Source organism: Scaptodrosophila lebanonensis, unplaced genomic scaffold, assembly GCF_003285725.1.
Source record: "Scaptodrosophila lebanonensis strain 11010-0011.00,11010-0021.00 unplaced genomic scaffold, SlebRS2 tig00000053-arrow-pilon, whole genome shotgun sequence".
Classification (NCBI taxonomy): domain Eukaryota; kingdom Metazoa; phylum Arthropoda; class Insecta; order Diptera; family Drosophilidae; genus Scaptodrosophila; species Scaptodrosophila lebanonensis.
Genome location: NW_022060548.1, coordinates 11,149,900 through 11,220,488, shown reverse-complemented (window position 1 = coordinate 11,220,488; position 70,589 = coordinate 11,149,900). Strand labels below are relative to the sequence as shown.

Below are 70,589 nucleotides of genomic sequence, written 5' to 3'. Positions count from 1 at the left end.
ATGAATATTTATATTTAAAGCCGATGGAAAGTGATTTTGGAAACAAACTTTTTCTTATCTTTACTTATAATAAATTAGTGTGGGACAAAGCAAGAACATACCTGTTGCTTGGGATGAATCGTTAATTTGGACCTTTGTATTAATTCTATTTGCGTTAATTTCATATCAATTTTCAAATAAATTCGCTCTCCTTTTCGATCCCGGATTTGGTTTGGATATGTTTATTGAACATGTTCTTATTCTCCCGCCACCACCTCTTTCCCTCTGCCACGAGATAAACAATTATCACCATGGACTTGTTTAATTAATTGAAACATTACGGAACTTGCTTACACTTTTGTTGATTTGATTTATTATACTTGTATATGTATTTGAAAAATCCAAATGAATTAAAAACAAAACAATTCCATTCAAAATCCTTAACAGAAAACAAAACTGAAAGCTGTAAGAAAATTGTCAATACTCGTATATTTTTCAACTATTGACATACAACTAACTTAACTTAATCTAAAAGACCTGCAAATGAGAATTTGACGATTCTTTATAGTGAATCCCTACTATAGCCATTGTAATGCAATATTTCGTCATATTTCACGCACATAAGAGCCATTTAGGGAGGCAATAAACCATTTAATCATTCTTCTCAAGTAATCAAACTACTTAGTTAAATGGTGGCTTCCCAAAAGCAATGCAATGTTAAAGCTGAAGTATATTTAAAGCTAAATTATCATTTCATCATCTAAAGTGGTTCATTCTAGTTATACTTTGGTTGATTCTATCTTTCTCGGGACCTGCTGTGTTTTTGTGTAAATATATACTCCGGCTATTAAAGGAAAATGTTGGTATTGCTGCAAAATATTTTGATAAAAGAAAACTCCAACTTTTTAACGACACGTATTTATAGTCTACGGTCCAGGGAAAGATCTTCAGGTTAATCATGTTTCTATTTCCGCACTGCAAGTCCCGTCCAATTTTTCGTACCCTACCGAATTACCACTGACGTTGTTACCATTAGTACGGATGATAAAAAATACTTCGTAATCTATACTTTTTATCTAGAATTCAACCGCCACTTTAGTGAGTATTGCAGACTTTTATGTAAGTTGTTAGTAAAGTTTTTGTTCTCCTCAATAGGATCGGGAATGGTCTTTACAGTAGATAAAGGGCCCAATCCGGCTATTGATAAAGCTGTTAGAGCAGCTTTTGATAAGAATAAACTTCCTCTAAATAATTTTGTTCAATCGTGTAAGTAATGGAAAATTGGAAATCGTATTCTTCTATCAAGCAAGTTTCTTAATACTTGGTTGATTGGGCTAAAAAGGTTGCTTTGTTTAGAAAATAAGACTAAATACTTTAAAGCCATTAATTTACTTAGTCGATTAAACATAAATAAGCATGCGTAATCGAAAAGCAACAATATTGATAGATCGAAGAAGGTTGCTCTGTTGATGAAATCATTAGGCGATTTGTGCTGAAAATGTGAGAAGGCAGAGAAGTGGAATTTGAATTTTTTAAAATTATTCTATGAGTTAAGTGGAGCCATACTTTTTTAAAGAAAAAAAAACCTTCTTTGCTTAGAAAGACATTGCATATTTTTGATATAACATACTTGATTTAATTCATCTACAAATTTTAGTCTTACACGTTCTTTTTTGGTAGATTCGAAACACAAAATTCTTTCGCCGACACACGTATTTATTCCTATATACAATTTGGTATCGACTTGGGCTGTCGATTGCTTTTGTCAATGCACATAAACTTTTTACATAAATAAAACCGTATTTGTATGTGCTTGTGTTTCTTAAGGGAGATTTCCATTGCCAAATGGCAACGGAACATGCGGCTCTGTTCTAATAATTAATGGCACACATGGCGTATGATTCATATTTGTATTGTGTGCTCAGATTTTCTTTTCAACTTTCTGCCCTTATATATGTTGAATTTATGCAAATGTGTTTGTAAAAAGTTACACTTTATTATCTGCATGGGTGCGAGTGGCACACAAAAATGTTATGCAAATGCTTTTGACGCGGCCAACAAATGGAAATGGAAATTAAATGTCATCATAATTTTAATGCAAATTAAAATTAAAAACTTTGATTGACATTAACTTTTCGGGGCTTGGTAATTTGTATGCTAATTGAAAAGTTTCTGCCGCGGCAAAGAAAAGTCAAACCCATTTGAATATGACACAGTTATGGAGCATATGGAGATTGGTCCTTGGTGGGGGATAAAAATAGATAACAAAAGATTTACAACCTGCAACAATTTCGACTGTGAAATTCAATTCATTTATACGACTAAGCGGCTCAGTTGTATTTACAATTGTATGTACGAGTGTGTATGTGCTGTCTGTTCCTTTTTTGTGCTCGTTGCAATGCAAAATCGCAGCAAATCTGTTTTTAATCACAATCTGTTGATTGCGCGCATTTAGTGTTTGCTAAAATTTCATAAATAAATGCGCAAACATACCAAACAAACTATGTAAATGGGATCCCCCGACGCCGTGCATGAGAAATGCATTTGTTAAATAACCAGAGGGTAGCTTTGAATGGCAAATGACGGCTAAAATTTGCTTGTCAAGCCAAGCTACATGAGTAAAAAAAACCTTTATTATATGTTGATATGTGCAAGCAATTAGCTTAACGTGTGTTTGCATAACAGTGAGGTGCTGTCTGTGGCAATACAAATTGGTGATTGGAACGAATTTCTACAAAATCAATTAATTCAAAATGCCAACTGGGTTAATTCAAAAATCAGGCAAAAGCAAAAGGGCCATTAACTTAAGCGTTTCAACAATAATAAACCCATTTCAGACTCGGCCACCCAATCGGTTGCAAATAGTAACAACATTTGAATAAGAATGTGGTTTTTATGATTCTACTCTACGCACTTCCATAGTTTAAGAATGCCACTATGTTCAAAACTTTTTAATGTCGAAAATAACTTATTATTAACTGGAAGAAGAACTAGAAGAAGTTGTGGTAGACACCATGTTATGAGCTTATGAGTTTTTTCTTTCTGTTTACTTAAATACAGTAGATTGAAAACCATTAAACATTAATTTAATTCAGTGAAATAAAGAAAAAATCTTTACTCACTTATTTGTTACAAATATGGTAACCACCATGACTTCTGTTATCCACAAGGGCGTAGACAGGGGGGAGGGGGGCGTTGCCTCCGCACTATTTCGCCCTAAAATGGATCTGAGTTGGATTTGTTGAGGTTTTTTTATTGATCATATGCATAAGATATTTTTTAAATGCATCGTGCATTATTTAATGAAAACTTTAATTTTTTGCCCCCCCTTTGGTAAAAGCTGCCTACGCCCTTGGTTATCCATTTTGGCAATTTTACAAACTCGTCAACTGCTTTCTAAAATTATACTTAGTATGCAAATCGGGTGTGAAGGTACATAAAAATCGGCTGTCTATATTACATATGTAGCTGCCATAGAAATGATTGGTTTATTTAGGTTGATTGGAAATGGTGCAGAGCATTCCGGAATCGAGACTACTCTGCTCTTTTACCCGTTCCTTAATTGAGTATTCATATTTTGGAATGCTGTTAGATCTGATAAGATAAGATATTTATAACTAAATAATAAAAATAATTAACAAGCTTCAAGCGGTTCCACTATCTTTAAATGCGCCGCTTTGTTTTCTGGATATATTTTCACCATAAACATACCTTCCCCAATACTCTCAATTCCATTTACCATAGTTGGGATGCGTTTAATGGCGTTTTCTAAATTGCTTGCATATAAACGTGCTAAATGTTAACACGTACTTTCCCCCACTTTCACGAACAACAACAAACTGCATAACTGGGCTAAGAAAGCCAACGTGCAAAACTTCATTTAATGATGCACTTAAAGGTATTATTTCTAGAGATTATTGCAGTTTTGAGGCACACACACACACACACACACACACAGATACAGATACACACACTCACATACAGAGAGACATCGTTGGAAGATTGCACATTTAAGGACTTTATATGGGGCAGCATATTTAAATGAAATTTTAAGTGCCATGCACAAGGGAAAATCGCACAAAGCTTCCGTCATTCCGTGGAAAGCTCTTAGCATGGGTAAGTGGGTGTATGGCTCGAGCTGATTATTATTTCCGAGCACACTTCGTTGTGGCATTATTATAATGACTGTTGCAGCAAAATTCACAACGCACCTGACTGGAATGTAATGTGGCTAGTATGTACGTACATTACTCAAACACTCGCACTCGCAGTCGCAGTCGCACTCGCAGCCAACGAGTCTACGTGCAATCGTTGGTGTTGGTGTTGGCATTGCCAAGACAATAATAACGGTAGCAGCAACAACATGAAAAACCAAGCAATGTCCTGCCAGCTGTTGGCAGGCGTCCATTAGCAGAACAGACAGACAGGCTGGCTGGCAGGCTGGTGAACAGACAAACAAACAGAATGCAAAACGCAGTCAGCTACTACGGACTTTGCCTCGGACTTTGGCTCTTAAGTAGCCAGGCAAGGGCTGCGTCAATGTCAAAATCTCGAGTGTGTATTTTCACTTTTGAAATAAATAAATGAAAACATTCATAGTAAATTGCACAATAAATGAGAGTCTATAGTACAAAGGAATTCTATTTTTATGAAGAGTCTGCCACTCTTCTTCAAGCATCCAATTGAAGCTATCTGCCTCGGCTACTGGTTGATAATTTTAATTAAAAAATTGCTTTATAGTTCGAGTAGCTCTTATAATCAGCACTTTTAGCACATTGGCAAAAATGTCGGTGAAAGTTTAGATTACAGTCTCAGCGTATAAGTCACAATTACACAAATAAACTAAATTACACGCGATCAAGACGAAACGGGAACCGTGCTGATCGTTTAAGGGGGTTTTCTGTACGTGAAATACATTGGCTGAGTGATTGAATATTGATAAGTGGTTTTATGGCCAAACCTTATCGTTGAAAATCCCGTGCTTGACATTCACAAAAAATTCCGTTGCGATTGTTATATGTATTTCTAAAGAAACATGATCCGCAGTTTAAACACACTATCTGTTTTATAGCATCAAATCATATCAAATTTTACAAGAAACGCTAGAAGATATAACACTCTGTACACCCTGTGAGCGAATACAATGGAATTTTCTGCGCCGTATTTTTCACTTCACATTATCATGAAAAACGCATTAAAAATCAAATTATAATGTACCGAGCCCAAAGTGAAGAGACGCGCTTGCAAATATAATTAAAATTTTATCACGCACCAAAGCAAACACCTGTAAAACATAAAACAGAACTCACGCACATGCTCTGTAAAGCCAGATATGTGATATAAACGTAAAAAATAAAATGAAGAACTGAAAATTAAACGAAATTTTATTATTAAGTATTTTTATTGACGTGCAGTCAGCACGCAACTGTGCCTTTAACCGAAAGGCAAATACACATTACGCATACGTAGCGTAGCCAACAAATATTATGAGCCACATGCATGTAAATATACGTACTTATGCGCACTCCCACAATGAATATACGAGTATACCCGCCCCGCCCCCACCTGCCTATACAAATAAGGTGGCACGCCCACAAACTCAGAGGTGGCTGCTCAAGAGCCTCTTTGATTTCTAGTTAAAACCAACGAAGCGGCGCCGATTTTGCCAAATTTGACAGCCAAAGCCACAGTGGAATAGATCAGAAAGAAAACTGAATAGAGGTAGTATAATAAAAAATGTCGGAGGATTGCAGGATTGTTAAGCAGAGCTAAATAAATTTCAAATCACTTTTGACTTAAGCAAATTTTCGTTTCGAATTATTTTATGAACATCATTTTCATCTTTTTGAGCATCATCATCATCTATTTGCGACTTAGACTGGACTTGTTATTTTCAAATTTAAGCCTGGCATACTTTAATATTAAAACAACTTTTATATATTTCAGGGACAGTAATCATTATAAATGTTATTAAAAAAATTACAAAATTTTGTAATTTTTATTTATTCACTAAAAATTTAATAATTTTTTTTGAGTGTTATTTTAAATATTAACCAAGTAATGAATTACTATAATTAATTAATAATTTATAGTGAATGAATAAAAAATAATAATCATGATGAAAATGAATAGAGAATCTTTAAGAAAGCATATCTGAAAAGAGCCCGCTTTCTCAAAGTTACTATAAGTGAATGATTTTTTACTTTAAAAATTACAAAATAATCATTATTTGCAGTCCCTGATATATTTCCAATGTATTGAAAAGAAAGGCGATTAAAATGATGCAAAAACTATTTGAATTAATGACATTTTGTATTGAAATTTGTTAAAGCCTGATGGAAAAGGAGCAAAGAAAATTACACCAAAAACTATTCAGACTAATCCGACTTCAATTATACATTTCTGATACTGTAAACTAAATAAGTTATGTTTCAAAAAAATTGCACAATGTTTAGAATGTAAGAACTTGGAAAATAGTTATTAATTCTAATATTACCACCAATTTTTTATGTAAATAACACTAAATGATTGAAAACTCACTTTTTTCTGTACATAACATAATTAACTATCACTTAAGTTAACATCGATCATACAGGTTTCAAGATATAGAGCTTTTAAGTAATATCGTTAACCTAATCACTTGAGCGACAGTTCAGATAATTATTTGTTTTCTACCACTGTGTGAGGGCACGAATGACTCCACCATCATCATTGTCGCAGCAGACGCATTATTTCCGCCAGCTAGCGAAACTTGTCCATGTGGGAGTTGACATGCCCCGGGAAGCACTACCCAAAAGCCCAAATGTAGCGCCTGGCTGTGGCAAATATTGAAAATTTTCAGTGCACAGTTCGGTTCGTCCCATCCCGTTTGCAGGCTGTGGTGGGAAACGTGCTTTGGATTTCTAATGAAACGTGTTTACCAACACAAGAACACAAAAACACTCGCACACACACTCACACACACATACACAGAAATAAACGGCAAGCGGAAGCTTCAGCACTCATACGCCGCGTGAGCCGAAAACATTTTTACGAGTGTTGCGCGCTTGTTAGGCGTAATTTTAATGGTTCAAACATGCGCCGAAAGTTTCTGCAAAGCACACCAAGAGCCAGGGAGCGGGAGGGAAAACTGGCACGGAAATCAAAGTGTATTACAGACACACACACACACACACACACACTTACAAGCAAACAAACAAACAAACATACAGAGAGATGGGCGCCCACAGAGATCGTTGGTGTTCTAGCGGAAATTTAATTGTGTGCGTGTGTGCGCAGTCAAATTTGCTTTCACCACCTGCTGTGTTTGTAGGTATAGGTGTGGTGTGTGTGTATAGGTGAGTGTATGTGTGTTTGTAAACAGGTGTAAAAATAAAAACTAAGGCACTCTTCCTTTGTTTGCATTTTGTGTTATATTTGCGTTTATTTTTATGATCATGTTGCTCGTTAGAAGTAATGCCAACGCCGATACACGTTGCCACGTCCCTCCGCCGATATTGATGTGAATGAGAATATAGCATGTGGGCTAGGAGCTGAAGGCTGGCGGCTGGAGGCTGTAGGCTGGAGGGGCCATTTCAAATGGATTTACAGCAATTTGCGTCAGTGCCCTTACGCATATTCCTATGCATTTTGTTGTGACTGTAATTGACGCTTAAAATACAGCCATTGAGCCGCCGGCAGTTGTCGTTCTCATGTCGTTTCACGGCCCTTTCTCCCAACTGCCACAACCCACCAAGTGGATCTACTTAATTAATTGTATTAATTTTGTGAGTGTGCGTTTGTGTGAATGTCAACGGATTGACACGTTCTGCTGATGGCAGACAATTGGCAGTGGAACTTACATGAGACATCATAACAATTCTAGGGAATTTTCAATGCAAACTCATATCCCAGAATATACAACGAAAAATTATTGCTAAGGACTGCTTAACTGGCGTTTTTGAAAGTCTTTTCAAAATGTTCAATATGTTTTTTTAAGAAAAATCTGAGCAGAGACATTTTAGTGTGTTTTATATACGAGTACTGTAAAGACTATTTTGGGAAAGACATCATTGCATTTCTAGGGAATATACAACGAAAAATTATTGCTAAGGACTGCTTAACTGGCGTTTTTGAAAGTCTTTTCAAAATGTACAATATATTTTTTTAATACAATATATTTTTTTAATAAAAGTAAAGTTTTACTTAAGAAAAATATGAGCAGAGCCTTTTTAGTGTGTTTTATATACGATTACTATAAAGATTTTTTTGGAAAATTGCAAAATTTGTTGGTTTAAATTTTTAAAATCAGCCTTGATGTTAAATAAGGAGCCCAATGAAGAGCTTATTCTATAAGGTAGTATTTTAAAATAATGCATTTCAATGCATCGAGATTAAAAAAATATAAAATAGTCACATTTCCAGCGGAGTGTTTTTATTTAAAACTGTCCATCGTGGACAATCATTAAATTTGTTAAATAAACTAAACGATTAATTATTTCATTTGTGAAAATAGTTACATGTTTCATCATCTGCTGGCATCTAGATATAAAGAAGCTATTCTGTTGGCCTACATTCATATTATAGCTACATATTAGCTCTTTGAGAGAAATATGTATTTAAATATTTATTTAATGTATTATTTAGTTAATACTGATATACTTGTATCATAAATTAAACATTTATTTATATAATTTGTTCACACTAAATTGCTTACTAAAATTAATATGCTTAATTGCGTTATTTATAAGTATGGAAATATTTAAATTATGTATTATTTAATTAATACTGATACATCATAAATTAATCATTTATTAATATTATTTTTTTTCCACTAAATTGCTTACTTTATTAGCTCAATTATTAAAGTTTACAAAAGTAGAACTAGCGAAGCATATTAATTTTGCGTTATTTATATAATGGGTCACAAAAAGTAAGAAATTTGAAAACAATGTACTCTTCATAGTGTATCTGAACTGAACTATTTAAATGTCATTAGCAAAGCCACAAACTCGTAAGTATTCACTTAACTGCCTGATTGAGGATAAGCAGCTCAAAATATTTGCCTGCTTTTCGAAGACACGAGTATTTGCTTACGCCTACGGGTACCTGTAAAATGTTTGGCTATAGTGCTCAGCTTATCACACTTAATGACAAAAACAAATCACAAAGAGTTCTGGCAAAATATCGTATAGATATTTAATTGTCAGTGTCAGGAGCAAATGCTTGAGACTAAATCAATGTGTGAGCGAAGGAAAACAATAACAAAGGCAAGCACCACTTTCTTGCTTGCGCGCCACACTCAAGGATAGGAAAATGCGATAACAAGGATAGCAAGACCATCAAGATGTAAGCGCCCTGTGAGCGTGTGTGTGTGTGTGTGTGTGTGGGAAAGGATCTGCTTGTAGCACATCCCGTGATTTGTTTACATTAACAAAACGCCAGCTTGTGTGTGTGTGTGTGTGAGTGTGTGAGAGTGTGTGGATGTGTTTGTGAGTTCTGCCTTTTTATACACTTATCAATTTTCGCTTAGTTGAAGCTCAATTCTGCTTGTTGTTTTTGTTGTGACTGTTGCTGATTTCTTGTTTGTTTATTTGTTTGCCCAAAGCTTCAACCCAATCAACGCACACACACACACACACACACACACATACACTGTGTAGCGACAGACAGGCTAGCAAGAGTAAACATAGTGCCACTAAATCACCCAACACTTCCAGCTTGGCATTTACACGCATATTTCGCAGTCATCTTTGTTCCCATTCCCCTACTCTCCGATCAGCGCCCACTCGGCATTTTCTCAATAAATATATATGTGTATGTGTGTATATATAGTATGTATATGTGAGTGTGCGGTTTCTTTTGTTGACGCTTGACCCTTGGACCGCACTCGTTTCGATTCTGAGAAGCCCCCCTCTCCCCCTCTCTCTATCAGCATAGCCTTCGATTTACGCGCTGAGGTTTCTTTCGCTTCCCTTCCGTGCGGTCCTTCGTTTGTTTGTTTATTTATTGTTGTTGTTGTTGTACAATTTGGTTACATTGTTTGCTTACATTCTTGTTGCCTTCGCTTTTGAATATTGTTACTATTGTTGTTGCCTGTCTGAAGACGAAATCAAGTTTACAACGATTAAGTAGCTTAAAAGCTGAAAGCTGAAAGCAACAAAGCAACAAGTCGACTTGAACGTGAAGTCGTTCGCAGAAATTCCCTTCGCGGATTTCAAATTTAACTCAAAATAATCTGTCAGTCCATCATAGATTTTCATTAGAAATTCCAGCCATTTGTTTAATCAATGGTTTTCATAAATCTCTATATAGGTTTTCAATGGAAACCGTTTGTTGAGCTCACACAGTTAGAGACTAAAACTGGTTTATTACAGGAATTGACGATGCGGTTTTGAGTCAAGAATAGGAACTCTAGATTTGATTTTAAGTATTTTTTTATATTCATTATTTAGTGGGATATATTGTTAGGGAGACCTAAGAAGCAACTAATTCGAGATAATTTACAAGCAGTTGTTTTTTGAAGAAAGCGATTGGTTTAAAAAGTTTTTGCTTTTGAAGGACTTAAAAAACATTATATATTTTCCTGAAGTCTTCTGAAAAGGTAATTTCTTAAATACTAGAAAAGCATTCTTATGTATAACAGTTTTCTAATGAAATTAATTGATAAGTGACTTGGAAACATGCTAGTTTTTTTTGGTTTTTGTGTTGTAGAAAATGATTCTTCAAAAGATCTGTTTCCCTTATGATATAACTAGTTTACCCTTTGGGTACAGGGTATAAAAAGTGAAGAAAAATTAAAACCCCAATAATTCAAGCTCCAAGACCAATTTCAAAAAACTGAGTAAGCAGTTTTTTTTGTATTCCTTTATAGATCACAAAAAACAAATTTGAAGTTCATCGGTGAAAAACTGAAGATTTTTTTAACAAACTTTGGAGCTAGTTTTCCCCACTTTGGAGCTCGAATTTTCCAAATTCTCAAATTATTCTAAGTTATGATCAGGAATATAATTTTATTTAATTAAAATGTACCTCTCTGTGGCAACGTTGATATTTTTAGCATATACTCGTACCTAAGACCACTTAAACATGATGTAATGGACCAGTTAATATATGGGGATTAACTCACGCCCCCTCTGAAACATTCAGTCACACATATAGTATTGGAATGTTGTTGTCCGGCACGCTAATCAAGGCAGCTGGCCACAGCAAAATGCGGGCCAACACAAAGCCACCGCCACCCATTCACACTAATAGAAAACGTCCGGAGTAACAAGGACTCTGTCAAAATGCTTGGAAAACCAAAAGCCAAAATGCTTGAGACACACACACACACACCCACACAAACACACGCACACATGCATGCAAATAGGGGCAAGTGGAAGCTTACGGGGACAATGAAGTAGGGTTAGGAACAGAACTATTAATTAATTTCCTGGGCTAGCCAATAAGCTTTGAGGCAGAGAGACAACAGGCAGACGTGCAACATGAAGGGACAATAGACAAAATGGCAGACAGGACACAGGGACGGGAAGACAGCGGGACAATAGCATGGCGTTGACATTTCAGTCGCAGACAAGCCAAAGGTATTTGTAGCATCCGCTGAGGAGGAACAGAAGGAGGAACAGGAGGAGGAGGAGGAGGAGGAGTAGAAATGGAATATCAGAGTGTCAACATTGAATAATTTTGCGAAGCCTTCTGCAATGTTACATGTGTGTGTGTGCGATTGTGTGTGCGAGCAGCAGTCGCTAATGAATTGAAAATGCGGGTGGGAAATATTGTTGGCGGTGAATACTTTTTTCCCCCCATGCCCGATGTTACATTCGAAATTTGCTTATTGGCTGGCTATATGCTACAATATTTGAGAGAGCGGAGTCAAGAGCCGGCACTTGAAGGCTCAAGACTCGAGTGGCAAGCTTGAGAAATGTAATAATGTTGTTCCCAGTGTGTCTGCTCCTGCGTGTATATACTATATATATACGTGTGTGTGTGTGAAGGAGGTTGCCTGCAGATGTTATCAAACAAATTGAAATCTTGCAAAATTCCTGCAGCTTCAGCTCAAGTCGAGTCATCTTATTCTTTGAGTGTCGGTGTTTGTCTTAAGTTGTGAGTTGAGGTTTAAGTGTATGCCAGACTAATAGTCGGGTAGTTGCTGCATTATTCTGATAAACACAGATGTACTATATATGTATGTATATATATGTATGTATAGGTATTATTTCAAGTGTCTGTTAGCTGGTAATTTATGTAGATGCCTTCTGAATGCGTTTGAAGCTTTCATATCATGAAAATGTTGCCTGCAACTGAATTCCATTTCTAAGCATGTGCACCGTTTCGTTTAATTGAATGTGTTGTTCAGTTGATGAGAGAGATTCTATCATTTCTCGTCTGCAGGTTGGCTCAATGCCAATGGCATGGCCAGTCACTTACACTCAATTAACAGTTTTATGTCGGTCTTAACTGACAGCGTTTTGGTATTATGTGCAAGTGCCTACCATAAATATAACGTATGAGATATTATCACAAACACAAGCACACAAAACACACCTGTGTACAAAGATTAAGTGACCCAATTACGAGTGTATGAATCGGCTGTGGCATTAATTTGTAATTTAAGCTCATTTACATATATTTCCATGTTAATATAAAATAAGATTGTGTGGTGCCTAATTTATTGTGATTGATGTGTCTTTAGCTTTTTGGCATATTTTCTTCTACAGTTGAAACGATGTAGTTTTTGGAATATTAACACCTTTTGAAATGAAAAGATGAAAAACTATTTTTTCCCGAATCAGACTCAGGGCCATAATATGGTTACTAAATTGAATAATAATATCGGATTTCTCATTATATTAATATTAACAAATTAGACACAATTCGTTATACTTTCTTTGGGTCTATTTCACACTTAAATGGCTTAAACCTCTAGGCAGTGCTCAAGCAAATTATTTAACGGTGAATTATCGGCTCAACCTCTATATTGATTCAAATAATAAATATATTTATGTAAACTTGCCTTTCCGTAAATTCCCGATTCTACTTGTTTCCTTTTCATTTTTTGATGCAGAATAGATAAATAAATAAAAATAAATAACTTTACTAATTTACGATGTTTTGAGAATACTTTTCAAAGAAGGGCTATTGACATCTTTACAGATTTTAAAGAGAGAGGGAGAAAGAGAAATAATATTAACCTTAAGAATAAGAGTTTTCTTTTAATCATTATTTTAACAATTAAACTTGTGCGGAACCTATTTTGTTCGGGTTGGAAAATAGTTTTTGAATTATACCAATAAGGACTGTTTCAATATTTAAACTGATAGTCCAGGTTAGTCTGGATGGAAGTAAGTAGAGGCTGGGGTTTTTTTTCCTTCTTCAAACAGCTATACCCATTGTCGAATATATCGAATATATGCTTTACTGTCAAAAGCAGCGCAACAACAAAAAATTGAAACACGCTTAAGATAAAAGTCTGTGGAGTAAAATTGAAATTGGAGAGAGAAATTCAATCGGAGCATGAAAAGTATTGTATATTAAGATGATCTGCCATAGAACCCTAACTAGAGTTCACTACAAAAATAACTTAAGCTGTCCCTGATACGCTACTTCTAAATAAATTTCATTTGTCATAGATACTATGGTTGTCGATTTTAGAAACGTATCTATGAGTGCCTCAGTCTTCAAATCACTAGCACTTGCTCAGACCCCCTTTAAAAATATCATTAAATTCGCATTAGAGCATTGAATTTCACTTCAGCTGAACTACAATTACAAGTATAGCCAATCTACGAGGAACAAAAGCAAAATAAAATTATTGTAAATTGGAAAGACCAGAATCAAGATATAGTATATTTACAATATTAGCGATAACGAATGTGAAGAAGAGCCTACTAATTAATTAAAAGAGACGTATTTATAGCGAAAAATAATATTTACGGGTAATTCACCTGTTGGCCCCGCTAATAAGTCGTCTGCCAACTATGGAGGAGGACGATAAGGAATAAACGATGGCGAAATTAGTGAACAAATGCCCTGATAAAGGGGGCGTATGATTAATTTTGTCCCGCTTGTCTGAGAATTATCAATTTAGTTTGAGCGCTGTTTACCACAATATATGTATTTATATTTGTATTTATGCTTATCAGGGCTGGAGTGGTGGAGTTGTGGTTGCTTTTATTGCTGTTGCCGTTGTCACTACGCTTATCTTATCGGGCATGTAAGGTATGTACATGTCGGTAACAAATTAAAGCCTCCATTGCAACATTCCCCGACGTTAGTTCAATGAGAAACCGAGGCACTTGATTTTCTTGTTCGATGTTTTTTTTGTTTTGTAGTTGGTGCTGTTATTGTTGGCATTAGAGATAGGAGCTTGGGTGCGTCATTCGTTTCTTTTTTTATTTCATCATGACACACATTGGAATTTTAAATAAACTAAAAACTAAATAAAAAATTAAAAATTTTTGTTTATACATAAAGAACTAAAAATCAGTGTGAATCAACTCAAAAGAATAACGAGCCTTTGAATAAACAAGTTGAACAATCCAGCTTTAGAAGGCCTTGAGCAGCATATAGAAAAGAGCCATCAGTGCTGAAAACGCCGGCACTAACCGATCCGCCGAGTTTCGGAAGCAACTGCAAGCACAAAAGAATGCAACTAATTAGCATTGAATCGGGGCTCATCATATAGATCCGAACTTACCCGCTTTGATTTACAGACGTGATGTTGCTTGTTGCATTGAAGAAGGAGTATTTCAATGAAGCGTTTTGATTGAGGCTGTAAAGTTCGTCAGCAGTTGCAGATGCGGTTATGTTTTGCAGGAAGAATCCATAAGTGGTGTTGGCATTGCCAGGAGTGGTTTGGCCACAGCCGATAAGGAAGCTCTTGCCATTATCCAATTTCTTCTGCTCCAGCAGCTTGACGAAAATTGCCGACTGGTTTTGGCCATTCACAGAGAATACTAAATTGGTTCCGTTAGTTTGGTTGGTGAGCGCTAAGGACGCCACCTCGTTCACATTCATATAGTTCGAGGAGAGCGTTGCGCTGTGTGCGACTGTCAGACTGAGTGTTGTATTGTCCTGCGACAGCTTCGTGGACACTTCGATGCAATTGGAGGCGGCGGCGGGGTTGCGGGCAACTTCATACCAAGTGCTAAAAAGCTATATTAACGGACACATTAGATAGATCCATCTAGATTTTCTAACTCCGAATTATCACTCACTTCGGTATTATTGAAACTAATGCCCTGGGCTGCGACGCAGTCCACGGTTTGGTCCTGACCTAGAGCGCTGGCAGCGAACAGGCACAGCAAGGCAACTGACAACAACATTTTCCACATTTTGAACACGGTTTTTCGATACGTTCGTTCCTTCACACTCTTAACTGTATGGCTAAAGCTATCGTTGGTACTTGGCGCGCCGTCGGAAAAATACTGAAGCTACGCCAATGCCCGTCATACTTTTATACGTGCGGCTACTCCATGATATCGCTGTCGGCCGACCTTATCGGGCTTGTCTCCACCAGCTTAAAACTGACTCGCTGCTCTCAGAGTGCGAGCTATTTTCGTGGGCTGATTTACACGATGTTGTTCCTGTTATCATTTTGCACTTGGCCTAGCTCCGAACTGCATGACTAATCGTTGGCTTAAATTGCTAAAATAAAAATGGCAAACAACGGAAAAGCCCCCTACGAATAATAATAGCAAATTAGAATTAATCTTTTGATTGGCGGCATGTGTAGTGCTTATTAAATATCTTATTGGAAGTCTGTTGCAGAAAAAAAGGCCACAAAACTCGCCCGCCATCACCATCTTGTGCTTGCTATGACGTCACATGTAGATCATATATTATATTATATATTTCTTTATCAAAGCCTATCAGTTTTTTCCACAGTTCATGCAAATATTATTTACTTACTATCTATAAATATATTTAAAAAGGAACAGGCCAAAGAATTTTAAAAAGGGGAGAGATATTCAATTTAGAGTGTCGCGGAATTCCTTCTCAATATCAGTTATTTTTTTTTTATGCAGGAGTTGAGTTAATTAAAATAATATTAGACGCAAGATAATACCATTTATAAGATTGTCATATATACTATAGTTATTGATTTTGAAATATGCGATCGCCACACTAAAAATATATACTATCTATAGCCACCACCAGGCAATGCACATTTTCTACGATTTTCCTTGGCTGATTTTTATCGATAAGAGTGCAACAAAACCAATAAATCAAATATTAAACTGATATATTAAGGCCTTCCTCCCTACGAACATAATTTTACTGCACTGCTCGCTCAGTATTTTATTTTGCCATACTTTTTATAAATGCGCAATTAAATTAAAGAAATATTTATATTCCTAAAAAAGCTATTTAACAGACCTTTTTAAAAAATACTTTTTTATTTGTTGGTTCTGCCTGCCGGTAATAGAGAAAATTCTTCTTTTCTTAGTCTTTTGTATTTACAAAATTAGAGTTTATTTTTGCTTACTTAACATATTTATATAGTATAATTAACAAATATTACTGACGCCTTGACGTCTCATGATGTTTTGTAACAGCCTTTTTTTTCAAAGGTGGTTCCTAAGAATTGGCTTAATACCCGAGAAAAAATTCTGCAATGTCCCATAATTGTATTCAGAGTTGGATAGATAAAATGAACTCAAACAACATAGAGCTTCTTAAATAATAATAATAGGTGCATATGACTAATGGTTAAAAATGCGCCAGCCAGAAAGCAAACTTTCTAATCGAGAGAACAACACCATTTAATTGCCAACTACATGTCGAGATTAGAGACACCATTGCCTTCGTAATTAACTGACGTCTATGGGGCGCGTGACATTCCCGGATTCACAAATGAAACACCAAAGACGAGTCAAGTGGAGTAATTGTGAATGATTTTGGTTGAGCTGATAATAAGTTTTTGTATCTTAAATGTTTTTTTTTTTTTTTTTTTATATCCATTTGTATAACAATCCCACAACTGAGTCATCGTAGAGAAGAACAGTTAACTGTTGTGGAACCAAAACGAAAGCGATAACTGAAGCAAGGGCATTGCAAAATTGATAAATTGTAATCAGAAACAAGAAGCGCAAATAAAACTCGCACAAAAAAACATATAGTACATACCTCACTGCCTATAGTATACATACTATGCATATATAAGTATTGGCATTGTAGATGATGGCTCTTTATCTTTGTCAATAAGTATGTGTGCACCAGTGGTGTTATCTGAAAGTTATGGACCATCAACCAGCACCAGTTCCGGTCGCTATCGACGTTTTATCAAATCGAATTGAACTTCACTCTGGATACTTTGTAATACACTCGGAAAAGTATCATTGTTATTCAGGTTCATTTCCAGCCTAAGTCCACTCGCCATTTTTATTGATGAAGCATTTATCAAGAATTTATATCATTTTTTTTTAAATGGCATCGCGCGTGAATAGCGAATTAACAAGAACATGGAATCGTAACCATTAACCTATTAGAAAAGGGGGTAGTTTTTGATTAGATTCTCATTTGGCAGCACGGGTCATAGTGTAATTATAACAAGGTGGCGCAATAAAGTTCACTCAAATCCATGACACTCTTGTTAAAATCACGATTTTTGATTTGGTTTTTTGTTATCGTTTGGAAATGAGTATCTTTATTTATTAAATACATTTTCCATTCAATTAAACCATCTATTACATAACTTATTCTTACATACTTTATTCTGACGATATTTAAATTGATATGACAAATCAGAATGTAGAGCTTGGACAGACAAGCAGGCATGGTCTACTAAGTATAACTTCTGATGCTCCACATGCTTTGTATAACTAAAAAACTTCCAAACTTATTAAAGTTTGTCTGTTCCTTGGGATTCATTGGTTTCTATTAATTTCAAACTGAGTCCTGTTTTTTCCTTTAATAACAATTTTTATTAACGAACGAAATGCAGGTTTGCAAATATTTATAATTGAGCTAGTTTAAGAAATGTGCGTTTATACAAACAAAAAGCGCAGAGCAATAAAGGCTACCAGAGGGTAGAGTATAGAGAAAGAAAGTGTAGAGCCCGAACCGGGGCTGGTTGGACTGGGGCTGGTAGGGCTGGCGGTGGTGGGACTAGGGGTAGAGCTGGAGTTGGGATTGGTCGAGCAGCTGCAACAAATGGAAGTTATATGTTTAAGTACTTTAAAAGCAGAGCAAAAAAACAATGTCTACTCACGTTGAGTTTTGAATGATCATCGGCATTTGAAGCGATGTGATTAGCCCGCTTGCTTCCTGGCTCAGTGATGTTTGGTTCCGGGAGAGGACAAGGGCAAAGGTATCTATTGTTCCGGTTGCATTTGAATATCCACATATGAATGAAAAGTTTGTGTAGTCTGTTGTCACGATCTTGTACCACGAGTAGGGTAATGACACGTTCCCGAGTGTGTAGGAGAAATTATATAAGCTAAGGGGCGTGAGATTTGGCAACGATACTGCGCCTATCATGTCGTATTTGTTCCAAGGCTCATCACTTTCATAGGAGAAACTGGTATTCACATTCAAAGCGTCCTGCTGTGCGTTGATACTCAGGTTTGTCTGCACGCAAGACATATTGTTGGCCGGAAGGCGGGCCACCTCATACCACTCGCCCATGAACTTGAATGAAAAAATAGATTGGGTGACTAATTTTGAACATAACTTCGGTAAACAGTCCTCGTACCTGCGTCACATTAATTGTCATGCTGGGAAAGGTATTACAGTAGTCTGCAACTGTCATTTGGCCGAGCACAAGGATTCTTTGCGAACCCAATAGGCAGATCAGCAGACAAAATATCAGGGTGCAGCAGCTTGCAGACATTTTGAAGGTCCGTTTTCACTCGCGATCGAAGGAATACTAACCGTACGACTCGAAGCATGTCTTTTATAACCCCTGTAGTAAGTTGTAACTGAGCTAAGCCCTTAATTGAAAAAAATCCTTTTAATCCCTTATTGCCATGCTTGCATTGTATTCAATCATGATATGATATCTTTTGCGATAGCTAAATAAATCCCTAATTGGCTAATGGGATATTAGTCATGTAGTGGGACTTTTCTCTATGAACATACAAATGTCTAATAATAATGTTCACATGAGTTGCGAATGGATGTTACAACAATTCACTGGAATTTTGGCTCGCACAAAACTGAGAACTAGTGAGAATTCCGTGCAGTAGAAAATGAAAGTGACTTTCAGTTCAGTTTCACATTTGAAACGAACAGAACAGATAAATATGATTCAATTCACAATTCAATGCAATAAGACTGGCAAATCGGAGTGCCAAGTGTAGTGACGCAATATGTTCCGTTTATTCGACTATATAGTAAGTATATAGGCGAGCATGGCTATTTCGATTCATTCCATCATCCTTAAAACATGCATTCCGATCTTCTGATCCTCCACTCTTTGGATACTTCGTATTCCTAAACAAGCATAAAATCTTTGAGGTTTTTATAAAACTTATAAACAATAGAAAATTTCTAAGCACTTTCATCACCTGAAGTCATAACTGAATGATGAATGTGGAAAATGTCGACTGAAACATCTAATACGAAGTTACCTCGCTAGCCATCAGTTGTTAACTACATCCTTAGTTTCCAATGGCTAGTTACTTGGGAAAACAAACAATTCATTGGTCAACCATCTATCATCTTTAAAAAAAAATGAACAAACGAAATGCAAGTTTGTAAATGTTTCTAAATTTTTTATTATTTAATTATAAATTATTTACGCAATAAGTGCAGAGAAATTAAGGCTAACAGAAGGTAGAGAGAAAATGAAAGTGTAGAGCCGGAATCGGGGCTGCTGGGAGTAGGGGTATAGCCGGGACAACTGCAAATGAAAGTTAAAGATTAAACATACATATATACTTGTATTACTTATATCCTCTTCAGAGGATAATCGGCAATGCCTTGCTGGCTACTCACGATGAGCCTTGCACGATCATCGACATGCCAAGTATTGCGATAAAATTGGATGTATTCTGGCTCCGTATTATTGGATCCCGTTGTAGGACAAAGCCAAAGGTCTCTGTTGTTCCGCTCGTATTTTGATATCCACATATGAATGAAATGTCGTCGTAGTCTGTTGCCACGAGTTTGTACGATGTGTAGGGTAATACAGAGTTCTCCAGTGTGTAGGAGAAATTATATAGGTCGAGGGGCGCGAGATTTGGAACCGATACTGCCCCTATCATGTTGTACGTAATAAAAGGCTTCTCCCTTGCATAGGAGAAACTGGTATTCACATTTACAATGTCCTGCTGTGCGTCAACACCGAGGCTTGTCTTCACACAAGACAAATTGCTTGCCGGAACGCGGGCCACCTCATACCACTCCCCCATGAACTTGAATGAGAGAACAGATTATGTGATTAATTTTGAGTATATCTTTCGATAAACAGTGCTCGTACCCGTGTCACATTTACATCTTTTCCGGAATAGCGAGCACAGAACCCATCGATTGGCACCTGGCCGAGCACGAGTATTGTTTGCCGAGCAAAAAGACAGATCAGCAGATAAAATATTAGCGCGCGGCAACGTGCAAACATTTCGATGGTCTGCCTTCACTCGCTTTCCAATGAATACTAATCTACTGACCGCGTGACTTGGAGCATGCCGATTCTAATCACTGTAGTAAATTGTAAATGAGATAAGCTAGTATTTTTAAAAACAATTGCATTCAATAGTGTTATGATAAGATAACTTTTGCAATGCCTAAAAAAAACAGTGTGTGTCGATAGATATCACCAGAAATCGGCTAACGCAAGCCCTAACCAAGTAATGTTACGAGTACGTCATAAATTGAAAACAATTCTTGCCACATTTTGAACTCACGTAATGTGGCAAGCGACACAAATTTAAGGGAAACAACGATCAGTTTACACTGCCGCTATGTCGAACAGAGGATTGGTTAAATTCAATTAACAATTAAATTGTGTTTATTAACATTTTCTTCACTAAAGTATATATATTCCGTCCGTCCGTCTGTCCGTCTGTCTGAATGAACGCAAGTATCTCAGAAACTATAAAAGCTGGAATAACCAAAGTTGGTATCCAGATTCTTCTTCTTTCTTCTCCGAGAAAGAAGGAGTTTATTTTATTTTTTTGGATTTTCCCCCCCTTCCCCCGCTACAGAATTTCGTCAATACTGTCCACATTTCAAAAGCTACCCTAACCAAACTTTGCACACCTAATTTCTATACAATTATCTAATTTTATTTCATCTAAATCGGTTGGTTTTAAGAAAACTTATTAGCGCAACAATTTCACTCCAGTACTACGCCCACAAACTGCAGCATCAAGTTCGCCCTTCTTCTTCTTTTTTCTTCTGAAATTCGTCTGGGTACAGGGTATTACATTTATTTGCCTAAAACATATATTATAAAGAGCATTCCTAGTGAATTGAACGTTGTTAGAATCTTAAAAGTACTGGCGCTGGATGGCAGGCAGCTGAAAAGAGAGGAAAATTAATTTTAAGCAAAACATTTTAACAAAACATTTTAATTTTCACTTACGTTGCGTTTTGCATGACGAATGAGAGGCTACTGTTTATGATATTTGAATAAATAGGATCGAGGGCAACCTCAAAGGCATCGAACAGCTGTTGCTTCGACTGCCTTTCGCGCGTCATTATAAGTCCAAAGGAAGTGGCGTTCGTAAAGCCACAGACGAGGGCATAGTTCTCATAGTCCGTTGACAAAATCTTATAAGTCGTCCAGGGCAGTAAAAAGTTTCCCAGTAAGAAGGGGGCAGTATAGCCATTGGGGCTGGGGCTAGTTGTCATGTTGAGTGCCGTAACAACTGCCACTATATATGGACTGATCCAAGTATTGTCGTACATATACGAGTATCTAGTCTGAATATATACGGTATCTAGTCCCGTATCTGTGAGGATAGTCTGAATGCAGGCGTGGCCATTGGACGGCTGGCGTGCCACCTCGTACCATGTTCCCATAAACTGAAAAAACAAATGGGTAGAGCAGTTGGCCTGTGCATTATTTTTAATTTATCCAAGCAATGTCACTTTGTCCACATCCAGAGCTATGCTGGTGAACTCCCTACAGCTCTTCGCCGCTGTGGTTTCATTTTGTGCATCAATCGGAAGCACATGGAATAGGAGAAACAAAGAAGTGAGTAACCATATAGCCGAGACTGATGACATTTTATCCGTCTGCCTTAGCTCTTGCCTCATTATAAACTGGTAAATGCCATTTAAATATTGAATAACTAATGTTAATGATATGCGTAAATGCCAAATGAGTTTATGAGTAACTGTCCACTCTGCGATTAGATAAGATATATAGAGAGGTGATCGAAGTTTAATTGTGTTTGGGTAGAAGAAGCAGACCTAAAAGCTGAAACGGAAGCTCAACAATTGGAGGTCTTAATTAGCAAACAAAGTGGCGCATACAATGGTCAGATCGGCAAAGCTTTTGCACAGAAATGTGTCGAATTTCACAAACCAAAAGACAACAAATTTCTGTGGAATTTCATTTCAAAAGTTACTTTTAAGCCAAGATAAATGGTTGTGCAAATAATTTGCATGTCTGACCATAGCTTAATGAATACGCTAGTGCTAATATGCAGAGTGAGTTAATGAGCTAATGAGTTATATTAATTAAAGTAACACAAAACACAATCACTAACACTATCAGATATATAGCTCAGGCTAAAATATCTAGAATTATGTGCTGTAAATATAAGGGGTCGTTAAAGCTTTTCAGTCGCTACAACGCTATTGCTTTTAAAAACATTTTCGGTGACTTATAGAGCAACACAGTACTGCATAAATAAATATATGTTTTTTATGAAGTTGAAATTTATGAAGACTGTTGTTATCTGCCGTCCAAATTGCTGCCATAATAATGTTATTGGCGCTATTTTGAGGAAATGAAAATGAGTTCAGTAATCGAGTTATCTTTTTGCGAAATATTGAGTCATAAGATAAATGTGCTTTTATGGTTATATTTTACCTCGGAGGTATTACCTTTAACACAAAACCTATAGTTTCCCCATTCCAGGGGCAAATATTAAGTAATGCTTTATGTAAGTGAAAATTATAAACTACTCGTATATCAGCCCTGACTTTCTAAACTGCTCAAATGATTTTTTCGGTTTTAGATTAAAAAACAGTAAGTCTGTATCGGTGGAAAAAAAGAACGAGCGAAATGCAAGTTTGTAGATGTAATTGAACTGCTCTAGGAAAAGTTCATTTTATTTAAACAAAAAGTGCAGAGCAATAAGGGCTAACAGAAAGTATAGTATAGGAAAAGAAATGATGGAGCTGGCATTGGGGCTGGTGGGACCAGGTGTTGAACTGGAGTCTGTGCCGGGATCGGTCCCGCAGCTGCAACAAATAAAAGTATATGTTAAACGCATCCTTTGGCTTTGCCCTGCTGGTTACTCACGTAGAGCTTTCCACGATCATCGACATGTTAAGATTTCCGATTACCGCGCATACTCCCTGACTTAGCGATGTCTGATTCCGTGTGAGCATAAAGGCAAAGGTGTCTGTTGTTCCGGTTCCATTTGTATATCCACATATGAATGAATAGCTCGTATAGTCTGTTGACACGATCTTGTACCATGTGGTGTCTAATGTATCGTTCACGAGTGGGAATATGTTGAAAGGCGACATATTTGGCAACGGTACTGCGCTTACTGTGTCGTATTTAATCATAGGTTTATGGCTTGCATCGAAAAAACTGGTATTCACATGCACAGTGTCCTGCTGTGCGTCATTACTAAGGTTTGTCTGGACACAGGACAGATTGACGGCTGGCAGGCGGCCCACCTCATACCACTCACCCATGAGCTTGAATGAAAAAATAGATTGGATAACTTGTGACTACTTGGGACTATAACTTCGGTAAACAGTGCTTGTACCTGCGTCACATTAATTGTCGTGCCAGTAAAGGAATCACAGAACTGCCCGATTGTCTGTTGGCCAAGCGCAAGTATTGTTTTCGGAGCAAATGGGCAGATCAGTAGACAAAATATTAGGGTGTGGCAGCTTGCGGACATGTTGAGGGTACGTTCAGACTCGCGCTCGAAGGTGGACTAACCCCACCACTTGGAAAATGCCATTCGTGATCGCAGCAGAAAATTGTAAACGAGCTAAGCCCTTTAATTACATTGAGCTCAAGGTGCATGGCATTCAAAAATGATATGGTATCTGTTGTGATAACTAAATTGGAAAATTGAACAGTAGGGCATATATACTTGTATTATCCGGTGACAGTCCCCTCTCTGGAGCTCTACTCTGAACATTATTGTGCTCTCAGCTGCTGTGGGTGCTCTTAATATGTCAATTCTACTTGTCTGTTCATATCTATTGGTGACCTAAGAATTTATTTCAACATCTACAACAATTATGTAACACAAAATTTATGAATAATTCAATATTTTAGATATAAACTGCACTAGTTAATTATTTAAAAGACAAGTGATAAGGCACATCACGAATATGTAGAGCACTGAGAAAGTGTTTCGATTGCTGTGATTGTCGTAGCATCTGAAAAGGAGGCAAGGCTTACTGAAGATTCAGGTACATATAAAGCATAGGGCGTAACTACTCACGTGTCATCCTGAGTCACAAGAGTCATGGAGCTGCCGAAGTTCGAGTTGAAAGTAGATCCCTGTGTCTCCAGAGCGGTCAAAGCGTCGGTGCTGGGCGTGCGATCGCGAGTAAGGATCATGGCGAACGCTGTGGTCGAGTCTGTGGCATTGGTGTAGCCACAAATTAAGGTGTAGTTGGTATAGTCGGTAGCCAGAATTTTGAATGCCGTGTAGGGCGTCACGGTGGGTGGGGCGACAAAGGATAGGTTATACCCCCCCGTATTGGGTATCGTGTCCTGCATGCTGAAGTTAGTTAAAGTCATGCTCTGATTCACCCACGGATAGGTGGCCGTATTCGAGTACCAGGTGACAATATCCACCTCGTCATTGCCCACCGCCGTAATGTTTATTTGGGTGCAAAACATACTGGCTGCCGGCTGACGTGCCACTTCCCACCAAATGCCACTGAACTGTCCAAAGAAATGAAAAACAGATCAGACAACCCCTCAGAACTCGAACTTCAGCAACCCACCTGCTCCAAATCGAGATCCACGCTAGAACTGGAGGTGCACTGTTGCAATGGATTGTCATCTTGAGCATTGACTGTGATCTTGGGACCGACCAGCAGCAAGAATAGAACCTGCAGCGTACCTGCCGCCAGTTTATTCCAATTCAGAGACATCGCGGAAATGCGATTCTTGTGACTCGAACAGAGTAACTGAATTCATGCCACACGAGGGCAGACCTAAAGGTCTGTTGGTCACATCATGTGCGGCTAATGGGTAATTAATCATGTTGATATCTATAATGATAAACCTGTCTTATTTGTGCAGTGTTGGCAAACGGGCAAGGTTCGTTGATCAATTCGCTGACAAATCAATCGAATAATACATTTTATTTTTTTTAATAATTTAATAAATCAAGCTAGCCAATAAATATTAGTATTATAGCAATAATTGAAAGCTGGAGTTTGAATTGAAATTTAACACGCGAAAAGTGGGACGACCAGGCATGAATTTGTTTCCTTTTTTCGTAGAATTTTCCGTATTGGAGTTTATTAAATTCAAGTGCGAGTGAATTCCTAAAGACTTCTCTATTAAAATCGTCTATAATTAAGTAAAAAGGTAGGGCTTTTGAGTTTATTGAAATCAAGTGCGAATGAATTCCTAAAGACTATTAAAATCGTCTATAATTAAGTTTAAAGGTAGGGCTTTGTACATCATGTTTGCTTTACCCAATTCTATGGCGTTTTTTTCTTGTACAAGTCTAGATGCTAATTTATAATATTTGAAAACCCAATATAGAGAGTATGAAGAACTACCTGCAGATCCATTAGAAAAAAGCACAACATTTGTAAAGACTTCACTAACATAAATTATTTACTTATGTCTGTCGATCGAACCTGTTAATTTTATGAAACTATTAAAACATAATGAAAATTGAATTTTTGTTGAGCATATTAATGCTCAACGGTCTGACACACCCTTCCTTAGCTTCAGTAGCGACTTTTTAAGTGAAGCAACGAATTGTTTTAAAACAGAATTAAGATGTTGAATCAGTTGTGGGGAAAGGGGATTTTTAATTTTCTCCGCACGGTGCAATGTGACTGCATTTTGAAGAACTGGTCACTTGCTGGCCCGGCCCAACACTTGTGATAGCCAACTGAGACCTTAAGCTCCAGCTGAAACGTACCTGCAATTAGTCTGCCCGATAATTGTGCGAGCATGTGTTCGACGTGTGATAGTGTATGTTGATTGATAAGTGGCATGTGGAACTCAAGTGGCCGCCAAACATGTAACTAACGGCCCATATCTGCGATAACTGCCATTTCGATGGAATTCAAGCCTAAACATTACAGTTCGCATTAAGTTTTATGGCTGTCAACATAAAATGTTCGCTTTCAACTCTGCTACAAGTCGGCCATGTGCAACACTGCCACCGCAGCGCCCCAAACCGAAGCGTGCAGTGTTGAGCAGCGATGTGTGCAACGGCAGTCTGTCTTGTAAACATTCGCGCACACCTGCATGCCACATTAATTTTAAATGCTTTTCACGCTTCACTTTCAACTCTGGCGCTGACTTCCAGCTCGGCCACAGCGCAAATACTGCCATCGTGCGGGGCAGGAATAAAAAACGAAGCAGAGAATAGATAAAACTTACTCTTAGCACACAGTTGACACACATTCTAAGTTCAGAGTTGTCATCCTCTTCTTTTGTTTCTTGGGTACCTGTCATCAACATATTTAATGCATAGGCAGCAGCGCTGTGAGAACTAGTTTGCAAATCCTTAAAGAGTTTAGGGAGAGGTTTTTCGATTTCTTTAAATAAGATTTTTAAATTCATTTTCTTATAACTTGAATTAATTTTCAAACAAATGCAAATATATTTATATATCTATGTAGACTAGACAAAATTATATAAAAACTCATTTTTGCAAAAAACTAGAAATAAACAAAAAAAAAAATACATTTTTTGAATGCTGTTCTAAAAACATTTCACAAAAGTATATAATTTCAATCATTTTTGACTTAAAATATATGTAGATGCGCTATTTTTCTTGCAAAAATATTTAAGTTAAGAATATGCTTTCTTAAATTAACAGAAAAATGTGTTGAGTATCAAGATCTAAATTCGCATAACTTGAAGAAAATTTTGGTTGAAATAATGCAAGTGTTTGGACATTTGACAATCAGAGAAAGCAGTAAAAAGTCAAAAATTTTGAAAGGTAATTTAATTTCCAAATATGTTCTGACTTCTTAAATGTTACCAACAATTTGATTGCTGCTTATATTTGATTTCTATAATAATAAAAAGGTTTTCTTTATAATAAATGCTAGGCCAATTAAAATTTTGTGAATCCCGTTCGCATTTGTGTTTAGAAGTTTCTAATATCCAAAAAGTAAGACTACAAGTTGACAATAGACTTTATTCATTTCTTCAATCTAGATCTGTGAACCAATTTGAGTCTCGCAGACAAAACTTTTAGGGACAGAAACAGGCGGACTCCCCAGTTGCTTGAAAACTTTTAACTACAAATATGTTTCACCTACATAGCTGAGAGAAGACGTCGCACACATATAGTACACACATACATGTACGCATATAGACACACACATGCAGACACAACATGTTGTGCTGAATTGTTCATGTATGTAACTTTTCACAGCTTGTCTCTGTTATTTAATTAAAACAATTTCGAGTTGAGCGCAAAGGTAACAAAGCTCGTGACTCGTTTCTTAATAATTTAATTGGGCCACAATGTGAATTTTTCATGAATGAAAAACTGTTCGAGTGAGTAGAGCCAAGTTAGGAATCTGTATAAAGTTTGGATTAATAATAAACATGAAGCTGGCAAAGAAGGCAGTAAATTAGCCTTTGCTCCGAATGAGACAAAATAATAATCGCACGTGCCAGCTATCATCCATTATCTAGTAATAGTATTGCATAAAAATCACACTGATTGCTTAATAAAAACAATGAAATACGATACCGCAAAGAGGTGGGTGTGTCTTGTGCCTTATTATCGCGCTTTCATCATCTGAGCGATAAGACCTGAGGGGCTTATCATCCGCACCAATGCCGCGTAGGAAATCTTTGATACTTGATACTAATGGGTAACACTCGTATCTTGAATGATACTTAGTGATAAGCAAATTAATTGGCCAATAGTACAGTTTATAATATGCTATAATCGCCATATAATGGACTAACTGTTTCCAGGCAAGCTGCCACTTTCAATATCAGTTGTGTTGTATTTCCAAAGTGTTTTTTGGCTGAAGAAAAAAATGTTTAAAAGTCACCAAAAAAAAAAAGTCACACACGCAAGCTCAAGGGTCACTAGAAGGTTTAAAGGTATCACTAGAATAATTGTCTTTAACTGGATAATACAGTTATCTTAAAATCATGCTAGCTGTGAAGTAAAGTGAAAACAAACATACTTAACAAAATATTAATTCATGTCTAATACTTACACTTCACATAGAAAATGGAATATTTTAAACATGCAGCGGAAAAATACTTGTTCATTGAAGAGAAAAACACTCTATAATTATTGTTCAAGCCTGTCAACATAATATTAATAATAATTAAATTTAACTTTCATCCTTTACTGCCTGTCTGTTCACTAATCAGTACTCCATATTAGATTTTCTATTTTGAAAATATCAGTTTCCGGGCACGTCCATGTGCCAAGTGGTTCATTAAATAGTTAAGCACTGAGTGTTTTTTTTTTTTTTTTGTTTATTGATAAATCAAATAAAAGCGTTACTTTCTGGGAACTCTTTTTATGTTGATTGATAAGCAGAGCTCGTGCGGCGTTCTGGGAAGGTGGGCTGATAGCGCCTTTTAAAAGGTTGACTAAGAAAAGGCTAATAAAATTTATGGAATTCAATGCCTTGGCAACGGACACATAAACAATAAAATCTAACTAACTTATTGTGTGTTGCTGCCAAATGGTTGTCAATGTTACTTATCGCGAAGCGATTAACATGGCCTTTAGCTTTTAATTAATCGGAATCAGTGCTCATTCTAATTGAAAGGCACGCGTGAAACGCGTTCACTAATTGCCTGACAAGTTTTGACGCTTTCATTAAGAGCAAACATGTAAATTAACTTCCGGCAGCTGCACTTGAAATGCATCTTCAACTCAAGCAGCGGCAGCAGCAGCAACAACAACAAGTATTTGCGGAAGGTGCAACCACAGTGAAGTGAAAACGCAGCATAAACAAGGCACACAGACGCATGAGTGTGCCAAACACCCACAAACTAAGAAAATAATTAAGTTGTTTATCTTAATGCAAACATTTTCCTTTTCGCACATGTGCGTGTGTGTGTGTGTGTGTGTGCAAGTAACTGTTAATTACACTTTGAGCGCTTTATGCAAAAAGCGAATATGAAGAAAGAAAAGCGCCTGAAAACTTTCTATTAAAGTGAAACTTGCGCTCAGCACACAGATCCCATATATATATATATATATATCTGTGTGGTGTTTATGTGTGTGTGTGTGTGTGTAAGTGTGAGTGCCTGAGGCTGGTTGCATATCAAAAAACGAAGGCAGCAGTCATCAGCCATCAGGCAGCAAAGTAGCTTCCTGCCTCCTTTTTTAACCGCTCAAGTGCGCGCTGCAAAAGCCAATTTAAATTTTAAAATAAGCACATTAACTGCATGCGCAAGAAGTAAAACAAACGCACACACACACACACCCACACACCCACACACACACCCACACTCTCATACGCATACACATACACAGACGAGTATAGCCGACATGCCACACATTGGCGCATATTTAATTTGCTGCAGATTTACGCCGCTCGCCTGCCACTTTCCTTTCTTATACGTATGCTCGACTCCTAAAAGCGGCAGCTTTGCTTTTCATTACTCCGAGACATGTTGCGACGACGCACAGTGGAACAATGTCGCTTAATCTGTAACAAAAATCAATGCGTTTTTAATTGATGCCACGAATTTGGAACAAAACTCTACCGTATTGCTTTTGTTCTTTATGGATAGATTTGTTTCCAAACTCTATATGGAATTATAAAATTTAGTTTCGAATCTCATCCAAAACGGCAAGTTCGCTCTTCTTCATTTTGGTTCTGCTAGAGGCGCATATAACTCAGCGCCGCAAGTTTGTTTGGGTACAGGGTATTCACTGTCGGCCTTGCACTTGTTTTGATTTGTTAATTTATTAATAATTCAGAACTTATAGTACTTTAGATTTCACGTCTATTGATATCTTTATCTCAGAGCTGGGCATTAGATCTTGAATTAATTACGCAACTATCCAAAACTTTGAATGGAGAGTGAAATGAGATTTTGTAGATTTCCTTTAGCTTACAAGTCTACAACTCTTTTGCTGTGCTATGCATAGAGATCGCTAGATGACGCTATTGTTACTTTAATAACTGTGTCATATTCCTTAAAAAAAATTGAAAAGATAAAATACGTTCATTCACAGTTTTTTAAACTAAACATTTATATTTTTAAGCAATTTAATTTTTAACCATTAGAGAAATGTTGCACCGAATAGACTTGAAAGGAGATTTTGTAGATTTCCTACATTTCAGAAGTCTACACTCCTTCCACCAGAGGTACGCACAAATATCGATAGATGGCGTATTGACAAATCGATCGTTTTTAACAAAATGAAAGATGGAATATGTCTGTTCATTGCTTTTAAAATACATTTAATACGGAAAGATGGTACTATTAAGGATATGCTGTGTCGATAAATAAATAAATAAAAAAAATAAATAAATCCTATCTGCATAGACACCTTCGAATGCAGAGTGTAATGAGTTTTTGTAGACTTCCTGCGCTTCAAACGTCACTTCAACTATGGTACACATAAAGATCGCTAGAAGGCGCAATTAAAATATCGTGCACTAATACCTTTTTTATTAGGTTTTATTCATTTTTCAAGCAACAAATCAAATTTGTATTTGCACTAAAATTGTTTAAATGATTTTTGAAAACTGCAAACAATTTTTGAATATCAAATGAATGCATTTTTAACTCATACGGTCCGCTTAAAAGCAAAATTTAGATAACAAAAATTACATGAATCAGAAGAAGCCGGTCTGGCTCAACTTTATATCTTCACCCTTTTTTTTGATTTTTTGTTGTTTTAAAGCCCACTGTACCGTTGTTGGCAGCTCCTGCTGAGTTGTTACTGCAGTGGGCAAGGACAAGGGCAGGCCGATGAAGAAAGGACATGAACAAGCCGGCCTGGCAGTCCGCCATATGCATTTCGAGTGTGCGCCATTTTACATACATAATGCGGCAAATGGTCGCCGTGTGCGGTGCGACAAGGAAGGAAAGGAAAACACGACAGATACGTTTGTTATTTTTTAAAATAAAATTTTCACTTTTTATTTAGTGTGCGGAGACGCACTTTCTTTTGTTATGCGATTGCCATTTGAATGCTGTTACTAATTAAAGGGAGTGTCCGACGGCAGCATCATTATCATCATCATCATTATCATCATAATATGTAGTCATCATGAACATCATTATCATGAGATTACGGCTACTACTTTAGGGGGTAGGGGCGAGTTGGCAAAAATGTTCATTGAGTGTGTAATTTGATTTAAATCGTTATGCTTATTATCCGCTTTGGTTCAATCGCATCCATATACTATATGCACTATACTCGTATAGTATTTAGTCGTATATAGAAAGAGAACTAATTTGGTTTTACAAAAATTTGCTTGTAAACTAACTATTGTATAATTGTTAATAATTCGTTTAATAATTTGTAATTGATATATTTATGATTTATTTATTCGTGTAACTATTGGCGTTTTAACATTATAAATTCGATTAAATCGCGTTTTCGTTTTTTACTTTTATTTATTCCGTCATTTTTCCTCGCATTCTAAGTTAATAAAAGTGAAACAAAGTTCAAAGTTATAGACAATACATCCTTTTTTCTGGTATACGAAAGTGGTTGTTCTTGTTGTTGTTGTTTTTATCTACAAGTACATATATAGAGTCGATGCTGATATGCCGTTAAATTTCTTATAAAGAGAAAACGAAACACTTAAGTCGTATGTACAATAAAATGCCTAAATAAATAGATTCACTAACGCAAGGACCTAAGGAGTTTAACAGTACAGTTTTTTGTGTTAGCTTCTGGAAGAACTAGAGTAATGTTTTTTATATATGTATGTATCTTATATACAAGCTAGTTTTTAGGGACAAGAACGCCATTAAGTTCTGCTATTATCATTTATGTATTATGTGTGTATACTATATATATATATATATATATATGTAGAGTTATACAAAGTTAATGCATGTGTACAGTGGAAGTTTTGTACTGATATTGATAGTATTAGAAACCAGGTGTGCTACTTGTATATTGAATAAGGATTCTCTTTTCGCAAAAATTGATATGTAATATTCAAATGAAAACTGGAATGGAAACGAACTGAAAGGCTTTGCGTTTTTCTGGGGGAAAATGATGTCTGATGCCTGCAATTTCAATGGAACTCTAAAGATAGTTAGTATATATTATGCGTACATACATATATATACTATATGTAGTTAATGTCGTTTAAGCTGCTCGAACTGGCCAACTACTTGTGGTTAGTGGCGGCTTGTCACTCACTCAATGATTGTGCTGTTGCATAATAATATTTGGTAATATTTCATCTACAAACTAGCCAATCAATTCAATTCAATTCAATTGGGTTATGCCAGAATCGAAACTAACATTATATCATAGAGTTGGGGCTTCGAAAATCACATCGACTTGAACTTCGTCTAAAGCAATTATTGCAGTATTATTTGTGTTTAGCTGAAGAGTAGGCCAAGTCCCTACGATCGATCGTTGCATTACGCTATCTCTATGGGTATAATCTACAAGTATGGTATATATAGTATCTATATATGTACAGCAGTAGTTGGAATGACTTTATTTAAACGTTAGGCTACTAATTTATAGGATACATTGCATTGTGCTCATATAAGAAATTTAACATTTTCACACATACACATACACATAAATGTATTTGTATTTGCATTTGTAATTGTGTTTGTTTTTGTTTTTGTTCACTAAACTATATACAAGTTCGGATACAACCTAGCAAGTGTTCAAGTGGGGCATATACGTACAAGTTTGTTGGTTAGGTTAACTAGGCTAAGCTATACTGTGGCGCTACAAGGATCACTCGATATACCTAATGGGTGTTTTTAACCAGTGGTTAGGTTAGTCATAGTTTACAAGCATTACGAACTAAGTGTTTTCTATACAAAGTTATTGTTTGGCATTAAGTAAAATATGTTTTGTTTGTATTGTTGCTATACGCGTACGTAGTATGTAGATATTTATTCCTATATATTATATAAACAGTCTTGTCAAGGCCTTCCCTAGAAAAGGCTTTCTTAAATGCGGTTTATTGTTTTCAAAAAACAAAAAAAGACAAACAAAGAAGCTGAAAAACTCAGGAAAAAACGAAAATAATTCGTTAACAGAAAATGTACTTCGAATGTTAACACAATGTTAAATAACAGAGGGTGGGTGTACATTTTGTGCAGGACGCACAAAAGTATGCAACTCAAAGTTCTCTTCAAGCACACAGCACAAAAGTATGCAACACAAGGTTTAAACTCTCAAATAAAAAGCCAATGTCGTGTTCAATTTGTTTTTCGAATATTTTGGTATATTTTTGAAGTGTTTTTTGTGGTGTTTTCGTTTGTTGTTGTTGTTGTTGTTGCTTACAAAACTAAAATAACAAACAATAAAATTACAAACTAAAATTGATACACATACAGTTGAAATTGCTTATTATATCGTAAATACATACATCGTAGCATACACTACTATTATTATAGGCTATAAATTAGTTATAGAATTTGGCAATCACATTGAAAAACACTTAAGTACTATAAGTTCTTTGCTTCATTTTCATTTTCAGTTACACATTACACATTACAGTTTAAACTTTAAAGTAAACTAAGTTCGTCCTCTACTAGTTGTTGTTGTTGTTTTTTTGTTGTTGTTGACTTTGTACAGCGAGAAACTTAGGGCAACTGGCCAGCCGCGGGGGGCGTGGCAGCTGCTGCTATGGCTATTGCTTTCACTTACACGCCTCAACTACAAACATACATACAAGTACATATCCATCATATTGATTCTATATCTATGACTATGACTAACTGTACAGCGGTATAGGAATATGCACGATACGATTTGAAGGATCTGATCTCTCGCTACTTACACTCTAAAGTCCTATCAACTACCAACGACTACTTCCTCGACTCTAGTCTACGCTTCAGCGAGCGAGGCGTTCACATTATTGTTGCCGCTCGTCGCCGACGATTGCGAGCATTGCTCGAGCTGGGAGGTGACTGTGGAGCAGGCGCTGTTATTGTTCGGACTGGTGGCCTCATTGCTGCTGCTCCGCAGACTCGAGTTGCCGGAATTTCCCGTCCCCTGTTTGCGGTTGCGGTGCCAGCCAAAGCTGAGGGCTGCGCTCAGCTTGCTGGTCGCCTTGGGCGCCGGCAGCGGCTCGGCAAGATCGTAATCGTGTCGTCCGATGGACGAGGCAGGCGTATGGTGACTATAACCCGAATCGGAGCCGAAAGAGGAGTCCCCACCACCACCGCCACCACGGCCGTAGAGTTGCGTTGGATGCATGCTGCCCTGCTGGCGATAGTCGGGCATTATGTAGGCAGGAGTGGCCACATTCGTGGAGGCATAGGCCAGTGTGTGCGGCTGTCTGGCCCCGGCCGAGTCGTAGAAATAGTTGGCATTATAGACCGGCTCCGCATAGCCATAGGCGGGCTCCAGTCCGCTCAAGGGCGCGGCATGTATGCGATGATGCTGGTGCTGGTGGGCCGCCGGCAGATGATGGGCCAGACGTCGATCCAGCTGGCGGGGATTGGTGCGAGCCCGCATCGTGGCCGCCAGCAAGCCCTGCGCACTATTCGACGCATAATAGGCCGCCTGCTGGGGCTGGTAGCGCCCGCTGCCGGGATAGTGGATGCGCTCGCGGAATATTGTGGAGACTGGCGGTGCGGCGGACTGACTCAGATGGGCGTTAATGCGATTTCGACGCTCCACCTCGCTCTCCAGCGTATTGTAGAATTGTGGCGCCGTCGAGCGCGTCATGGGATGCTGTTGTGGGTGCTGTTGTTGTTGTTGCTGCTGCTGCTGGAGCTGCTGTGGCAAGTAGCCGAGCGACATCATGTTGCTGCGATTGTCATACAAGGGCGCTATATCCGCTATATCGGCTGTGCTGCTGGACGTGTTCAGTTCATCCTGATGGGAGGTGGCGACGGCGCGTGGCAGCCGCTCCCTGCGCTGCGCCGCACTCTGGTACTTGCTGCGTCCAGTCGTGTGCCGCAACATGCCAGAGAGCAGCTGACTCGAGGGCCCACCGGTCAAGGTGCCCGTGGACGATGTCGCCGCCATTGCTGGCGACTGATCGTTGTTGTTGCTGCTGTGGCTGTTGCTGTTGCTGTTACTGTTGTTGTTGCAGGAGGATGCTGCCGTGGCCGTCGAGGCGTCGTGTGTGGACGTTGAGGAACTGGAGCTGAGCACGCTGTGGCGCTCTTGTGGCGCTGGCTGTGCGGCAATTTCCACAGTCGCTGTTGTTGCCGCAGCCGCAGCCACGGCCGCTGCTGCCGCTCCACTGCCGCCAGCGCGCTCATGATAAGGCGTCGAGTGCGTGGCGGTGGGCGTGGCAGCGGCCACATCTGTCGGATTCAGCTTATTGAAGCTGCACTCGCCCGGCAGCGACAACTCGTCCTCGGCGAAATCATCGTCCGAGTGCAGTGGCGGCTCCGATTCGCCATCGGAGTCCACGCGTCCTGGTCCCAGCTCCTCGTAGACATTGTCATTGGAGCGATAGGGATCCGGGCCAGGCGATGAGCTGACCAGAAAGGGCGGTGAGCGCGTCATAGGATAGCCACTCGGATAGTGAATGCTCTTCCCGTGCAGCATCTGCAATGAAAGAAAAGAGAAGAACTGTTTAGTAAGGCAGTCATTGTTAAAGGACTTTAAGGTAATGCTTCCAGGAATCTATTGTGATTAGCAAAAGACATGCGCTTCAGGCGCGAGCACTTACGGCCTAATGCGCCACAAAGTAGGGCAGTGTAAAACCAAAAGCCGCTCAGGCATGCTGTTAAATGAAGCGCCTACGCCCACACTTCTCTAGGGCCTTTCACTTTCGAGTGCGCTGCACTTCCCACTCCCCACTCCCCACTTTCCAGCTCCCAGTTCCCAGTTATGCAAATGCCCTCAGGTTGTGGCTCTGGCTCTGTCTCAGCCTTTTCTATTGTGCAATAAATGTTGGCTGGCATTAGAAGCCGTCGGCAGGCATAAGCCGCTTTGCGCTTATCCTTTTTAGCAGCAACTTCCACACCAAAACTGTCAGCCGTTGCATTCTTTTTACAGCAAGTCCTTGTCTGTGTGCTCTTTAAGCCTCGCCAACTTTAAGACACGAAATGTCAGGCATTTGCATTACACAAAAGCCTGAAAACGAACTGAGCGGCTAAGGGAGAGGGGTGGGGAGACATAAACATAAGCAGTTGTTGAGGCACAGTAAGCTCGACAGGAGCGCAAAGAACTGAATAATAAATAAGCAGCGGCAGGACAAGAAAAAGCAACAAACAGCAGGACAAGAGTTGTGTAAAAATTATGCGTAGAACGGCAAAGGGTTGCTTGGAAATTGGAACGCGAGCTGTCAGATCAGTTCGAAGGAATGCAGGAGAACGTATGTCCTGCCTCCTGGCTCCAGGAACATAATCAATAGAACGTTTGTAAAGAGTATTGCATGTTCAACCAAAGTTCGATTGAAGAAACAAGCAAGCTTAGCTCGTAATTAACAGGATCAGCAGGATTATTCTAATTAGAAACGCTGTCTCCTTTATGATGCGCAAAAAATAAATGCCACATATTGAAAATGTCAACAAAAGTGAACTCAAAAGCTCAGCGGATGTCAAACAGCGTGTAAAAAATGAAAAACCATAAATAGACATTAAACAGATTTTGTTCGTAGGCGGCAGGACATGGCTGGCCACGCCCCTAATGTCGCCTAAGTAGCTGTTTATCAGACAATAAAATAAACACACACTTCATTTTTAGCACAGCCGGCAGAGCCGGAGAGCAAAGCAAAAACGTTGACAAAGCACAAAAAATAATGCGAAACGAAAAATATGAAAGCCAAAAAGGATATGCGAAGGATATGGCAGCAAAAAGTGCGCCGGGCAATGCCGCAGGCGTTCGCGTCAGAGTCGTAAAAACGGCGACGACGGCTCAGAAAAAGGACATTCAGGCCGGCAAGCAGGCAGGCAGGCAGGACGATACACACACACACTCACAAATTAAGCTGACAAAAGAGAGTCCTTGTGTGTGTGTGTGTAATGCCATATATGGGTTATGCCACGTCAAGTTCAAGTGTAAATTGAGGCGTTGAGGCACACAATAAAAATAAAGCAATGGACATACATATATGAATAATATAATACAACATAAAGACGTGTGTGCATAAAGGATGGCTCTGATCCTGCGAATGTACAAGTATATACACACATATATATTTTTTTGTTTCCTTCGCAAAGGCTCGAGGAAATGCGGTTTCGTTTTACACGCATTGAATTGAACAGCAGCGACAGCCCGACTCGACTCAACTCAACTCGACAGTTGACAATGACATTGCAATGTTTTGACAGTGATTGTCGTAATATTTGGCAGAAGGCAGGCCGCCTGCCAGGAGCAGCCAAGGTATAGGATATTGGATTACCCCGACGACCTGTCGAAAAGCAAGTTTTCAAAACTTGCTGCAACTTCCTCCCCAAACAAAAAAAAAAAAAAAAAAACAGATAATTAAACGGATACGTACCTCGGCATGATGATGCTGCTGATAATGATGATGGTGCGGATGGTGATGATGATGGCGCATAACGAGTGGTCGATGGTGTCCCAAATGCGCGTCCGGATCCTCGTACATGGCCGCGTGTGAACTGTGTGCGGCACCGCCTAGCGGCACGGCACCATTCAGGGGACCGCGAGTGGGCGTCTTGCAGGGCAACAAATTTTGCACCTTTCGCTTGTTTCTGCAACGAGGAGAGTGGGCGGGAAAAACATGAATTATTAGTAAATAATATTCGGCAAGTTCATAAGTAAACTTAGAGGTAAATTATTAGTTTTATGCTTGCTATTAGCAGGAAGAGTGAGATGAAGTTTCTCATAAAATTATGTAGAGGCTGAAATTTATCACCGAGCTGAAGCTGAATTCGATTACTTCGAACTTGTCATCTTCTATTGACCATTTGTAATCTTGTAATATATTTGATAACCAATACTAGCTGGGGATTTGTTTCAGTTGAAGACCTCTTTTAGCCAATGTTCGTGAGCAATCATTCTAAGAGTCTTTTCTTCTATTATTCAGTTTAGGCTTAAGCGACTTTCTGAGAACTATGAGGTAGGGCTGCTTTAAGCTAAACTTTGTCAGAAAGTCCCATCAGCAATAGCTATTCTAGACTTAATTACAACGGGCTTTCCTTTCTAAAATATGAAAAGTTGTTGTGAAAATTATTTCCTCTCCTGACCATCGCTTCAGTTATTTAATATCCCGTTCTTCTATTTATGAACTCGTTCATGAATTCAAGTTATGGCAGAGATAAAGAGAGAGAGAGAGAGAGAGAGATAGAGAGAGAGAGGGACAGAGCGAACTGGCTCGTACTCGTACTCTATTTATTATATTCGCCTCATTTGGCTCAAGCATGAGACTTTAATTGAGCAAAGCAGCTTAAAGGCGACTGGCAAGCTTAAAAAGATGCCACAGCCCCAAAATATAGATAATAGAACGACAATAACAAGAAGAAGAACAGAAGGAACTAAATAGGAAACGCTGCTGAAGCTGTTGACGTTGATTACGTTGTAAGAGCGACAGACACGGCCATAAGTTGGTCGACTGGACGATTGGACGACTGAAGTTCCGGGAAGATAAATCGATTTGTAATGGCAGTAGAATGTCAAGCGCCCTAAAGTGGACAACAGAACAGGGTAGTGGGGCGGGCGGGGGAATTCTTTGATTTATGCCACATTAAATGGCAGGTAAGCATTAAAAAAAGATGAGCACGTGCTCAGGCACCACAGGCAGAAGGTATTTCATTTAGCCTCAAATTACCAGCAATTTTATTAATAAAAAAGAAGCAGCAAGAGGGGGGGGGGGATGGAGAGGGGAACCACAGCCGAGCCCAAAAGTGTGCTACAGAAAATTAAATTTGAATAAGCACAAAAGGCGCAACAACGCAATGACAAGAAGAACCGCACGACGACGACACAAGTCGAAACGAGTCGGCTCCAGTCGAGTCGAGTGCCATGAAAATAATGAACATAATTAAGTGTTGCCCATGGCAAAATATGTTGTTGTTGTTGTTGTTGCTTTAAAGCATGCCAAGCAGCACAAAAGGTGCGCACAGCATATGGAAATGCACACACACACGCACACACACATACAACCACATTCATATAAACATAATGAAAAATGCGAAATTAAATTGACGCCACCTAACGTGTCCCATAACTGTTGCTGCCTACGGCGTGTTAAGAGCGGGGGCTGGGGCGGTCCAAGTGTAATGTCTTGTTGGTAAACATGTTAGGCTTGTCAAACGGAAGTCGCTCGTAAAAACGAGAACATACCAACTCACATGCACACACACACACACCCCCACAAGTCAAGAGCTGGTCCACATTTCTAATAAGTAGGTGGGTCGCCTGACTTACTTGGCTGTGTCTGTGTTCTTGTCTGACAGCGCGCATATTAAAAATTGTTGCCTACTTGCAGGCGCCACACACATGGCACAAACTGTTAAAATCATGCGACAGTGAAGACATTACAGTGCCTATTGAAATTATAGTGACAGCAAAGTGAAATTCATTTGTAAATAAATACATTTTCTAAATAATATGAGCATGCCTGCTAAGTTAAAGTTATTGTACATTTCTTATTTTGAGACAAAGAGTAAAAGCATTAAAGTTAAATATCCTCACGTGTGACGCATAAATCCTTATATGATGGATTACCAGGCCGGCTAACGAAGGGGTCACCAAATGTGTCAGAAGGCGAACAACACAATTCATTATTAATGTTGCAGTCTTGAATAAATAAATTCATACTGCTAATTTATTCATGAAGCTCGAAACTTGATTTGGTCAATAGACTTTTGCTGCTTGGTGTATGTTTTATGTCTTGCCTTGTTGACTTGGCTTAGCTTGGCATGTTGCTGTGACTTTTAGCCCGGTTATCTGTCTGGCTGTGTGCTTGTAGAATTTTCTTAAAAGTAAATTAAATAATGTGGCATGCCACAAGACACAAGGGTCCCAGGAAGATGTTGCCACACAGCCTGTGCTTCATTTCATTTCATTTACGAGGCGTAAAAATGAAATCAACGCGTCTCTGTTCAAAGTCGAGGGTGTGTGGGAGTGTGTGTGAGGCGCTCTGTTTGTTTAACCCTTTAAGCACTTTGTTTGATTCTTGCCGCACATTCGTGTTGGTAGCCTTGCAACTAACCATTATGGCCAGTTGAGACGTGCTGCCGACTTGATCTGCTGCCCCTGCCCCAGCCCCAGCACCAGCCCATACGCTCCCCAGAGTGTCGTACAATTTTCGCAAGAAAGAGTATGCAGAAAGGGTTGCAGCAACTGATGGGGGGCGCCACACACGCGCTGCCTTCAAGCACACCTTTGAGGCAAGATCTACGCTCTTTTCCCTCCACTTTTTGGCATAAGCAATTTACAATAAAAACGTGCAGCGCTGAAAAAGTATTGAGAGTGTCTAGTTGGGGAGGGGGAGACTTGGGGGGATGATGATAGCAACAATGTGATTGCGCATAAAATGTGTCTAGGTGTGTGTGTTTGTATCTATGTAGACATTTGGTTTTTGGCAGGAAGGAGGGGTGGACGAGGACGAGGACGAGTACGAATCTTTTATTTATGAACTCAAGTTGTGAGGGTTGCTGCCAAAGCTGCAGAGCAAACATAAAGCTACAGGAAGTACAGGAACTGCAGACGAGGAAAGGGCTACAACTACAGAGCCAATAGCCAACTTGCCAACTGGCGACTACAAAAGGCAAATCCCAAGCCCAATCCCGACGGCATTCAAGGAAAGCAGAAAGCCACGTAGCGTGTTAAATGGCCATAAGTAAAAAAGACTTTGATATGGAAATTTCATATGCTTTGTGTCGAACATAAAATAAATGAACGCCAACAACAACGGCAACAGGGGCAAGAAGTTGTGGCAAATCGTTGGATTTATGTATTTATGTGTATAAAGCAGGGTGGCTGCAAAAACAACAACAACAACACCGGTGTTGCACAACATTTGTTGCTGAAACGGTCAACTGGCCGGCATTGCATTTTGCTGACCACATTTATGCGGCTCCTCATGCATCGATGCTTGCCAACAAAGCGCAAAGCCGACAACAACAAAGGCAACAAAAGGAACAACAACAAGAACAACACCAACACAGAACTGCTGCCAGCTCAGCCCACAGATATCAAATTACCGCTAGGTGAATAATTTTGTTTTATCAAACAAAAAGTTGATGCTAATAACTTCGTAAGCGAGTTAACCGAAGGCTGTCATGGCACTGGCATGGAGTCTGGTCTATTTGCGAGCAATTTTTGTATTAAAAATAAATATTAATAAAAGGGAATGGCAGACTGTTTGCACTCCAAACAGCGGGCTTGATTAAAAATTGTCAAGGTAACGGTACTCAGGCAGACCAACAAAAGAGCTGAGAGTGTGGGAGAGTAGGAGAGTCATATTCATATTCATAATACTACAGCTAGGAAGTGACATTGCATGAGTGGGAGCGAGAACACAAGAGAACGAGTGCCTCACTCTCCTTGCTTGAGCTAAAAGGGAAGATCGGCGACTGAGACAGACAAGGCCTTTTATTCAGCTGTCAAAATGCAAATAAACACACAAACATAAATATTACATACATACTCAAGTTGTGTGTATGTGTGTGTGTATTAACATAAGTATAATAAGCAACAGCGAAGAAGAAAGAAGAAGCAAATTGTGATTGTTATTGCACGATTGTATGCATAAGAGGGGGGAGGGGGGCGCAATCATATGTTGCCATACTCCAAGCCTATGCGTATGAGTGTGTGTGTATTTGCTTTTAATAAACCGTATTTGCACACTCAAAGAGAGAGAGAGAGAGAGCGTGCGAGAGAGAGAGCGGGGAAGTGGGAGTGGGCGAGCAAGTAGGAGAGATAGTCGGACAACGAAACGAAATGAAATGAATGAACGTAATAAAATTGCAAGCAGCTAAAATTGATTTTATTTATTTAGCAGTCGACTTAACGGCAACCCAAACAGCAACAGCAACAACAACAACACAACCCTGGCGCACAACAAGGGCACAAGTCATAACTTTTTGTTGCTGTACTTCTTGTTGTTATTGTAGTGGGGGACCTGGTTAGGCACGCTTCTCATTGTTGCTTTAGTTACCGTTGGCTTATTTAATATGTATGAGCCATAAAAGTGCGACCGATGCTGTATACAGTGGGAGCTGCCAGCAAGGAATTCAAAATAGAAAATCAAGAAAAAAGGGAATTAGTCCCCCATTCACTTTTTCATTCCTGCGAACATTTAAATTTAAATTGCTTTTTGTATTGCTTGTACATTTGGCAATTAATTTCCATTGCACAATAAAGTTCAAACTTATATAAACACTTTCCACTGTACTCGTTTAATAATTGTGGTTGGGTAACTGAAGAGGTTGCGCACACATTCCATTCAATTATTTGACAAAGTCTAGCACATATTTTATGTTTGTTTTTAAAACCTGCTCAAATATTTAATTAAATTATTTTCACTGCACCCGAAAAGAACAGAAAAGAGTGGAAAACCCCACACACACACACACACCCATCCTTTCACAAATTAAACATATTTAAAGCAATATTATTAACTGGCAACAATTTTAGTAATTTTAATGACAAGCTTTATTTTCTTTTTGCCTTCGCTCACATGTTGCATGTAAAATAATATTTAAAAAAATTCATTGAAAAACATGCAACGACAGCTCACATTTCAGGTAATTAATAAAGTGCAATGTGTAAACATTTGCAGGCAAAGTTATTAAATGGAGTAAGTTGGGGGAATTGGTGACGACGATGGCGATGACGATGTGGGGACACACAGTTTATTAAAATAATTAAGGTAATTATGGCGGGCAGCACTCTGTCGGGCGTAATTAATGCAATATACATGTATGTATGTGTGTTCGTCTGCATGTATTTTTTCTGCTCAATATTTATTCACTTTATTTGTGCGTTTGCGGCATGTAAAAATATTTGAATATTATAGTATGATAATCATTTGGGGTAAGCGTTGCAATTAAATATTTACACGGTTAACGGAATTGCAAAAGCCGCCAGAGATTTATGGGCTCTGAGTGCGTGAGTAAATGAACGAACCGCAGAAAAATATTCATGTATTAATGCAAAGAAAATGAGTTTAAACATCCAGCATAAAACTATTCGCAATTCATCAATTGAGGAATTCAAATCGAACAAGTATTAACAAATATTTGCTTTTGTCGATAATAGGAATGTTCCATCCCTCCACAAGGAACGAACATCAAAAAGAAATGGCCATAAAAAATAAACATAATGCGACTTCACACCCTCAACAACAACAACTTAACATTTAATGTGATTTCATTATGATTATTATTTTATTTATATAGATATTTGGCACCAGAAGCACACGCCCCAACAACAATAACAACAACGACACAGCGAGATAAAGAAAGTCGAGCAAAAAGAATAAATAAAATTAGTTGCTATTTTATTTATAGAATTTTTCTGCGTGTGTGTGTGTGTGTGTGTGTGTGTGCGTGTGTGCGTTTGTTTGGGCCACACGCAATGGTCAGCAGGCAGGGTACAAGAATATTTGGGCAATTCACGCGCGCCCTCACAGCAACAACAACGCCACTGAATGCGAATAAAAAGCAGAGAAAAAATGTTGCACATCATAAATGCCACAAAAATGGCGCTTTTTGGCATTCATATCCGTTTACAACAACAAGCAGTCAACTGTGGGAGTGTGTGTGTGTGTGGCATACACACACACACACACGCAGAATGGGCAAGTTTGTGGCAACACTTAAAGCGGCGGCGACGACGACGATAGCATTTACGCTGGCAATGGCGGCGACTATCATCAACACACAAACACTCACTTATATGTGTGTGTGTAACGGTCGGTTTATGTATGTGTGTGTGTGCGTGTAATAAAGATGCGTGCGGAATTCCGGTCTGAGCCATAACCTCAAAAATGATGAAGCACAAAGGCAGGAGCAAGAACAATAATGTGCGTCCTCTGTCCCTCCCTCTGCCTCTCCGTCACTCACTCTGTCTGCTTTTCTTTAGCATATATCGCATGTGTGTGTTTGTTTGTGTATGTAACACACACACACACACACACACTACCACTACTCTGGGCGTGCGTGTGTGTGTGCGTGCGGTCAGAAAACTTTAATGAATATGTATGAAAATCGTTTGTAGCAACTGATGCTGCTGTCAGAGCGCCTCTCCCCAACCCTCCCCCCCCCCCCCCCCCCCCATCGCTGTTTGTCTATGAATTTTGGCCATTTTTAGGCATTACAGGAAAATCGATTCACACACACACACACACACTTGTTGATAGTGATGTCGATGTGAAGCTGTGTCGGAATTGAAAACGTGTTGATGGCCTCGCCTACACCCCAGAACCTCTAAGCTCTGTCAATGAGGCTCTATGAGAAGCAAATTAAAAGCAAAAAATAAAGTGCAACTAAATGGTGAGCCAACACCTAGTGCTAGCAGATGTCGAAGGATAATGCGAGATTATTCTAGCCTAATTATTAGGCAAACAGGTGGATGGCTAGGACAAGCAGAAAACTCTAAGTTACTCTGGAGAGTTTCAAGATTAAATTGTTTAATCTGATCAAGAAGAATACTCTCGTAGATAATGTTAATACAGAAGACTGCACGAAAAGACAAACAAACAAACTAACTTTTCAATAATTGCTGAAAAACTTTTCAAAATATTTAAAGACGCTTTCAGCTTTAGAATTTCAATTTGTAGACTAGGGACTAAGACACAATTGCAATTAATTAGTGAAATCTGTTCAAATCGATAAAGAAAGAGAGAGGCTGAGAGAGAGAGAGAGAGCCTTAAAGTTCTAAGATAAAGATTACTTCAAAAAAGAGGGAGAGGCTGAGAGAGAGAGAGAGCGCCCTAAAGTTCTAAGATAAAGATTACTTCAAAAAAGAGGGAACTACATAATTTTATATGGAGTTACACAATCGCGCTCTGAAGTAGGAATAATCCGCTTTAGGGTAAGTTATCGAACTTCCAACCAACTCATAAGTTAATCAGCTTTTTTAAAAGATTTATTATTTTACTTCTATAGCTCGCTCTCTTCTTCTTTGTCAACTCTATGCTCTCTCATGCATTCCCACTCCGTCGCTCTGCTTGCTTATCTTCCTTTACGAACAGATAAGCGCTTAGTAATTATACAAATGCGTGTTTGCTTAGCAAAAACCTTAATGTGTTTAACCCATTAAAGCCGTATGCCGGCGGCATTCAAACGGCAGCCATTGACATACAGACACACTTACACACACTCGGATATAGACAGTCAAATGATTTTTTGTTGCTGTCTGTTTTGGCAAGTTGGAAAAAATGCTAGAGCGCTGTTTTTTTTACAGCTATTTTAAATGTGAAAAAGATGAAAAGCGTGCTCTGTCTTTGTCTCGCTCTCTCTCTCTCTCTCTCACTCTCACTTGTACCTACAAATGGCTTGTGTGTTGGTGTGTGTGTGTGTGCGTTGAAAAATCTTTACGCCTTTTCCCCATTTTTTGTTGGTTTTGGCCCGGGCTGTGGTTTTTTCTTTTTCTACTGCAGATTTCATTTGGTTTGCAATCTGCGAGTTTTTCTGCCACATGCTTGACGCGTTTTTTCCCTGACTATTGTTGTTGTTGCTGCTGCCCCATGTTGTTGTTGTTCCAATTGTTGTTGTTGTTGTAACATAAAAGTAAATTGTTTTTCGGTGTGCGGTGCACCCTGTACGCTGAGCTGTTGTTGCTTCGGCTTCTCCTGTTACTGCTCCTGCTCCTGCTCTGGTTGTCTTTATGCATTCAAAGTTGATAAATGTATATGTTTGTCTATATGTATGTGCGTTGGTATGTGTGAGTGCCTGCGTGTGTGTGTGTGTGTGTGTTGCAATTCACCACTGCATCTGCGTTTTTTTTTTGTAAATTTTCGCTTCGGCGACGTTTATTTAAAATTTCAATTTAATTTAGTTTTGGTTTTTAAGTGCCAGCACCAACACACAGTGGGTATAGGTGTGTGTGTGTGTGTATGTGGGTCAGTGTGTTGTTATTCATGGAATTCGCAGCGCCCGCAAATGTAGACTACAAATGTGCATACAAACACACATACATACATATGTATATGATTTTTATGAAGCGTGCCACTTTTTTACGTTCGTTTGTTTACTTATTTGTTTGTCTGCTTACACATTTTTTTTTTTTTTTGCCTCTCTGCATAGTTCATATAATGGATATATATGTACTACACAGCTTTTATTTGCAGAGGCTGTAATTAAAAATGTATGATGTGATTTATATGGTCGTGTTATTATGCAATGCATGTGGACTGGAAAGCAAATGGAATCGCAGAAAAAAGAAACAAACTTAAGCGGCATTTGCATAAAACAATTAAAATTTTGTATGCAGCGCCAAAGATATCAATCAGGTGTGCACTTAAAGGAATTAATTTTGAAAAAGTGCTGTTTTTCGAGAATCAATTGGCAGTATTTTTAAAAATTTAACCAAGAGAATATACTTATATAACAATAGCATATAGGCACCTTCCTGCCTGCCACTTACTAGCCACTAAGCCACGACAAATTGCCTGCCATATAATTATTCAGTTTTTATGTTTTTGTCTTATCGCCGCATTGAAATCTGCCACACGCCCCAACTAAACGGACAAGTAAGTGAAGTTTTTAGCTTTGGCTTGACAAGAGGCATGCGCTAAGTCTGTTCGTGTGTGTGTGTGTGTGTGTGTGTAGGCTGCAACATAAATCAAAAGCAAGCAGCAACAGCAATATGCAACATGTTGTGGGCAACGCCCCCTTTGTGGTAAAAGTTGCCCCCAGGTGGGCGGGGAAAGGGGGAGTGCGCGTTAATAGCACAAGCGAGAAATGCAACAGCAACAGAGAAACAAAGCCACACACAATGCTTGTTGCAAGAGTTGTTTTTGTTGTGTTGCAGTTGCTGCTGCTTGGTGTGTGGCATGCAACAATGCAGATAATTGAGTCATTTACGCCAGGCAGCAGGCCAGCAAAGGTAAGGCGATCCATGGAGCCAAAGGCGAACTTATAGAAGACACAGCTACAGTATTCTTAGCAGCAACAATTTCTAAGCTCAGTTGGTTAATCTCTGGGCGAATACTTACTTCCAAACAAAGAGCGATGATATGAGCACAATTAGGACCAACAGCAGTGAGAAGACCGCAATCATAGCTGAGGTGGCCAACGATTGACTGCTGTAGAGGCTGGCGTCCAGTATCTGAAAGAGAGGGAGAGAGAGGAAGCGTTAGTTATGATTACAAGTATTCAAGAAGCAGATGGAAAAGTAAAAGCTAAAGTACAGCGTAGGCTGTTGTTGGTAAACCAACTTTACAACAACAACAACAACCACAAAACTTAAATACAAAGTCATTTCGTATATACTTCCATAAACAAACAAGCGGCCTGCCAAAGGACGCAAATGGGATAAAAAAAAGAAGGATGAGCAAGAAAACGAGAATGAAGCAAACTTGGCAAATATGCCTAACGAAATGCAAACAAAAGCGCAGCAAGTTGTGTGTGGATTCTTAACCTTTTTGCAGTCGCGCTTTTTTCTGCCTTATGCTTCATCTGAGAAAAGATACTTCGAGGCTGCAAATTAAGGTCAAATAGCGCAATACAAGGTAAAAAGAGCTAAGAGGGCACTTCATTTTTGCACAATTTATGCCAAAATATGCAAATAAAAAACTCAAGGCACTCCACTGATAAGTGATGAGAGCCAACACGGGGGAGCAGAGAGGCAGAGAGGGATAGAGAGAGAGAGAGGGTTTATGCTTACACGGGGCAATAGAAAGCAGCAAAGATAATGTGATAGTCTGGTTAAAAGGGGAAGCACAACTCATGATATTGAAGCTTCCAGTTAAGTGATAAAAAAAGAAGTGGTTCCATATAAGTAAATATTTTTGTTAGTGAGAGATTTTCTAAACTTAAGAAAATTCAATAAAGAATCTTTATTCTAAAAAATTAGTGCCCAAAAATGTATTTTTCAAATGGAAGAATTTCAAGTCTCATTTAAAGTATCATTAAAAAAGCAGTAAATAAAAAGAAGCGAGTCTAAATAAGTAAATATTTTTCTTAGTAAGAGATTTTCTAAACTTGAGAAAATTCAATAAAGAAGCTCATTTAAAGTATCATTAAAAAAGCAGTGAATAAAAAGCAGCTACTCTAAATAAGTAAATATTTTTCTTAGTAAGAGATTTTCTAAACTTGAGAAATTTAAATCAATAAAATCCATACTCTAAACCAATGAGTGCTTACAAATTTTTTGCTTTTTTTTTCAAATGGAAGAATTTCAAGAAAGTCTCATTTAAAGTCTCATTAAAAATGCAGTGAATAAAAAGCAGCTACTCTAAATAAGTAAATATTATTCTTAGTGAGTTGTTCAAAACTTCAGAAAATTCAACTAAAAATCCATTTTCTAAAACAAAGATTGCTTAAAAATGTATTTTTGAAATGGAAGAATTGAAAGAAACTCTCATTAAAAGGGTCTTTTAAAAATACTAGATTTAAATGCCTTGCTAGTTACATTACCATCCAATCAGTGTATCTATTAGCGTAAATAAGTTGCCCAAATCTATTGATGGGCATTTTAAAATGAAGACATCTAAATTATCAACTTCCCCATGTTGTCCAATATAGAGCTGAGCTTGGCATTTAAATATATAGCCTGTTACCTTTGCTCGCCTTGCCGTTTTTGAATGGGAAATACTGAAATGTGGCGTGGCTCTTAAATTGCGACCCACGTTGCTTATCTAGGAAAGATAAACCGACCTGACCCAAAGCGGAAAAACAAAAACTTTGCATTAAGTATTTTTATTTATTTCAATTTTTGTTGTGGGTGGGTGCGGAACAAACTTTTTTCTTTCTCTCGCTTTTTTTCCACATTTGGCGCGCCCCCGAGTGAAATTTATTTTGTGTGTTGTTGCGCAAGAGAGGCGCAAAAGTTTTTTCGAGCGCCATCATGAACTGGACACTGAAGCTACAAAAATATATATATGTGTGTGTGTGTGTGTGTGTGTGTGCAGAAAATTTCAACGCACCTGTCAGTAAGCAAACACACAGAGACACAGAGAAAGAGGGAGAGAGAAGAGAGGGAGAGTGAGAGTGAGAGGGAGAGAGCGCGATGCAGGCGGCATAAATCACTCAACAATGAAAAATATTTTGGTGGCAGAGCCAAAAAAGACAAAAGCTGCGCTTCAAATTGAGGTCAAGCTTTGACAGCTGTGCAAATAATTTCCATGTGTGTGTGTGTGTACAATAAATATATATATATGTGTGTGTGTGTGGGCCAAATGCAGCAGCACTGTTGGGAATTTATTGTAAAGCAATTTAATATGTAATCCATTTCGTACTAATTTATTAATCAATGAGTTTTTCTGATTTATTTACATGCCTTCGGCTGCTGTGTAAATATGTCTGCATGTGTGTGCGTGTGCGTGTGTGCGTGTGTGTGTGTGTGCCTCTCTGTCTGTCAATATTGCTGACACAGTTTCTGAGTCTGAAGAGCAAATGCGGAAGCTCTTCAATGCTCCTCGTCGTCGTCGTCATCAACGCTTATCGCAAAATGCACACAAAGCGTTCAAAATCTCCCCATTGTAATTAATCATGAGCTGTTGTTGTTGTTTTTGTTGTTTTAGTTGTTGTCGCTGACATAAATATTTTAATAATTCATTGGTCACAAAAGCCCAGAGCACCGCTCGCATCCCAAATGCTGCCGCGATAAGCTATAAAAATATTGACAGGCAGTGGCGAAATTGTTTAAACTATCACACAAAAGGGGTCAGCGGTTTCTGTGTTGCCCGCAGAGGAAATTGGAAAGCGCTTTTCGGCTCTTATCACATACAATGCTTATTTTCAGATGTCGTCGCACAAATTAAGAAATTGAAAATTGAATTGACGATTATTTTGAAAAGCATTTCAAAGACAAATCGCTGGACTCGGAGACTCGCAGCGACTAACCAAACAAACAAATAATAATAAATTAAACAATTATGCTTGTGTGTGTGTGTGTCTAAGTGTGTGTGTGTGTGCGTGCAAGTAAGTGCAGTGCTTTATGTGTTTTGGGGCGCAAAAGCTAAAAGTCAGCACAACAAATGCTCAATAATCAAATTGATTAATGAGCCACGGTTTGGGAGCTGTGAGGCGTTTTGTGGAACAAATTAAGTGCCCGATGCGATGCCTGCTGAATGCGCTGCAATGCTGTGACAAAGGAAATGACGAAAGCGACACGTTTTTCTTATCTAAATCAATAATCCTTTTGATGGCGATTTTGAAACGAATGAAGGGTTTAATAAAGCAACAGTGTTGCTGGTAAATAATATACTATTGAGTTGCTCATGAAAATATTAGGTGAATGAAAATATTAAATGAATGAAAATATTAAGTGAATGAAAATATTAAATGAATGAAAATATTAAATGAATGAAAATATTAAGTGAATGAAAATATTAAATGAATGAAAATATTAAATGAATGAAAATATTAAATGAATGAAAATATTAAATGAATGAAAATATTAAATGAATGAAAATATTAAATGAATGAAAATATTAAGTGAATGAAAATATTAAATGAATGAAAATATTAAATGAATGAAAATATTAAATGAATGAAAATATTAAGTGAATAAAAATATTAAGTGAATGAAAATATTAAATGAATGGACATATTAAATGAATGAAAATATTAAGTGAATGAAAATATTAAGTGAATGAAAATATTAAGTGACTGAAAATATTAAATGAATGAAAATATTAAATGAATGAAAATATTAAGTGAATGAAAATATTAAATGAATGAAAATATTAAATGAATGAAATATTAATGAATGAAATATTAAATGAATGAAAATATTAAATGAATGGACATATTAAATGAATGCAAATATTAAATGAATGAAAATATTAAGTGAATGAAAATATTAAATGAATCAAAATATTAAATGAATGAAAATATTAAATGAATGAAAATATTAAATGAATGAAAATATTAAGTGAATGAAAATATTAAATGAATGAAAATCTTAAATGAATGAAAATATTAAATGAATGAAAATATTAAATGAATGAAAATATTAAATGAATGAAAATATTAAATGAATGAAAATATTAAATGAATGAAAATATTAAATGAATGAAAATATTAAGTGAATGAAAATATTAAATGAATGAAAATATTAAATGAATGAAAATATTAAATGAATGAAAATATTAAATGAATGAAAATATTAAATGAATGGACATATTAAATGAATGCAAATATTAAATGAATGAAAATATTAAGTGAATGAAAATATTAAATGAATCAAAATATTAAATGAATGAAAATATTAAATGAATGAAAATATTAAATGAATGAAAATATTAAGTGAATGAAAATATTAAATGAATGAAAATCTTAAATGAATGAAAATATTAAATGAATGAAAATATTAAATGAATGAAAATATTAAATGAATGAAAATATTAAATGAATGAAAATATTAAGTGAATGAAAATATTAAGCGAATGAAAATATTAAATGAATGGACATATTAAATTAATGAAAATATTAAATGAATGAAAATATTAAATGAATGAAAATATTAAATGAATCAAAATATTAAATGAATGAAAATATTAAGTGAATGAAAATATTAAATGAATGAAAATATTAAATGAATGAAAATATTAAGTGAATGAAAATATTAAGTGAATGAAAATATTAAGTGAATAAAAATATTAAAAGAATGAAAATATTAAGTGAATGAAAATATTAAGCGATTGAAAATATTAAATGAATGAAAATATTAAGTGAATGAAAATATTAAATGAATGAAAATATTAAGTGAATGAAAATATTAAGTGAATAAAAATATTAAAAGAATGAAAATATTAAATGAATGAAAATATTAAATGAATGAAAATATTAAATGAATGAAAATATTAAGTGAATGAAAATATTAAGCGATTGAAAATATTAAATGAATAAAAATATTAAAAGAATGAAAATATTAAGTGAATGAAAATATTAAGCGATTGAAAATATTAAATGAATGAAAATATTAAGTGAATGAAAATATTAAATGAATGAAAATATTAAGTGAATGAAAATATTAAGTGAATAAAAATATTAAAAGAATGAAAATATTAAATGAATGAAAATATTAAATGAATGAAAATATTAAATGAATCAAAATATTAAATGAATGAAAATATTAAGTGAATGAAAATATTAAATGAATGAAAATATTAAATGAATGAAAATATTAAGTGAATTAAAATATTAAATGAATGAAAATATTAAGTGAATGAAAATATTAAATGAATGAAAATATTAAATGAATGAAAATATTAAATGAATGAAAATATTAAGTGAATGAAAATATTAAGCGATTGAAAATATTAAATGAATGAAAATATTAAGTGAATGAAAATATTAAATGAATGAAAATATTAAGTGAATGAAAATATTAAGTGAATAAAAATATTAAAAGAATGAAAATATTAAGCGAATGCAAATATTAAATGAATGAAAATATTAAAATGGTATTGAATGGTTCACCAAACTTAGTAATCAACTAATGTCGCAAGTTTAAACAAATTTAAAAAAAAATGTAACTTGGGAAATTCAAATTTCTGTAAACTACTTTAGCTTTTCTCATCTTTCTATCTTCCCACTTTATTGTAGGGTTTCTATAATGTCTAGGAAGCCCTAAGCCAAGCTGCGCACAGAAATCTCAATTGCGTAATTTAATTTCCCAAAACAATTTCCATTGTCTTGCAAACGAATAGAAATGAAACACTTTTTCCACTCGTTGTTGTTGTTGTTGTTGATTTTTGAACTGTAGGCTTGCTGGGCAATTGGGCGAGTGCGTTAATAATCGATAAATCTATAAGACATACAAGCCAGTAAACGATGTGAGTGGCTTACCTACACTTATGCGTATTTGTAGCTCATTGGGGCCAAGCAGCGCGCATTCATGTTTGTTTGATTGTTCGTACGTTTGTTTGTTCGTTTGTTTGTTTGTTCGAGAGTCTTGCCACAAGATAAACAAAAACACAAGCAGCAAAATAAATGAATGATGAGGTGGTCGAGGAGTGGAGCTGGCGGCTAACGGTAACGACGCATGTGGCACTGTTGCGACAACTGCCAAATGCCACCAACTGCCAGCAATTGCCAGCAACTGCCAACGCGCGTAACTGTCAGCTGCCTAGAGTTCTCGGAGGGGGGATTAGGCAGCTTGTCTGATGATAAAAAGAAAAAACTGAAAATATGCAGCGACGACTCGAGTAAAGGCAAACATGCGCTAAAGAGTTGAAGTTGTCGCTTATCGATAACAGAAGGCACAATGCGGCCGCCTCTATTGACACAGATAAGCCATTTACAGAGGGCCGTGCACTGTGTTCGTTGTTGTTGCTGTCTTTGCACATGATTGAAGGCTTTCCATCAGCCAAACAAGCCGCTTGGAAAATTGTTTAGGGAGCCGTGTCCAGGGCATTAGGTAGCGAGCGCATTCATAAATTAATAAATAAAAAAAGGGAGGGGAACGAGGTAGCGCAGCAGTAGGAAAGGTAAACATCGCCAGAGAGATAACACTTTCTGAACGATTTATGTGAAAGTAAATAAGGAAATGTAAACAAGATGTGAAAAGGGGACACTTATACCCAGCCCTCGCAACTTGTGCGATAAAATAATTAAGCAGCCACGCCCACACCCACGCCCACGCCCACGCTGCCAGCTTAAGAATGTTCCGAAAGTCGCATAAAAGCGCATTAGAAGAGTCAAAAAGCAGAAACAGCAGAAACAAAAAACACACCAAGAGGGCAAATAAAAAGTGATGGCGCAAAGTTTTCGAGCGGTACGCTCGTAAGTGCGCTGAGAGGGTAACCAGAACCGCCTATCCCTTGCTCTACAAATGGAGATTAACGCTGGATGCTCGCAGTGTTGCAAAATGTTGTTTATACGCGTATATTTTTATGGTGCGGCGCACAAGTTTTTAATAATGAAAAATTTGCCACGCTAACACAAAACTGAAAGCTCAAGGGCAGCGCGTTTTCCGAGTTTTTCGAGGGTTGAAGGGTTGGAGTTGGGTTGGAGTTGCACAGAGTAGGCCATAAAGCTCAAGTGGGGGGTAGTCTATGACCCAGTGTTGCAGAGTTGCGCTCTAAACACTCGAAAGTGTTGGAAAAGTGGAGCTGGTTGGTGGCTCATAAAAAAGACACGCTCCAAAATGTGGCAGCTACAAAGTAGCAAGACAGTATGCAAGTGGCAAGAACTAAGGCAGGTGGTGCGAGTGGGTAATAGGGGTGTGGAAGGGGAGGCAACCATTTTGCAAGTCATCAAAATCAGTCGTCAAATGTTTGTGTACCTGCAGCAGCCAAAGCCGAAGCTGCAGCCAAAATGAAACTTTTTGCCAACACAACTTAAAGTTAACAACTTGCCACAAAGTCGTAAAGCGCGGGGGATGGGGGCTAAATGAGAGAACGAAGCGTTTCGCATGCTCGTGTGTGTCTGATGAAAAAAGGAAACTTTTTCTCCACACACACGCACAGTTTCCGGCATTGTCTGCATGTGTGTGTGTAAGCCGCTGCCTTGCAACAAGCACGTGCCACTTGCAGCACACTAACAGCAACAACAACAACAAAAACAACTGTGTATTACTACCGATAACGGCCAAAAACTTCTATGCATGTGTAGCGCTTTTTTCCACACACTGCAACTGCCAACAGCAATAACAAAGCACTGGATGGGTTATACAACTTCGATTTCATTACACGTGCATATCGAGCGAGCGCTTTTTGTTTTCATTGATGGAACTGCCATCTCCATCTCCATCTCCAGCTGGAGATCTCCCACCTCCACTTCGAATCGCACTCTAAAAGAGTGTCCGCTGCCTGTTTGCTCGCTTGTGTTGCCAACTTGACGCAGTTTTGTAACCACTTGGCAGTGCAATTGTTTGGAAACAACTCGTGATTGAGCTGCACTGAAGTTTCGGGGAGAGTACGAGTGTACGGTGTACCTCCCTAATTCCTCCGCTCCCGTCGCTTACTTTTCCACTCACGCGCTGATGGTGCGAAAGTTTCCAGGTAATGCGCATGAAAGTTGCGAGATAAACTTTTGCATTAACACTTGGTTAATATCTAGATTATATCTGCGGCGACTGCTAAAAGAAACTGTAGAAAAGACCATTGTAAAGGAAAATCCTCTAAAATATCAGTCCTAGTTGTATAAAGTTCTAACAATTTCCGTAATGTGGCGATTTTATTTGCAGCGGATTAGAGCTTTAAAATGTTGAACGGTTTTTTTTTTTTTTAAATACGCTTTTAAATTTAATTCATAATTGTTTTTTAGTATTCAAGCAATTGAGATTAATTTTGTTTGCGAACTTTGAAACAGAACAGTTTTATTTAAAAAAAACACACTTTAAAATTTTATTCATGATTGATTTTCAGGTTTCAAGGAATTGAGATTAATTTTCCTTGTGAACTTTGAAACTGAACAGTTTTATTTAAAAAAAAACACACTTTAAAATTATATTCATGATTGATTTTCAGTATTCAAGGAATTGAGATTAATTTTCCTTGCGAACTTTGAAACTGAACGTTTTTATTTTTAATAAAAATACGCTTTTAAATTAAATTCATGTTTGATTTTCAAGATACAAGCAATTAAGATTAATATTCCTTTCTATTTAATTTAATTTCAAAGCAAATTAAAGTGGAAATCAAACATTTTTAAATTTAATTTTTTCCAGTACGTTTCAAAACACAAATAATTTGCAACCTTAAACTGTATGTATGTATATCTAGCTATAAATAGCAATTCAATTTTGTTTGTATCACACACACACACACACACACACACAAACACACACACACATACACGACTATACTTTTTCCTCTGCAATTGCTGCTGCTTCTCGATGCTTGTCTTTGGGCGCATATGTGTATATATCTAAATATATATAGTGTGTGTGTGTGTGGGATAAGTCTGGCCAGTGCCTGTAGCTGTGTCTGCTTGACAACTGTAAACAACGCCGGCACACTAATAGCAACAACAACAACAACAACTACAAGGAAGCTCTTGCTCAGCGCCCAAAAGCAGACTATGGGAGAAATGTCTAAGCTGATTCCTGCGTCTTGAACTGCCATCGGAATGTTTTTTCTTAAACAAAAAGCAGAAACAGCAGAAACAAAAAACACACCAAGAGGGCAAATAAAAAGTGATGGCGCAAAGTTTTCGAGCGGTACGCTCGTAAGTGCGCTGAGAGGGTAACCAGAACCGCCTATCCCTTGCTCTACAAATGGAGATTAACGCTGGATGCTCGCAGTGTTGCAAAATGTTGTTTATACGCGTATATTTTTATGGTGCGGCGCACAAGTTTTTAATAATGAAAAATTTGCCACGCTAACACAAAACTGAAAGCTCAAGGGCAGCGCGTTTTCCGAGTTTTTCGAGGGTTGAAGGGTTGGAGTTGGGTTGGAGTTGCACAGAGTAGGCCATAAAGCTCAAGTGGGGGGTAGTCTATGACCCAGTGTTGCAGAGTTGCGCTCTAAACACTCGAAAGTGTTGGAAAAGTGGAGCTGGTTGGTGGCTCATAAAAAAGACACGCTCCAAAATGTGGCAGCTACAAAGTAGCAAGACAGTATGCAAGTGGCAAGAACTAAGGCAGGTGGTGCGAGTGGGTAATAGGGGTGTGGAAGGGGAGGCAACCATTTTGCAAGTCATCAAAATCAGTCGTCAAATGTTTGTGTACCTGCAGCAGCCAAAGCCGAAGCTGCAGCCAAAATGAAACTTTTTGCCAACACAACTTAAAGTTAACAACTTGCCACAAAGTCGTAAAGCGCGGGGGATGGGGGCTAAATGAGAGAACGAAGCGTTTCGCATGCTCGTGTGTGTCTGATGAAAAAAGGAAACTTTTTCTCCACACACACGCACAGTTTCCGGCATTGTCTGCATGTGTGTGTGTAAGCCGCTGCCTTGCAACAAGCACGTGCCACTTGCAGCACACTAACAGCAACAACAACAACAAAAACAACTGTGTATTACTACCGATAACGGCCAAAAACTTCTATGCATGTGTAGCGCTTTTTTCCACACACTGCAACTGCCAACAGCAATAACAAAGCACTGGATGGGTTATACAACTTCGATTTCATTACACGTGCATATCGAGCGAGCGCTTTTTGTTTTCATTGATGGAACTGCCATCTCCATCTCCATCTCCAGCTGGAGATCTCCCACCTCCACTTCGAATCGCACTCTAAAAGAGTGTCCGCTGCCTGTTTGCTCGCTTGTGTTGCCAACTTGACGCAGTTTTGTAACCACTTGGCAGTGCAATTGTTTGGAAACAACTCGTGATTGAGCTGCACTGAAGTTTCGGGGAGAGTACGAGTGTACGGTGTACCTCCCTAATTCCTCCGCTCCCGTCGCTTACTTTTCCACTCACGCGCTGATGGTGCGAAAGTTTCCAGGTAATGCGCATGAAAGTTGCGAGATAAACTTTTGCATTAACACTTGGTTAATATCTAGATTATATCTGCGGCGACTGCTAAAAGAAACTGTAGAAAAGACCATTGTAAAGGAAAATCCTCTAAAATATCAGTCCTAGTTGTATAAAGTTCTAACAATTTCCGTAATGTGGCGATTTTATTTGCAGCGGATTAGAGCTTTAAAATGTTGAACGGTTTTTTTTTTTTTAAATACGCTTTTAAATTTAATTCATAATTGTTTTTTAGTATTCAAGCAATTGAGATTAATTTTGTTTGCGAACTTTGAAACAGAACAGTTTTATTTAAAAAAAACACACTTTAAAATTTTATTCATGATTGATTTTCAGGTTTCAAGGAATTGAGATTAATTTTCCTTGTGAACTTTGAAACTGAACAGTTTTATTTAAAAAAAAACACACTTTAAAATTATATTCATGATTGATTTTCAGTATTCAAGGAATTGAGATTAATTTTCCTTGCGAACTTTGAAACTGAACGTTTTTATTTTTAATAAAAATACGCTTTTAAATTAAATTCATGTTTGATTTTCAAGATACAAGCAATTAAGATTAATATTCCTTTCTATTTAATTTAATTTCAAAGCAAATTAAAGTGGAAATCAAACATTTTTAAATTTAATTTTTTCCAGTACGTTTCAAAACACAAATAATTTGCAACCTTAAACTGTATGTATGTATATCTAGCTATAAATAGCAATTCAATTTTGTTTGTATCACACACACACACACACACACACACAAACACACACACACATACACGACTATACTTTTTCCTCTGCAATTGCTGCTGCTTCTCGATGCTTGTCTTTGGGCGCATATGTGTATATATCTAAATATATATAGTGTGTGTGTGTGTGGGATAAGTCTGGCCAGTGCCTGTAGCTGTGTCTGCTTGACAACTGTAAACAACGCCGGCACACTAATAGCAACAACAACAACAACAACTACAAGGAAGCTCTTGCTCAGCGCCCAAAAGCAGACTATGGGAGAAATGTCTAAGCTGATTCCTGCGTCTTGAACTGCCATCGGAATGTTTTTTCTTAAACAATATTCGCGCTGAACGTTTGATATCAATGTCAAGTGTCTATGCTGCTAGTCTGCCACGCCCCCTCTCCGCCTCACCGCCTGCTTGCTGCTTATTTAAAGCAATTTCTTTGATACTTGAAATATTTGTGCCCAAGCATACAGCAGAAATGAAATAGGAAATAGCAAGCAAAGGATTATATGTAGCTACATATATGTATGTGGATATATATGTGTGTGTGTGTGTGTGTCAGAGCTTAAACGCCAGCAGCTTATGGCTTTGCCCGCCACCGCCACCCGCTCTTCAATCAGCCAGCGAGCCAGCTTGGCTTGCTTGTCAACTTTTTTTCTTCTTCGTGCCATACTTTTTATTTTGCACAAATTTAATTTCGTATGTTTGACGCGTCGTCTGCCACCTAACTCCCTCTCTCACTGCCACTCGCTAGAATGCTTGTCGTCTGCAAGCAATGTCCTGCGCTCCTTTTCCTTCAGCTTGTTGGCTGCTGTTGCCACTTCCGGCTGCGCGCACGTTTGTTTGTAAATATCTGTGTTTGCTTGTGTGTGGGAAGTGAAATTTAAAGATTTTTCCTTGGCTTGTGCTTTTCGTTTTCGTTGCAAGTTGACAATTACACCCACACACCCACACACACACACACATGTAGCTTTCAAATTGGCACAATTCCTATACTCATGCCCATTAAACTTATCAATTTGATGAGCAGAGCTCTCTCTCTCTCTCACACACACACACACATCTCTGAGGCAACGCATTTTTTAACGCTAATCCATTAAATTGATTCTGATGGCAATCGAATTTAAGCTGCTTGACAAACACACACACACACAGAGAGAGAGAGAGAGAGATTGGAGGAAAAAGTTTGTGAAATTTTTACGTATTTACCTCAGATTTACGTTAAGCGATTTGAGGAGTCAGTTCTGTGGCTCGGCAATGCGTAAAATTGAATTAAATTGTGCCTGATAGATAGATAGATTGATAGATGGATGGATAGATTTTTTGGCAACAACCAAGTCTAATGAGCTAAGAGCGTCCATAAGCGTGGGAAAATCGAGAAAGGAATCGAAAGAGCAACACTCGTACTGGAGAGTACCTTTTTAGAATTTAAATCGACACCCGAATGCATGTAAACATTTCAAATGTGATTTGTCAGCATAAATCAGCGGTCCACAGCACTCAAGTGGACCACACACATACACACACACACAGACAGACACTCTTTCTGGGGGACAGACACACGACCCACCGTTGTTGTGGGCTACACACGTCAACATTTTTTGGGTTATTTATTTAAATTTTTGTATCTTGGTACATAAATGTCAGAAATTAAGTGGAATTTTGAGCTCAAGTTAAAGAAAAACACTTGAACTCCTCTTGCATCGTCTGTGGCGAGGAGGTGAGGTTTCAGTTTTTTTTTTTTTTGATTTTTTTTTTGTTCCTCAGTCTTTGGAGCTGCTCCCACCTCACCACAAACATGCTCATAGAAAAATGCAGCACGTGATCTCGTTATCAAATGTGTTTTGTGTGTGTGGAATTTGATCTTTGGTTTTAGTTGCTTTTTGTCTTGTTTCTTCTTCTTGCATTTCGTGCTGGCCTAAACAAACACTCGTAAGATTACAAGAGTGCCGAGCTGTTTCAGTTTTTTATCTGAATATATGTTTGGATATCTATTTGCGCATTATCTTCTGCTCTGTTTAAATAATTTGTAACATTTGTGGAGTTGTTGTTGTTGGCCTGCTTTGGTGGTGGGTTCTGCCATATGCTGTTCAAGGAGAGCTTGGACCCAGACGGGTCATACCCATTCACCCATTCACCCATTCACCCATCCACCCATCTAGCTGCTCATCTGCCCATCCAGCCATCCAGTCATCCACCCATTCGGCCATTATGCTCTGAAGTCGTTCGCTTCGGCTTGCCTCGCCTCGCCTCGCCTCGCCTACTTACAGGCTGTTGCCCAATTTTTCGCCACTACTGCTGTCGTTGTCCTTTTTGCCGCTTAACTTTTCATTGTTATTGTAATTTCTTGTTGCCTTGCTGTCCGTAGTCCGTTGTCAGCATCATAATGATGACGTTTTTTATTTCTGTTTCGCAACACAACAACAACAATAAGAAGGAGAACAAGAAGATGAAGAAGAAGAAGAAGGCAGCAACAGCTGTTGCTCAGGCAACTACTTACGGAATATACCGCAAGCCAGGCAAGAGAACAAGAGCAACAAACAGGTAGGAGAGAGAGAGAGAGCAAGAGAGAGAGAGGAGGAGAGAGCGGGAGAGCACGTGCTGTGCTTTAAAGTAATTTCTGTGGCAGGAAAATCGGTCGATTTGTTTAGGGGCGTGTTGTGTTTATTTATATTTTGATATTTAAATTACAAGTAGGGGCGGGAAAAACTTTAAATGCTATGCCACTCGGGTTAAAGAGGTAGGCACTATTGGGTTAAAGGCAGCCACTGTCTGTGAGCTAACGAGCATGGAAGGGCGTGGAATTTAAGTTCAGAGCAGTGTTTTCAATGGAAATTGCAAAGCAACCAGAAAAGTTGAAGTCAATTGAAAATAATTAAAAGGAAACAAATAAAAAATAAAACTTTTAAATGATGAAACCTGCTTACAAGAATAATGCTTTGAATGGAAAGTTCCAAGTTCAAAAAAATCGAATTAAGACTAAAACTATTTGATTGATTGAAAAGAAACTAGTTGAAGGCATGCAACAAACAACAATTGATAAATTAAAATAAATGGAGTGCACTAAATTAAAAAGGAGAATAAACAAAAAATAACTTTATAAAGATTTAAGGTTGTTAAGGTTAGAAGCATTATTGAAACGAAGCACATTATGGAAATAAGTTGAATTGAAAATAAAATTGAATAAAAACTGCTGCTTGAAATATCCAAATTTATTGAATGCAAGTTTTTAAGGGCTAGCTAATGGCAAAAGGTTTGTTCAATTGTTGAAAGACATTTTAGAGTTCTACTAATTAAATGCCACTTTTATTTTGAACTGAAGCTGTCTGCTTGCCGCTTGACTTGTGGGCATATGTCTGCCACTGGCTGGCATGTGTGCCACACGACAGACTCTCTGCGATTCAACCTTTCAAGTGTGAAGCACTCGACATCGACAGTTGTTATCAATATGCATTAACCGGAATCGGCCCACCCCAATCAAGTAAAGCAATTGCGTTTCATTCCGGGGCTGTTATTATAAAAGCGGATATGCATAATTCAATAAGGCGCATAAATTTTTGACACCTTGAACAAAGGAAAACACTTGCAGCTTGTTAGCGGCCCAGTCGAGAGTGTTTAGAGCTCAACCCTCCCCATAATTGGGCGGAAGGCGAAGGCTTTACCTTTCCCAAAGGCAGGGCAGAAATGCCAACAGCTGTGCAAAATGCAGGCGCGCTCATTATGCGAGAGGGTTGCATAATTTTAGGGGTGGGGCCAAAAAAAATAAAAATACATAAGTTGAGAAGCTACTCACCGGCATGGCTTGGCAGACGTCGCTCTCCCATTGCTGCTGCGCCATTTGCTCCTCGTTGCAGTCCTGCGGCACTACCGTGTACTCGGCCAGGGCCGGGGGTCGCGGCGGCGGCGGTATGAGGAACTGTGGCGGGGGCGCCAGAGGCATGCCGGCGCATTCATCGCACTCGAACATTAAGAACTCGGCATCCATCATATCAAACATTTTCCACATTTGATTTTGATGTGTGTGCGTGTGTGTGTGTGAGTGTGTGTGTTTGTATGTTGGGGCGAGTGTCCTTCGGATGTCGTCTGAGGCAGTTCCTTTGCCTAAATTGGAATGGTTGCTTGTGTGTGTGCGGGGCAACCAAAATGCAGAAGGGCGTTGTGTCAAATACACACTCCCAGCGCTGGCATCTTTCGGGCGAACGGCGGTCTCAACAGAGCTGCAAAGAAACAACATAGTGTTAGTTATTGTTGAAAACAGTGTTGCAAGCGATGGTTAGGAATTAATTATTTGTATAAGGAATACAAAGGGGACTTGAATCTGTGCTCAGGCAAATGATTTGCTAAGCAGCAAGACTGCTGGAAGACAATGGTTAACTGTTAATTGTAAAAAGTGTTGCAAAACCTAATAACAAGTTGGAAGTCTTGGTATCAGAAACAACACTCTACAATTGTGGTATAAAAACCTTCAAAAAACTACATTAATTGTTGTAAATGAATGGAAATGTATTAAAATGCGAATGGTTTCAAAATCTTATACTTTGAATAATTTCAATTAATTAACAAAGAAAAGCTGAACAAATCTGTCCTAATTATATTATATTATTTTTAATAAAATATAACAGACATTGCACTTAGTTATCGATAAGTCGAGTTAAAACAGTGTTGCAAAAGCGTTATGAATTATTGTTTGTATAGCTTGAAGCACTTTTAAAAAATGCCATTTATTGGATATAAATTAGATGGATAAAATAAAAGACTATAAAAATGTTTCAAAATTCCTACAATATGATTCACATCTTTTTTCATTGTAAATAAATATTATTGCTAAATAGTTTCCTTCACATAATTAATTAATTTTGTGTATTTCTAGGCAATTCATACGAGTGTAAAAAGTGCTTTAAAGCAACAGTTAAGCAGTAAGTATTAAATTGTATTCTTGATTCAACATTTTGTGCGCAAGTGAAATTACAAATAGTTGTAGCTGACTGGGCTGCAGTTTTTTCTGCGAGTGCACTCGGAGAGTGGTAATTAGGTATGGCTTATAACATAGGAGTAATGCGAGGCGGTCAGCCTCAGAGTCGCTTGCAGGCTGCATTGCTAATCGCTTGTACATGTCCAGACATACATACATGCAACTGAAAAGACCCTTGCTGTGTCCTGCCTTGTCACCTAGCGATCTTCTTTTATTTTTGGCTCTGTTCTGCCCCTGCCCCCTGGCTCGTCTAATTATCTGGCAACTACAATGCACGGCACGTAACAATCACATAGCATAGTTTTGTTTTCCGTGTCTGTTGTTTGAGCGAACGATGGGCCTGGCTGGTCTGACAGTCGCCCTTATCCTTGTGCGAGTGTCCTTGTTCTTTTTGCCGCTTCCTGCTCGTTGGTTGTTGCTTTTTCCACTCTCAACAACTTTGCAGACGCGCCGAAGTCGCATAAAAACAGCGACCGCCATTAAAATGTGCGCCCGTGTGTGTGCATCTGTGTGTGTAAGTGTGTGTGTGTGTGTGCCGCAGTTAATAATTAGCCCATCGCGTCCACATTCACAGCCATGTGGCATTTGTGGGTTGGCGGCACCAACGCGTGCCTCTTGCGCCGGCAAAGCGATTTTCTTTCTATCTATTTTCATTCGTTTTTTTTTCTTTTTCGCAACTCCAAGTTATTTTTATGCCCCGCGCTAAAATTGTGCTTAGGGATTTTTATTTTTAACGCGCCACACCACCCTGCCCCGCCTCGCACACCCCTAACACCTACCCTACCGCCACCCCCCTGCAGTTTAGCGCAAGCCTAACCCTCAGCTTGTCCCTTTTTTCTGAGCCGCACCGCACCGCTAATGTTAATTTTTATTGATTTTATTTAATGCCTTTTTCTATTTTCATTTTCATTTATTTGCTCAGACACTTTTTGTGGCAATGTGTGTGTTGTTGCTTTTGTTGTTGTTGTTGTTGTTGTGCATTCATTGGGAGAATGTGTTGAGTCACTGGTGATTGTTTTAACCCCATGGGTTAACCTATTCGGTTTTGTTTTTTTATTTTTTTTATTTTTATTATGCTTATTATTCTTATTTATATGAACCTTATGGCTGTGTCTGTGACATTTTTCACACATATGTGGTAATCGAAAATGTGGGCCGTGGCTCTGACAACTATAGTTGCGAGAGATAAATTCTCGGCTGCTGATTCAATGAGATTTTGGGAGAAACTTTAAGTAAGTGCTTATTTAAGATATTAAAAATCTAATCTTCGGATTGTAATGCTTAGGTTATTAGCTTACTTCTAATTGTAAGCTAAAAAAGAAGAAGCTAGAGTATCTTCCCAAAACCACGAGCTATAGTAATTATTAGGGAAAGCTCTGTTAGACGCCTCTTTCTCAAATGTTTTGCAGCTCTCAACTGGAAGTCTATAAGGTTTATTAAGTCTATTTGAACATTTCAAAGTTCTCCTTTCAGTGCAAGACTCTCCATTTCAACTGCTAATAGTACACAAAAGGCATTTATTTAAGACTGAAAGACTTAGTGATAAGCTAAAGAAGAAGACAGACAGTTCTAATAAGTATTTGGGAAATGTCTGTTAGACGTCTCTTTGTCAAATGTTTTGCTGCTCTCAACTGAAAATCTTTAAGAGAATCAGAATTGAAATACTCCTTCAACTACAGGATTCTCCATTTCAATTCTCCATTTCAACTGCAAAAGGCAATTATTTAAGACTGAATTAGTGATGATAAACTAAAGAAGACGACCGCGATTTCTAATAAGTATTTGAGAAATGTCTGTTACACGCCTCTGCTTTCTCAAATGTCTTTAAGAGAATCATTTAAGTCGCATTTCAAAGTTCAACAACTCCTTCATTAACAGGACTCTCCATTTCAACTGCTAATTACGCATAGTTAACTAAACTGGAACTAATCAGGCTGTGCAATTGCTTGAGGCAAATGCTATTTAGTATTTAGTTGGACTTCAGTGAAGCTGCGTGGGGTAGGACAGTTTTCAGACTGAGCTGAGCTGAGCTGAGACAGAGGCATGCAACATAATACGCGGCATGCAGCAACATATGTTGCCAGTTGGCTGGCCATTTAATTAGTTGTCGAATGCTGGGCAGGGACAGGGGCAGGGGCAGGGATCATTGATAGCTGAGTGTGCATTGGCAGGAAGGCAAGTAAGCCAAAGAACTGATAAGATCTCGCACAATTGTTGTTGCTGTTCTTGCTGTTGTTGGTGTTGTTGTTGTTGTTGGCTTGCAATCAAATGTAAGCCGCTGTTGACATTGGAGATTAAAAGATATTAAAAATGCTGCTGTGACGCAGAGGCAGGCCAACTTTCAAGTTCCAGCATTCAGAGACAAGCCGCAGCAGAAGAAGAAAAAAGATTTCAAATAAGCAACACAATGAAAAGGCAGACACACACACACAGATACACACACACACACACACACACATGCAAACAAAACATGTCAAAGATGAAATGTTGTGTTGTAAAGAAAATTGAATTGAATTCAGCGACGACCGAGCGGCAACCTAATAAATAAACAACAAGTTGAAAGGCAAGATGGAAAGAGAGAAACAGATCTTTCAACATGAGATTGAATTTCAACATGAATACATATATATTCATATATATAGGAAATGTAAATGTGGCTGCATTTTGATGAGCTTAGGCGGCCAAGTGCATGAACAAGTTTGGGCCTAAGTAGCTGCTCGTTAGGAGAAGCGATTGAATTGTCAGAGTTGCGCTCGAAGTGTAACCAAGACAATCAATCTATAGTTGGCTAGATAATGAAATAAATCGTGTTGAACGAAACAGGAGGAGAACAAAAAAACCATGAACTTCAAGATATTTTGGCAGACAGACAAGCCAGAGACAGCATTAAGCGACTTAACGAATCCAGCCAGACTCTAGAGGCGAGACAGCCGGCAGCAGGAAAGAAAAACGTAACGGAAGACGACGATGAAATCGATTTGTTTCGAGATTAAGTCATGACGACTCGAGGGAGTCGGCGAAGCCAGCGGCCAGTGGTGCCAAGGAGCTGCCAAGGAGCCGGAAAAGGAACACAGCGGGCGCGTAATGGATATCACCAGTGTCTCGGGCAGGTGAGAGCGGCAGGACAATTAGCAAGGAGTGCGAGGGCGAGTCCGAGTGTGCACTGATAAGCGAAATCAAAGCAAAGCCCAGCTGCGAAATGAGAAAGAGAAGGCCATTAGGTAATTGACTTAAAGCCAACCGAACAGTGAAGCTGGAAGTGTGAGTATCTAATAGAACGACAGCTGTCTGCCTGTCTGCGTGTCTGCCACTCAACTCTTTCCTTCGGCTCTGATAAGCGGAATGGGCAGCACTTCAAGGCAATCAAGCCAGCTCCCCACTTAACTTGCTTTCCCTGCTTTCGCGCAGCTTGGACGCAGATTTATGGCAGTTGTTGTCTCAAGGCTCTGAAGAGTATCCATAGGCGCGCACTTGAGAAACAATTGTGGCCAGCTGCCGTTTCAATTGCGATCGGAATTGGGGTTTTAGGCTTGGGTTTGGGCAATGGGAATCAGAATCAGAATCAGAATGAGAATGAGAATGACAATGGACTCGCTTACAATGTTTAATTGAATTGTTGCTGGCACAGGCGCAAGACTTGCTTATTAATTGAAACAACAACAGCAACACACACACACACACTAGATATGTGTGTTTAAAAAAAGTCAGCCAGTCAGTCAGTCAGAAATTAGAAATTAGCTGTCCAGACGGCAGCCTTCGGGGGTTGCTTTCAAATTTCCTCGTTTCCCAATTTTCCTGTTCTCCTCTATGCTCCTTCTTTTTTGTTTTTCCTTTTCTTTTTTTTTTTTTTTTGGCACGCATTTAAATGACTCAATCGAAATGTGTCTATCGGTTATTTTTATTTATTTTATTTTTTTGTCTCGGCCAGAAGGCAAACCAACAACAAGTCGGGACGTGTGTGTGCGTGTTCGCGCAGGTAAACGAAACAGAAACCGAAACCGAAACACATTTATTAGCTGCAATGATAAATGTTGCCCGAGCTGGAGGGAGAGACAACAACACGACACAAGGATCGGCCAGGCATTGGGCCTGGGACTCTGGCTGGGACTTGGCTTGCAACTCTGGCCGAGGCGCGCGTAATTTTAATTCGTTTTGGGCCAAAGGGAAATTGATATGGGTAAGGGTGTCGGGAATGTATATATATTTTTGTATGTATGTGTGTGTGTGCTTGTAGTCAGGTAGTCAGCTGGCCAGTCAGTCAACGATGTTGGCATTGAAATTAAGCAATTATAGTCACTGCTACACCATATAGATAACTATATAATGGCTCTCTATATCTCTTCCTCACCCTCCCCATCTCCCTCTTCGCCGTTGTGATTATAAGTAGAACAAATGCAGGAAACAAGGCGAGAACCAAAGGCTAACTGATACCAATAATGGGCTATAACTGAGTAGCCTAATTGAAAACTAACAGATAAGTCAATTCTACACTCTCTTCAGCTAAAATTTCTACTTATTTCCTGTTCTGTCTCTAAATTAAAATGCATTCGTAAGTGAAAAGTGATTTTTTTACTTGAAAAAGTAAAGACAGAGCACTAGAAAGGGGAAACTATAAAAATAATAGTTATGTATGATTTACATACATAATAAAGAAATAAAATGACATAAAGAATAGAGTATAAATATGTAGTAACACATCAACTTGTTGTAGAGAGAGGTGGAAGATATAGTTTTTAGAATAGTATTAAAAACAATTATAAAAACAATAAGATTATATCGTCATTTGAGTCCATTGGGAAAGTATAATGGAGGAATTTTATTAGCAATAATCATGTAAATAATAAGGATATTCATGAAAGTAGCAATGAAAATAAATTGAAAGATGAAAATAAAGAAAAGTGTAATAAATATATAGTAACAACTCAACTTAAAAAAGTAGTACTTAGAAAAGTATTTAAAACAATTATAAAAACAGTAAATTAATATCGTCATTTCAGTTTATTGGGAAGCCAGAACACTTACTCCTTCAGCAAGAATAAAAACAAAATAAGTATTTTAATGAAGAAAATCCTATAAGATTAATTATAATCTTCATAATAACAGCAATAAAATAATAATATGGCTCATAACTATCTTATCAGCTGGGAATCCCTTTTTTTAGTCAACTCTGATAAGAAATTTAAATATATTTTATATTTATTTTCATACTACAAGCCTAATTCTAATTGCTGCGAATTCTTAGGAGAGAGTTTGTTTTATCATTTCAAATTTAAATTTAAATCTATTTAATATTTTTATCATAATACAATCCTTAGTGCGAATTCCTAATTCGTTTCAAACAATTGTTCACTTTTAGGCAACAATTAAAATTTTATTAATATCTGTTTACAAATTTAAATCAATTTAATATTCCTTATCATAATACAATCCCAATGCTAGTTGCTTCGAATTCCTAATTCGTTTCAAACAACTGCCTAAAATTTGATTCATCTATTTAAGTTTCTTAAATTTTTGTCATCACTCGCCGCAGACGTGTTCGACATTTCTCAGAGACAGTCCATGCGAACGCCTTGAGCTCAGTCCCCGTGTCCCCGTGTCCCTCCAGTCCCCTGCAGTCCCGCTCTCAGCTCATTCGAGCGCAATATGCTAAGCTACTTACAAGTCGCGAGCACCTTATGTAAATAGCTATTTACAAAATCAGCGGAGCCCACAACATCTGAGCGTCTTCACAAATTTTTGTTTCTTTCTATTCCAGAAACAATACCAACAATTCGGGCAGTGGGCAACTTTTTTGGGCGAATGGGGGGGGGGGGGGGGAGGGGGGAGAGGGACACGAAACAAAATATTTGTTATGCGCTTGTAATTTTCTCACACAGGCGTTGGAAAACAAGCACAACAACAAAGAATAAAAATAAGAAACTGTGAAAGAAAAATCAGCAACAAAGAATGATGATGATGACGACTATGGTGTTGTTGTTGTTGTTGTTGTTGTTCTTGTTGTTGGTGTGGTTGCAAAGAAAAAGCGAAAGCCGTGAAGGACGCACAGTTTTTCATGCTTAGCTGGGCCGCTCGTCCTGCTCCTGCTGCTGCTGCTGCTGCTGCTGCTGCTGCCCGCTAGCGAAGCTGAGGCGCAAAAAAGTTTATCACAACGTCGCACAGCCGGAAGCAAAGGAGGCAGGCAGCTAGAAAAAAGGACTATGGGCCGAGGTGGTGGCAGGGACAGGGACAGGGGCTGGGGCTGGGGCAGGGGCAGAGACAGCGCGACATGTTTGCTTGTTCTTTGCCAGCGTTGCGTCCATTTTTTTGCTTAATGCTGAGTGACATTGATGTGACATGCCGTCATCGTTGTCCTCGTGCTCGTGCCCGTCCTCCACCCCCCCCCCCCCCCTGACCGTCACCAAGCTCGTCATGCCGGGCATCGCAGAGAGACGTTGGTTTATTTAAAAGTTTCTGCAGGCGGCCGCAGGCGTGGCAGTCGGCGACAACACCTCGCTTGGACGCACAGACCCCAAGCAAATCACAAATAATAAATGATATGTAAACTAAGCCAAGTTGCCAGCCCAACTACTCCAAGACTTCAGAGATTTGTTCAGGGGTGGGGGGAGGAGGATGGTAGGGGCTCTGCAGAGAGAGAGAGAGCGCCTCTTTAGAAAGCCGCGCCAAGACAGCTGCTGCTTATGTCATTAAGCGAGTTCCTTGAGTCCAGTCCTAACTGTGGCATACTTTAAGGCGCACGTGCCGCACGTTCTTTAAGGCATATAGAAGTAGGGGCAGCTTTAAAGCAAATTCATTTCATAAATCGTTTCTAGATACTTGATGGTGCCATTCAAATAACTGAGAGACTTTTAAAGCACCAGACTTTAGTGAGGATGCAGAAAGTTTATAATTAGAATGCCTCCTGGCCTGCATATTCAAATGAAGTTTTACAATTGTGGATGAGTTTATATAAATGGATGGATGGATGCCTACGAATAGGTGCTGGTGGGAAAATGTTAAATGTTTATGA

The 70,589-nt window shown here is 38.3% G+C and overlaps 6 protein-coding genes across 8 annotated transcripts; all 6 read right to left on the bottom strand.

The window, feature by feature from the left end:
- Positions 1–14,407: 14,407 nt before the first annotated feature.
- Positions 14,408–15,375, bottom strand: LOC115623508. The gene is made up of 3 exons (XM_030517888.1): positions 15,177–15,375; positions 14,657–15,114; positions 14,408–14,589 (listed from the first exon to the last, which is right to left on the bottom strand). The coding sequence occupies exons 1-3, from the start codon at positions 15,291–15,293 to the stop codon at positions 14,505–14,507; spliced, it is 660 nt and encodes a 219-aa protein (XP_030373748.1). The 5' UTR covers positions 15,294–15,375; the 3' UTR covers positions 14,408–14,504.
- Positions 15,376–17,862: 2,487 nt separating this feature from the next.
- Positions 17,863–18,820, bottom strand: LOC115623505. The gene is made up of 3 exons (XM_030517883.1): positions 18,656–18,820; positions 18,173–18,591; positions 17,863–18,105 (listed from the first exon to the last, which is right to left on the bottom strand). The coding sequence occupies exons 1-3, from the start codon at positions 18,791–18,793 to the stop codon at positions 17,949–17,951; spliced, it is 714 nt and encodes a 237-aa protein (XP_030373743.1). The 5' UTR covers positions 18,794–18,820; the 3' UTR covers positions 17,863–17,948.
- Positions 18,821–19,649: 829 nt separating this feature from the next.
- On the bottom strand, positions 19,650–20,534 carry LOC115623507. The gene is made up of 3 exons (XM_030517887.1): positions 20,384–20,534; positions 19,900–20,318; positions 19,650–19,804 (listed from the first exon to the last, which is right to left on the bottom strand). The coding sequence occupies exons 1-3, from the start codon at positions 20,519–20,521 to the stop codon at positions 19,696–19,698; spliced, it is 666 nt and encodes a 221-aa protein (XP_030373747.1). The 5' UTR covers positions 20,522–20,534; the 3' UTR covers positions 19,650–19,695.
- Positions 20,535–21,331: 797 nt separating this feature from the next.
- LOC115623962 lies at positions 21,332–22,134 on the bottom strand. Its single transcript, XM_030518529.1, has 3 exons — positions 21,997–22,134; positions 21,488–21,930; positions 21,332–21,422 (listed from the first exon to the last, which is right to left on the bottom strand). The coding sequence occupies exons 1-3, from the start codon at positions 22,132–22,134 to the stop codon at positions 21,332–21,334; spliced, it is 672 nt and encodes a 223-aa protein (XP_030374389.1).
- A 1,032-nt stretch (positions 22,135–23,166) lies between these two features.
- On the bottom strand, positions 23,167–25,220 carry LOC115623506. Of its 3 annotated transcripts, XM_030517885.1 has the most exons (6): positions 25,063–25,220; positions 24,552–25,000; positions 23,859–24,486; positions 23,635–23,787; positions 23,381–23,567; positions 23,167–23,319 (listed from the first exon to the last, which is right to left on the bottom strand). In XM_030517885.1, exons 1-3 carry the CDS (start codon positions 25,210–25,212, stop codon positions 24,399–24,401), a joined length of 687 nt encoding a protein of 228 aa, XP_030373745.1. In that variant the 5' UTR covers positions 25,213–25,220; the 3' UTR covers positions 23,167–23,319; positions 23,381–23,567; positions 23,635–23,787; positions 23,859–24,398. The 3 variants fall into 3 exon arrangements, with proteins under 3 accessions (XP_030373745.1, XP_030373744.1, XP_030373746.1); XM_030517884.1 differs by having other exon boundaries at positions 23,381–23,787; XM_030517886.1 differs by lacking the exons at positions 24,552–25,000; positions 25,063–25,220 and having other exon boundaries at positions 23,859–24,353.
- An 8,469-nt stretch (positions 25,221–33,689) lies between these two features.
- On the bottom strand, positions 33,690–62,781 carry LOC115623503 (transcriptional regulator MIT1). Its single transcript, XM_030517881.1, has 5 exons — positions 62,405–62,781; positions 47,512–47,624; positions 37,882–38,095; positions 35,461–35,981; positions 33,690–35,334 (listed from the first exon to the last, which is right to left on the bottom strand). Exons 1-5 carry the CDS (start codon positions 62,615–62,617, stop codon positions 34,302–34,304), a joined length of 2,094 nt encoding a protein of 697 aa, XP_030373741.1. The 5' UTR covers positions 62,618–62,781; the 3' UTR covers positions 33,690–34,301.
- Positions 62,782–70,589: the final 7,808 nt, after the last annotated feature.

Bases quoted from the DNA above. Each gene is read 5' to 3' on its own strand.
- LOC115623508 (XM_030517888.1), bottom strand. From the start codon at position 15,293: ATGTGGAAAATGTTGTTGTCAGTTGCCTTGCTGTGCCTGTTCGCTGCC. The intron at 15,115-15,176 runs GTGAGTGATAAT...CCGTTAATATAG, and splicing joins TTAGTTTCAATAATACCGAA to CTTTTTAGCACTTGGTATGA. The intron at 14,590-14,656 runs GTAAGTTCGGAT...TTGTGCTTGCAG, and splicing joins ACGTCTGTAAATCAAAGCGG to TTGCTTCCGAAACTCGGCGG.
- LOC115623505 (XM_030517883.1), bottom strand. From the start codon at position 18,793: ATGTCTGCAAGCTGCTGCACCCTGATATTTTGTCTGCTGATCTGCCTA. The intron at 18,592-18,655 runs GTACGAGGACTG...TTTTCATTCAAG, and splicing joins TGACAATTAATGTGACGCAG to TTCATGGGCGAGTGGTATGA. The intron at 18,106-18,172 runs GTGAGTAGACAT...CATTTGTTGCAG, and splicing joins ATGATCATTCAAAACTCAAC to CTGCTCGACCAATCCCAACT.
- LOC115623507 (XM_030517887.1), bottom strand. From the start codon at position 20,521: ATGTTTGCACGTTGCCGCGCGCTAATATTTTATCTGCTGATCTGTCTT. The intron at 20,319-20,383 runs GTACGAGCACTG...CTCTCATTCAAG, and splicing joins AAGATGTAAATGTGACACGG to TTCATGGGGGAGTGGTATGA. The intron at 19,805-19,899 runs GTGAGTAGCCAG...TTTCATTTGCAG, and splicing joins ATGATCGTGCAAGGCTCATC to TTGTCCCGGCTATACCCCTA.
- LOC115623962 (XM_030518529.1), bottom strand. From the start codon at position 22,134: ATGTCATCAGTCTCGGCTATATGGTTACTCACTTCTTTGTTTCTCCTA. The intron at 21,931-21,996 runs GTGACATTGCTT...TTGTTTTTTCAG, and splicing joins TAGCTCTGGATGTGGACAAA to TTTATGGGAACATGGTACGA. The intron at 21,423-21,487 runs GTAAGTGAAAAT...CTCTCTTTTCAG, and splicing joins TTCGTCATGCAAAACGCAAC to CTGCCTGCCATCCAGCGCCA.
- LOC115623506 (XM_030517884.1), bottom strand. From the start codon at position 25,212: ATGTCTCTGAATTGGAATAAACTGGCGGCAGGTACGCTGCAGGTTCTA. The intron at 25,001-25,062 runs GTGGGTTGCTGA...TTCTTTGGACAG, and splicing joins TGGATCTCGATTTGGAGCAG to TTCAGTGGCATTTGGTGGGA. The intron at 24,487-24,551 runs GTGAGTAGTTAC...CCTCCTTTTCAG, and splicing joins CTTGTGACTCAGGATGACAC to ATGCTACGACAATCACAGCA.
- LOC115623503 (XM_030517881.1), bottom strand. From the start codon at position 62,617: ATGTGGAAAATGTTTGATATGATGGATGCCGAGTTCTTAATGTTCGAG. The intron at 47,625-62,404 runs GTGAGTAGCTTC...CCTCTCTTTCAG, and splicing joins ACGTCTGCCAAGCCATGCCG to ATACTGGACGCCAGCCTCTA. The intron at 38,096-47,511 runs GTAAGTATTCGC...TCCTCGTTGCAG, and splicing joins TCATCGCTCTTTGTTTGGAA to AAACAAGCGAAAGGTGCAAA.